Source organism: Natrix helvetica, assembly GCF_964273705.1.
Source record: "Natrix helvetica genome assembly, chromosome: 2".
NCBI lineage: Eukaryota > Metazoa > Chordata > Lepidosauria > Squamata > Natricidae > Natrix > Natrix helvetica.
This window is the reverse complement of record NC_138552.1, coordinates 115,112,204-115,184,292: the sequence shown is the minus strand read 5'-3', so window position 1 is coordinate 115,184,292 and position 72,089 is coordinate 115,112,204. Positions and strand designations below refer to the sequence as shown.

The following is a 72,089-nucleotide window of genomic DNA, read 5'->3' as shown; positions in this document are numbered from 1 at the left end:
TATGCATTGAACAGGAGTGGCGAGAGGACCGACCCCTGTGGCACCCCACAAGTGAGTGGGCGTAGGGTCGACCTCTCTTCTCCTGCCAACACACGCTGCGTCCGGTCAGAAAGGTAGGAGCCGAACCACCGCAAAACGGTGCCCCGGACCCCCAACCCCTCCAGCCGGCGCAGCTGGATACCATGGTCGATGGTATCAAAAGCCGCCGAGAGGTCTAATAGGACCAGGATAGAGGAACAACCTCTATCTCTGGCCCTCCAGAGATCATCCACCAACGCGACCAAGGCCGTCTCCGTGCTGTGACCGGGGCGGAAGCCGGACTGGCGCGGGTCTAGATAATCATTTTCCTCCAGATGTCGTGGAAACTGGTAGGCCACCACACTCTCTACAACCTTCGCCAAAAAGGGAAGGTTGGAGACAGGACGATAATTGGCCAGCTCCAAAGGGTCCAGGGAAGGCTTCTTGAGCAAGGGTCTCACCACCGCCTCTTTCAAGGCGGCCGGGAGAGACCCCTCGCTCAGCGAAGCATTCACTAGGCCCAGGAGCCAGTCTCGTGTAACCTCCCAGGATGCCAGTACAAGCCAGGAGGGGCACGGGTCCAATAAACATGTGGTGGGTCGCAGTCGTCCACGCAATCTGTCCAAATCCTCGATGGCAACCAAGTCAAACTCCTCCCAGATCGGTTCCTCAAGACTCGCCATGGATGTCTCCATTGGATCACTGACAGGAACCCAATCTCTCCGGATTTGAGCGATTTTATCCTGCAGATATTTACCAAATTCCTCTGCCCTGCCCTGTAGGGGGGCCTCCCGCGGCCTCTGAAACAAGAGGGAGTGGGACACCCGAAACAGGGCGGCAGGGCGGTTCTCCACGGATGCAACGAGAGTGGCACAATATTGGCGTTTGGCCACTCTCAATGCCACAAGGTACGTCCTTAAATGGGCTCGTGCCTGTGTTCGATCAAATTCGGAGCGAGAGGATCTCCAACGACTCTCTAGACGTCTCTTGCGGCATTTCATCACCCTTAGCTCCTCGGTAAACCAAGGGGCTAGGGTGGATCGTTGCCGCCGGAGAGGCCGCAAAGGCGCCACCCGGTTCAAGGCCCCGGTAGTTGCATTATTCCACGCAACCACCAGGTCCTCTACCCGGGGGCGGGTCAAGGTTACAGGAGGTGGCCCAAGCTCCGTCTGGAACCTATCAGGTTCCATCAGGCGCCTGGGGCGGAACCATCTGGAACTTTCCGGTTCCGCCTCCCCACAGCGGGAGGTAGCACCAGGGAAGTCAAGACGAAGGAGTGAGTGATCTGACCATGACAGGGGAGTGATGGTTAAGTCCCCTCCTCCCAGATCACTCAGCCACTGGCCAGAGACAAAAACAAGGTCCAGAGTGTGTCCTCCCTCGTGTGTTGGGCCCTGAATCATTTGAGTCAGGTCCATGGCTGTCATGGAAGCCATGAACTCCCGAACCCCCTCTGATGCTTCTCCCACCGACGGCAGGTTAAAATCCCCCATCACTAAAAGTTTGGGGGTCTCAACCGCCACCGATGCGATCAGCTCGAGGAGTTTGGGCAGGGCCGCTGATGTATAGCGAGGAGCCAGGTATACTATCAGCAGGCCCAACTGTCTCCCAGGCCCCCATTTCACAACAAGGGCTTCACATCCGGACGTCTGTGGCACAGTAGACTCCCTCGGCTCTAAGTCCTCCCGAATAATTGCTGCCACCCCGCCGCCCCTTCCCTGGGCCCGGGGCTGGTGAAATGCTCGGTAGCCTGGAGGGCACATTTCCACGAGGGGAAGACCTCCCTCGTGGCCCAACCAGGTCTCCGTTATTCCCGCGAGGTCCGGCTCCCCCTCTAAAATTAGATCGTGAATGAGGGGGGCCTTGTTAACAACGGACCTCGCATTGCATAACAACAGCCTCAGGCCTTGGGTCTGTAACTCTTGACCACCTAGAACGCGGGGGTTGGTACAAGCGACCGGGTGTAACCAGCAACCACGGTCTCCCAACCGACTGTAAGTTCTTAAACTGTCCTCGTATCTGCCCCTCCCTGCGACTGTTGGAATTAAAGAGCCCTGTATAGGAATGGTGTCCTCCCCCTCCTCCTCCCTTCTGCCCCTTCTGCTCGCGACCACACCTGGGGGCCCGGCTCTCACATCGCTCCTGATCTGACCCACCCGCCCCACAACCCCTAAACCCCTAAAAGATTTTAAAAAACATTTAACTAAAAAACCCCTGAGCCTCCGTTTCTTCCACCTCTCGGGGTCTATAAACCCGTCATCAAGGCGGGCCCTTGCAAGCGTCAAGGGCCATGCCTGCAAGAGGGGGTTCTCCCGCAGGCGGAGCAGATCAAACCTCGAATAAATAATCTTAATCTTAGAATCTTAAAAACACGATGGGGTCAAAATGTTATAGATGGTAAGTGGTCAGTCATAGAAAAAAAAAGGGGGGGGAAGAGTTCTTAGATGACCAAATGGTGGTCTGGGTGGAGGAGAGATGGTCTAGGGTATAATCCAAATAGTCCCAATGTCCTAGTGATGTTACTGGCATCCATGACAGCTCTTTCAGCGGCTGCTGTTGAAACCAGCCTCTCACCTTCCAGTGTCCTTCCAACTCCTTCTTTTCCTCTCTCTCCATTTTCCTCACTTTCCTTCCAGTCTCTCCTTCTCTCCTTCCAAACCTCTCAGCTCACCAGCTCGCTCCTTCCAATCCTCTCGGTTCACCCATTCACCAGTCTCTTTCCTTCCAACCTCACATTCCTCCTTCCAGCCGTTCTCACCTTCTTCCTTCCTGTCGCTCTCTGCAAAACGTTCCAAAACGCTCCAAAAGGCTGTCACAAACGTCGCCATTTCCAGCTCACAACCTCTTTCCTCACCAGCGGGACAGCCTCTTCCCTTCCAGCCTCACGTTCCAAAACGCTCCAGCCTCCAGCCTCTCCAGCCTCCAGCCTCACGTTCCAAAACGCTCCAGCCTCCAGCCCCCAGCCTCACGTTCCAAAACGCTCCAGCCTCCAGCCTCACGTTCAGCCTCTTCCCTTCGAGCCTCACGTTCCAAAACACTCCAAAACGCAGTCACAAACGTCCAGCTCACCAGCCTCTTTCCAGCCTCAGCCTCTTTCCTTCCAGCCTCTCCTCACAATTCCTCTTTCTAAGCACTCTCTCCAAAACGCTCCACAACGCTCCAAAACGCTCCGAACGTTGCCATTTCCACACACGCCGCCATTTCCGATGCCGGTCTCTCTCCCCCATTCCACAGATCGTTCGCTCTTTGTCCTTCCCTCCAGTCTTCTGACTCACCCTAGCGGACCCAAATGGGTCGAAAATGGGCCAGGGTGGTCATGCTAACTGACTTCCGACCCTCAGATGGAAATGAGGGTCGGAAATAACCTTTTCGCCCATCGCTGAGCTCCGTGGTATTCTGGAGCTTCAGGAGGCGACTGCCATCGCCGGAAGCTCCTCCTCACACAAATGATGGGGGGGGTGTCGCAGGAAATAAAAAGGGCGCGCGCTGGGGGGGACGAAGGAGGCTTTGGCGCGCCTTAGAGGCGGGCGGGAAAGCAACAAAAGGGGCAGCGAGGGCGGATGGGAAAGCAACGAAAGGGGCAGCGAGGGCGGGCGGTGGCTGCAGGCGGCAAGGCTTAAGCAGGGTGAAAGCGCAGCCCCTTTTGTTGCTTTCCCATTCACCCCGCTCAAGCCTTGCCCGAGGGAGCTGGGGATCGGGCTTTGGGTTGGTGGGAGACCTTGAAGGAGTGGGGGGGGAAGGGACTGGTGCCGGTGGAGGAAGCAATGCTACGCGGATTAGTGCACTCCGCGGTCCCCTTAATGTTCACTCAGGAAGGCGGAGAATGGGACCACGTGTGCTGCACACGTGGTCCCATTCCCCGCCTTCCTGATGACGTCACCAGCCTCCCCAGCCATAACCCTCACCGCACGTCACTGGAAATAAGATAAGTAAAAATGGTTCTGCAACAATTAAGGACAGGCTTCCTAGAGGCATGGCGGAACCAATTATAGCCTTCCTGAAAGCTAAGCCAGCTGGGTGACCTTGGGCCAATTACTCTCTCTAAACCCAACCCACTTCAAAGGATTGTTGTGGGGAAAATAGGAGGGAGTATTATGTATGTTCGCCAACTTGACTTGTTTATAAAGCAATACTGTAAAGGTAATATAAAAATCTAATCTAATAATGCATAACATCTAGCAATCTGGTTTAGGTGACAGGTGATGTGAACAGCAAGTTTCATTTGCCTGAGGATTACATTATTGTGAGGAATAAAAACAGTTAAGATCCATACAAACCTGCAAAATGAAGCAAGAAAAAGACCCTTTCAAAAATTTCCAGCAACAAGACATCTAATCAGCCATGATTCTTACCTCTTGCCCTGCCACTTTTGAAAGCAATTCTCTCTGGAGGTGGAAGGTCACAGGAAACAGGCTTTTCTCAATTGCTGTGAGAAAGAGCAGGAAAGTGAGGAGTGAGCAGAAATAATCATACTCATAATATTTAGGAAGGAAACTCGGGTAGTAGGGACAACACTGCCCCTTACCACTGCACCTTAGTCCTTTTGCTGGTTTCTATTCCCACCTTGCCTTGCCTGCCTGCCAGACAGAACTCGCAAAGATGCACCTCTGTTTCAATCCAACATGAATCAAACTGGATATGTTCACATAGATCTGAGAAAGCAGCCTAAATTTATAGAAGTTTTCACTAAAAGGAAAGCTGGCTGAAGCTTTATGGTCTTGATCCCTAAATTTTGTTGTCCAGCATTGTCCAACTCTGCAAAGAAATTAAAAATGGTATTTGAGCTTTCCTTGAAAACATCAAAATGTAATGACCCCTGGTTAGCCCTGTCTGTCAGCCTGTCCATCTGCTTACCTACTTAAGTTGTATATACACTAGTTTACCTGATTTTAGTACTACTCACTTTCCTCATAAAGCATAACCATTCATGAATATTCCTTTTAATTCTATTTGTCACACAGAAGTTGCAAGCTTTTACTGATTTCTATGGATAGGTGATGGGAGATACAGAGATTTAAATTTCACACCAGAGATGAGTGGATTGTTTTCCAGCTGTCAGTCTAGATTCCGCATAGGTGCACAACTGAGACCCTCTCCATCTGCCAATTGGATAGGAAGGGAAGGCTTAATTGGGATCATCTATCACCATGGTGATAGAAATAGTGAAATGTGGAACAGGCATGCCAATCCCACTCCCTTAAAGTTTAAAATGGCTCTTCAGGTGAGTGTCCAAGGAAGCAAAACCAAAGTCTCTGTGTAATCCCCCTATAAGAGGTGTCAGACCCAAGAGGAGAAAGGCCAGGTACCAAAAATGTTTAGAGTGCTACACTACACAACTCAACATTCTGCCATGGTTCTGAAGTTCCACAGAGACTAGACAACATCTAAAGTCCCTACAGGCAAGGACCACTTGTATTAATCTGAAATGCTTTGAAAAGGATGCTGCTGAGTCACAGAAGAGTGTGGCAGCCTAATTATTTTCACAACATTAAGGGTATTGCAAATGAGACAGCGAAGTATGCAGAGCATTATGTCTAGGATATATCAGTCAAAAACAGATAAGTTGTTGATATATTACAGGTAGTCCTCGATGTACAACTACAATTGAGCCCAAAATTTGTGTTACTAAGAAAGATAGTTGTTAAGTGAATTTTGCCCCATTTTACAACCTTTCTTGTCATAGCTGTTATGTGAATCAGTGCAGTTGTTAAGTTATTAACCCGGTTTTAGGTGAATCTGGCTTCCTCATTGACTCTGCATGTCAGAAGGTTGCAAAAGGTGATCACATGACCTCGGGGGACTGCAGTTATTATGAGTCAGTTGCCAAACGTCTGAATTTTGATCACACGACAATGGGGATGCAGCAATAGTTGTAAGTGTGAAAAAGTCACTTTTTTCAGTGCCATTGTAATTTGGAACAGTCACAAAATGAACAGTTGTAAGACAAACACCTATTTGTGTAATTAATACAGCTCACCTCAGAAGAACTTGAATGGGAGATTCCTTTGAAATTCTAGATCAGGGGTGTCAAACTCAAGGCCCATGGGTGGATCTGGCCCGCAAAGCGGTCAAATCCAGCCCACAAAGCAGTCAAATCCGGCGCGCAGGGACGTCCTGGAAAATGGAAGGGACTGGCACTCGTCATATAGGCCCATCCTATACCAGTGGGTGCTCATGTGCACACTTCAGTCTTCCAGCAACAGCTGAAGCTTGTCTGCTCTGGCTGGCCAGCCGGCCTTCATCTCTGTTCCCAGCCCATTGCCTTTGCGCCCAGTCCCTTGCCTTTGCACCCGGTATTGCCTCACTTCTTTGTCCAGCGCTCGCCTCTTCATTCTCTCCCTTGCTTCTTTGCTTCTGCGCCTGGATTCTCGTTCCTACACCTTCTCCTCTGTGTCCAACCCTCGCTTCTCCACCTTCTCCTCTGTGCGTGGACTATCACTTCTCCACTTTTGCCTCTGCACCTGGCACTGGCAACAGCTTTGTCCTTAAGGAAGGAGGTAAGTGGATGCCCCCTTGGGGGGGCTGGGCTGGGCTGAGCTGCAGGATCCCAGTGCTGGAAGGTTGTACTGGGTGCTTGCCCAGGGCTTTGGAGTGGAAGTACAAAGGGGAATGCCTTGTTCCAGGGTACAGCAAGGGTGGCACAGGAGATAACCACCAGAGGCTATAAATCTTTCATTGGCATACCACACATGTTAAATCACTGATACCCAATACCCGATAGTCATCCTTTCCCATGAGTCCCCATCCCCTTGCCCCCTGGGTCCCCAATGCTCCAAGGCTTAGTGGAAAATGTCTGGAAGTCAATGGAGGGGTGCTTTGTCTCCCCCCAAAAGGACAGACCGACAAGGAGGCCCCAGGCCCCAGCATTGCCTGCAAAAGCTAAACTTTGGGTGGATATTTCAGGCATTTTGAACTATTTCTGGGCTTCTTAATAATAATTATATTTATGCAATCCAATAATTTCTCCCAAACGTAATAAAACATCAGTAAAGAATTGTAAATAGATATGTTAAAGAAGCATTATCTTTGTTACATCTCCAATGGATTGCTGTTTTGATAATCCTTTTCTATCTAAATGTAACTGAGTCCAGTAAATTATAAATTTTTTGTTGTTGTGTGAATCCTAATGTGAGAGCCATTGACATGCACTTGGCTGCCAGCAGTTTGGGGAGGTGAGGAGCTTGTGGGGCATCAAATTGTCAAATTAGCCAGGATGACTTCTTCCATCCCGAGTCAGCCACAGCTAGTGAGCAGCATTAAGATAGTCATGCCCACCCACTCAGCCATGCCCAGTGAGTGATGTTGAGCTAGCCACACTTACCTGGTCAGCCACAAACACCCAGTTGGCCACCCACACCCGCCCAAGGTCAACCACAGCCCTGATGTGTCCCTCCGTGAAATTGAGTTTGACACCCCTGTTCAAATGGTTAGTAAGATGGGAAAGTCAAAAAAAGAAAAGGCAACAGTAAACTGCTTCTACAGTAAGGGTTCCCAACCCCCAGGACACAGCCCACTACCAAGCCATGGCCTATTTGGAATTGGGCCGGCTGAGTGTCTGGCTGGAGAAGCGCATGCACAACTCAACTTGTGCGAGTGGCAAACTGGCGGGCATTCATGTGTACTGGCCTGCCACTCATGCAAGTTGAACTGCATGCTGGCCCACCACTTGTGCAAGGGCTGTATTCGTGTGCACAGGCCTGCCACTCACATGGCCCAGGTCCCCTCTCCCCCAAGCTGGGCTGCCAAGTTGCAAAGAATGGGGACCACTGTTCTACATCATTATCAAGAAAAAAGCATGGATACAGTCCCCCAGGAGCTGAGCTTGACTGGACATTTTTTCCTTAATAAAATATAAGGGTAGGTAAAAAAATGAGGACTATAAGTTTTAGGCTAAAATTAAACTATAATGAAATTAGTTTCATATTGTTCTTAAACCTCTTTTCTTTCTCTCCTTTACCTTTAATGAACTCAAAGGAAAACACCAAAATAAAACAAACAAAAAATATAATCAAATGTCACATATTTAAAATATTTCCAGATCATGGTATAAGCACACAAGATCTTTGTTCTTAAACCACCTTCAAGGTGCTTATAAATGAAAAAATGGGAAACCAAAAGTATTTCATTTTATCCAGAAAGGTAGGGAGGCTATATCTACTAACAAGCAAATAGACGCTTCATTTGTTCCCTTACAGATTTCCTGTACTTTCCAACTTCATTTAAAATAACCATTTTAAATTGGAGGCTGGAATTCTGCCAAGTAAAAAGCTAGGCTTTACTATCTGTATGTTCCACAAAGGTACCATATTTTAGAAGATAAAAATAATGGGTGAATGAAACCAAATGCTTTGGTTCAAAGTGGCAACAACAAAAAAAAGACAACAGTAAATCAAGATGATAGAATTGTTTTGATGGAAGGAAGGTGGTGATTATTTTACTGTTTTCATTGGGTTTGGTTCTGAGCTGCCTATGATATACTATACCGGTGATGTGAACCTATGGCACGTGTGTCACGTGTGTCACGCGGAGCATATCTGATGGCACGGGGGCTGTCAGCTCCAGTGCGCATGCATGCACCAGCCAGCTCATTTTCAGCCTTCTAGAGGGCCAGGGGAGACCGTTTTTGCCTTCCCCAGGCTTTAGGAAAGCCTCCGGAGCCTGGGGAAAACGGGCCCAATGGGCCAACTGGAAATTAGGAAATGATCCATTTCTGGCTTCCGGAGGGCCTCCAGGGTGGCCGGGGAAGACCGTTTTCTCCCTCCCCAGGCTCCGGAGGCTTTCCTGGAGCCTGGGGAGGGCTAAAACAGCCTGCCCTGGCTTCCCAGAGGAAATACCAAGCTCAGCTTGGAGGCGATCAGAGCAGCGCACATGGGTTTTTTTTAATGCATGCATGAGCATGTTGGGATGCGCTTTGCATTATGGGTGCCTGTTTGCACGCACACTGTCGTGCAAATGCCCTCACATTTTTGGCACCCAACAACAAAAAGGTTCACTATTACTGTACTATACTGCATGCTAAGGTAAAAGTCGTGGGTAACAAGCACATGAATCACTTCCATTTTCTCTTACTTCACTTTATACACAATGAGGAAGATATAATGGGGACAAATGACAGCACACATGCTTTAACACCCTATGATTTTGTGTGATGTGTGATTGCACGTTCTTTGCTCTGCCCCTCTTACTTTCTCACAAACCTTATGTTCGAAGCACATGTTTATTGTGAACACATCAACATCAGCTGCCATCTCACCATCAGCGAAGACTGCAAACAGCAAAAGCTTGGCAATTGGTGCCAGCTTAGAGCTGGGAGTCAGGATAAGAGAGAAGGTGCCTTTGAGTGCTAGTCATGGGGAGGAAAGGATAGTGGAAAAAGAAAGCCAAAAAAAGAAAAATTATGTCGGCACTATGACATTCATAATTATGTACTATGAGAGAAAAGAATTTATAAAACTTCTCACCCTCTGCTTTTTCTGTCAACTTGTAAAAGCATTCCAGGCCTGCTTTCAAGTTACCATAAGCAGGAAGAACTGACAGGGCCATAACTTACGTAACTCCTCTTGGGTAATTGCCAAAATGTTGCTCCTAATAAATGACTGGATTTCTTTTGAAACTTGGCTTGAGACTCATAAACTAATTAGGGCCGTGATGGTGAACCTATGGCACGCGTGCCACAGGTGGCAGGCAGAGCCATTTCTTAGGGCACATGAGGCGTTGCCCTGTCAGCTCCAGCACACATTTTCTGTCATTTTCTTTCCTCCAGAGGCTTCCCTGAAGGCTCCTGAGAGGGTTGAGCCTTCTCCGCTCACAACATCATCGCCCTGAGGGCATCGCTGGCAGCCGCTTCCCGCAGCTCAGGTGGCTCAACTCAGGAGGCTTAGCTCAGGAGTTCAAAGAAGGCTTTGAATCAAACTTGATTTTACCCCATTTCAGGTTTTTAATTTCCCGACCTAGCGTCCAGAGAAATCTAGCATCTCTGAGGCACCTCTCATTTGGAGGAGGAGGGCGGCATCTACAAAAGCCTCTGAGTAACTGGGAAAGAAAGCCACGCTTGGAACCTGCCGAAAACCGCCACCCGAAAAGCACAGCTTTCTTTCCCAGTTACTCAGAGACTTTTGTATATGCTGCCCTCCTCCTGCTCCTGCTGCAAATGAGAGGTGCCTAAGAGACGCTAGATTTCTCTGGATGCTAGATCAGGAAGTTAAAAACTGGAATGGGGTACAATCAAGCTTGATTCAAAGGCTTTGGCTTTGGATATCTGCGCTGCCACCCAAAAATGCTGTTACAGCAATCTCTGCAGAGCCCACATCACCTATCCCTTCTCGGGCAGTTCCAGGCAGCAGAGATCACAGTAACGGCGTTTTGGGATGGCAGCAAAGCAACCTCAGGAGCTTGATTGTATCCCATTCCAGGTTTTTAACTTCCCAATCTGTTCCTCTTCTCTTCTTCCACCCCCACCTCCAATCTGCCCGGATCTGTCATGCAGCAAAGAGATATGGTAGCTGGGAGCCTGTCACCTATTTTTGCACCGAGACTAAGGAAGTGGGGTTGCGAAGAGGGCTGTGAAGAAGCCCAGTTGTTCAAGGAAGCAGCCTTGCCAGGTCGTATTCTTTGGGCTTCCCTTTTGCTGTTCAGGCATCACCACGAGGAAACATTAATCCAAATGAAAGGGATCCCCATCCCCTCCTCGTTCCCGGTCAAGCACAGCAGCCCCCATGTGTCTTTCTCTTCTCACTGAAGAGAAGAAGCAAGCTGACTGCTGCTCCTTGGGCCAAGCAGCTCTGCGTGGTCGCCAGTCAGAGGGAAAAATTGCAGAGATATGTTTAGTCCTGCCCTGCTGTGGGGAGGGGTAGAGAAAAGCAGATTTGAGATTGATAAAAGCCTTACCATTTAGGATGATTGAGCCCCCACACATTGCGTTTTTGCCCTCCCCGGCCCCCGGAAGCACTTTGTAGGTCTTCCAAACTCCACATGCTTCAGTTTTCAGAGGGTTTGGGAGGCCTACAAAGTACTTCCGGGGGCCGGGGTGGACAAAAACTTTTTTTAACTTACCTCTTCAAAATCTTGGTGTGTCTTATACTGTGGTGCATCTTATACTCCGAAAAATACAGTACCCTGTTTCCCTGAAAATAAGACCTCCCTGGATAATAAGCCCAATAGGACTTTTGAGCCCATGCGCTAAAATAAGCCCTTCCCAACAATATTGCAACACAGCAGCAGCCATGAGGTGACCATGCTCGCTGTCTCCTGCACCTCAAAAAATAGTAAGACCTCCCCGAAAATAAGGCCAAGTGCTTTTTTCGAGGGTCAAAAGAAAATAAGACCCTGTCTTATTTTCAGGGAAACACGGTAATTTCTTGCCAATACTGAAGCGTTTCCAAATAAATCTGAGTTTTCTTCAGAATAAATCTACTGAAGTCCATTTAGTCAATCTATCAAAACTATTATGGCAATTCATCTTAATCTTGCAAACTACTACTGAGCCAGGCTGTAGCAGAACGGTCTCTAACCTTTGTGGCCTGGTGGCCTAACAGTCTAGTTGTGAATAGGTCATGGCCCGGTAGTGGGCTGCGGTCCAGGGATTGGGTACCCCTGTTGTAGCAGTTTAAAGAGCAAATGCTCTGTATTATCATCATCATGACGAACTAGCTTAGTCTGGATATTTTCAGAAATACATTTGGTTTCTAAAGTGATGTAAAAATATGTGCATGATAATTACATATATAACAAATAAAATCTACATTATTATAAAGTTTAGTGTTATATCTAAACTTACTGTGCATCTTTAATATTAATAGCATATAATATTAATGTTATACTAACATTAAAGATGAATGTCATATTATATTAGCTTAATGTTCATTATAACACTTAACCCAAGTTTTACATTTTGTTTACCACAAAGTGCAAGGTTTGGATTTGAAACTTTTTCCAAATCCAATTATAAATAGACAGACAGAGGTGAAACAGGCAGCTGCTCTTTTTCTCTAAAACTGGATGTAACTTAGATATTGACTTAACCCTAAAAAGGGAACTTGCTGTCTAATCCTACATCAGTTAACAGTGGTGTTCCACAAGGCAGCATTGTAGGTTCCACCCTTTTTTTGCTCTATATCAACAATTTATGTGATCAACTTAAAAGCAATTGTGTTCTTTTTGCTGACGATGTAAAATTATTCGTTTCTACAGTTAATTCTGGTTTTTTTTGCAAAATGATCTCAATTATGTTTCTGAATGGTCATCTATTTGGCAACTTCAAATTTCGATTAATAAATGCTCTGTCTTACATATTGGTAAACATAATCAGAATGTCAAGTATAAGCTGGGTGGCATTGATCTAGCAGATGACCCTCACTTTGTCAAGGACCTAGGTGTACTTATCTGATGATTTATGCTCCAAAGCTCACTGTAACAGCGTTGCTATAAAAAAAAAGCATTAAGAGCTGTAAACTTAATTTTGTGAAGCTTTTTTTCTGGAAACATTGTATTGCTAATCAAAGCTTATAAAACTTATGCTAGACCAATTTTAGAGTATTGTTCAACTGTTTGGAATTCCCACCATATATCTGACATCAATACAATCAAGCGGGTTCAGAAGTATTTCATGAGAAAAGTCTTGCATTCTTCTGTACACCAGTGACGTGCGGTCAGGTGAGGCAAGTGACGCACAGCCTCAACCGCACTCATAATGAAAAGAAAAGAAAATGTAAAAGGAAAAAGCTGAGCTAGCTGCTGCCTCACCGTGGATGACTCTGCTTAACTGTTTAAAAAAGCCTCGAAAAAGCGCCCTCCACTATGAGGTAGGAAAACTACATTCCTCATCTAGTCTGAATTTAGGCGTTTTATGATCACTCGAGCAGAGTTAAGCAAGAGTTAAAAGCCTAAAAATTCCTGCCTTAGGTGAGGCACGCAGTTCTCCTGCCTCATAGTAGAGGGCGCTTTTTTAGAGGCTTTTTTTAAACAGTTAAGCAGAGTCATCCACGGAAGTCAGACAAAGAGCCATGCTGTAGCACACACACTTTCCCCCAGCCTCTTTCTTTTGGAAGGCTTGGATTGGCTCACCTCCGCTTCTCTGCCTCTCCTCTCACCCCAGCCTGCCAGCAGGAGGTGAGTGGGTGGGCTTTGTTGCATTCCAGGCATTTCCTACCCAGACAGCAGGCTGCATTTGCAATGGTGGAGATGTTTGGGGAAGGCAGCAGAGGAATGGGGGGGGATGGCAGAGGAGCTGCTTTCAAGCCACTGGAAAAGATATCCAATCCAACTTTTGTGTGTGTGTGTGTGTGTCTGTGTTTGTTTGAGAGTGAGTGAGAGAGGGAAGTGGGTAGGAGAGATAGTCCAATCCAACTTGTGTGTGTGTGTGCGCGTGTGGGTGTTGTGGGTGTGGGTGTGTTTGAGAGAGGGGGAGGAAGGGAGAGAGGGAGGAAGGAGGGGAAGGGAGAAAAAAAGAAAATGAAAAAAGAAAACTTATTTCGCAAAGGAGAAAAACAAATGCTGTCATTTTGAATTGGAACTGAGCATGCCTGGCTGTGGAATTCTGGGAGTTGAAGTCCACAAGTCTAAAAATATTTGAAACCCACCACTGTGTCAGTGCCTCACCAGCCATAAACCTTACCGCACGTCACTGCTGTACTCAGTAGAATTCCTTATGCTAGTAGGCTCGAAATTCTGGGTTTGGATAACTTAGAACTGTGTTGCTTGCAGTCAGACCTAGGTATTGCATACAAAATTATACATAGTAATGCTTTACCTATAAATGACTTTTTCTGTTTTAATCGCAATAATACATGTGAGAACAACCGCTTTAAACTCAATGTAAATTGTTCTAAACTTGACTGTAAAAAATATGATTTCTGTAACAGAATTGTCAAAATCTGAAATGCCCTATCTGATTCAGTTGTCTCAGCTATAAATTTTCGCAATTTCAGTCACAAATTGACTTCCGTGGATCTTACTTCATACTTAAGTGGTCAGTAGAGGGGGCGTGCATAAGCGCACTAACGTGCCTATCGTCCCTGTCATTGTATTTTTATTCCCTTATTCTTGTTTTCGTTTTTGTTTGACAAATTCCAATAAATAAATAAATAAATAAATAAATAAATAAATAAATAAATAAATAAATAAATATGTATACTTTTTAAAGTTTTTGTAGATAACATAGAATTTATGTTGTCAAAGCAATAATATAACTGAAGGGTCCTTTCAAAGAAACTTTTTTGGAGCTAATTCCCATATTAAGAGGTATTAGGTATCTGTTCTGGCCCCCCCTCCGTCCGGTAATGAATGCCGACACTGGCTCAGCTGTTTGCCACTCTTTATTTACAGTAATTATAATCCTGTTGGCTGAAAGCCCAAACACTACTCACAGGCAAGACGTTGGCAGCAACCCAGACTCCAACAGATACAGACAAGAGCTTCTCCAGATTGTCACGAATGGTTGTGTCCTGCAAAAAGACTCCTCCCAAAGTCTCTTCTTATATACTCTCTTGGGAGGGGCCAAACCACAACCACCTAGGCTTGATTATCTCTTAGGACCTTGTCTCCGGAACAGCTCTTGCCTTCGTTTCTCCGCCCTTCTCTGCCGGGCGTCAGGGACAAACTCCCTTTGATCTTTCCCACTGCTCCATGCCTCAGGCACCTCCTGGTGGCCAACCAGCCTCTCTGGTCCCTGTTCTGAGTCTGAACCCTGCCCAGGGTCATCCATCTCTTCCATAGCCAACTCATATGGTTCGTCGCTATCTGAGTCCCTCAGCAGATCCTGCCGGGCCACAACAGGTATCTATCAATCATCCCTTATTTTTTTTTACTTTTTAAACCTCCATAATAGTAATCTTGACTTTTAACATTTACTTATACATATTAACTATAATAGCTTCCATTATATAACAGTATACATAATAACATTTTCCCAATTTTTAATTTCTAGCTCTATTTTTTAGTCTTTACTAAAACAAATTCCGTATTGAGATGTATTCTATATCTAGCCATCATCTCTTGCCCTTTTTAGTATTTCAACTCTTATTGACTTTTTAACCACTGCAACTATTCTTGGTTTAGAAGTTTTCCAGTTTGATGTGGACACGGCTTATCTACATGCTGACCTAGATGAAGAGATCTACGTAAGAGGACCTCCAGGATTCCGACAGCAAGAAGGGGATACCTGGTTCCTGAACAAAAGTCTTTATGGTCTGAAACAGTCAAGTTTAATGTGGTACTTATGTCTTACTGACAAACTAAATTCAATGGGCTTTATTAAGCCCAAAACTGATGAATGCGTGTTCACAAAAAGATCTAACAATGCATATGAGATAATTCTTGTTTATGTTGATGATATTGTTTATATTGGTCCAAATAAGAAAATGAGTGAGATTTTTGCTAAAAGTTTGCAGAGATACTTCACATTGAAATCTTTAGGTCATATTAGCACTTACTTAGGTGTTCAGATTGACAAAACACAGAAGGGGTTTAGTCTTTCACAAGAGGAGAAAATTGATCATTGCATCATGAAAGTTGCTAACACAACAAAGACACCCATGCAAACAGATTTTCATAACTTAACACATGAACCAAGTCCTGAGTTCGAGGATCAAACACTATATCGTTCAGTCATTGGTTCACTATTATACATTAGTAGTTGGACCAGACCCGACATTGCACTTAGTGTTAATCTCTTATCACGACACGTAGGTAAGGCAAAACAATTTCATTGGACATGTGTTAAGAAGTTTTTGAAGTACATGAAACACATTAAATACATGAAGTTATTGCTAGAACCAACACATACTAATTATGCAGAATTATGTTGTTATGCAGATTCTGATTGGGCAAGTGATAAGAAATCACGCAAAAGTACTTCAGGTTACATGATGTTCCTGAATGGATGTCCTGTTTACTGGCAAGTGAGAAAACAGAATTTTGTTTCTTGTTCATCTACTGAAGCTGAATATGCTTGTGTTTCAGATTGCTGACATGTTCAACAAACCACTTCCAGCAGCTCAACACGAGTGTCTGCGAAAGAAGATGCGCCTTATTTGATGATTTGATGACATCAGCTCAACTAGCAAAAGAAGGAGTGTTACTGCGTTAATTGGTTTGCTAGCTGCACTGAAAATTTACTGCGCAGGTCACAGTTCTTATCTGCAAGTGATTTAGTACGCATGCTCTTTCATATTCCTTAACTTTCTCTTCTGATCTTCCGTTCGCCTGCCAAGAAGGTGGGCAACATAGCTCTTGCCAAAATGTAAGATTTAGATAGCAAGTTTTGTATTTTTATTTTCTTTTATATTAAAAATGTTTTTATTAGATCTTGCTTCGGGTTTATTTTCGCTTACTCAAAAGTATGCTACAAGGAATGCCAAGATCCTCACCTCCTTAATTCAGGGCGAAATTCACACTCTAACAGGATGGCCTGTAACTCAGACAGATAGTCATTAGCCACCGGAACTGGTGAGTTGAGTTGCGTAAGGGGAAAGAACCGAGCATGATACTCCACATTGGCCAAGAAAGGGGTCATTTGCGTGGAGATGTGCTGCAAGTTGTTGAACACGAACTCTGCTACTGCCAGATAATCTGACCAATTGTCAGATGATGCGCCGGCGACAGGCAGATTTTCATGTCTAATGCCATCATCAGCCCTTTCCAGAACTGGGTGGTAAATTGAGTCCCTCTGTCTGAAACGACCCTATCAAGTAGGCTGTGCAGCCGGAAGACATGTTGGATAAACATGGGGGTGGTGGTGCGAGCCATCGGTAAACCATGACATCGAATGAAATGCGCCATCTTCGTCAGCATATCTACCACTACGTACAAGTTATGGCCCCAGATCCCAGCCAGCCAGCCCATGCACACAGTCAAACAGAAGAAAAAGGATTGAGGCTCAACACAGAACTGTAATCAAGCTGAGAGACTGCCTGCAATATAAACAAAGGGAAACAAAGCAGAGAAGACTTGCAAGATGGCTGTTGATTTCAAGGAGAGCTCTCTGCCTCGCTTGGGACAGAAGAATTCTCTTATATGGGGTGCAAAAATGGAACACTTTCTGAAGGCTAAGGAGCTCTAGGATATCATCACTAATCCACATCAGAGGCCAATAGCAGCTGCAGATCAATGGCAGCATGATAAAGCACTGGCTTACATCATTTTAAATTTGATCCCACTACTGCCTGCCCTGTTCCTCAAGCAGTTCGCCGAGAACGCCCTGCTGCTGCCTGCTGCACTGCCACTGCACTGCTGCACCACCTAGCCTGCCGCCCTGCCTGGCCTGCTGTACCACCTGGCCTGCCGTCTCACCACCCCGTCTGCCTCTCCGCTGCCACCTACTGCACCGCCGTCACCTACCGCACCATCGTACCACCTGCCACACTGCCACCTGCCATACTGCCACCTGCCACACCATCTGACCTGCCGTACTGCCGCCACCTACCGCACTGGCTGGACTGTGAGCCCAGAAACACAGAGAGAGTTATGGCTTGGCTTCCAGCACCGGAGAGGGGGGGCAAGGGAAGCAATTGGGTTGCTGCAGCCTTTCATTGGGATGCATGTGATGAGACAGGGCTTCTCTTGCCATCCATTTTCCTTCCTTTGCTGGGCATGGCATGGTTTCCTGCCCCACCGCAGCCATCAATGCAATTTGGGAGGTGGCACTGTGTTTTATTAGCACGGGCAGGAATGCTAGAGCATGACTGTTTGTCTTTGTAAAGATAACATGGCTAGATTCTTTTTTCTAGGAGGAAAATAATCACCTATGTCCTAAAATTCTCAGTTTTCTATTGTTAGTTTAGGGCGGGGCGTAATGAGTTAGTGTGGCATGTACTGTATACAGTACACCGGTGTATGAACATGGTTTCAGCTACAGTGCTCTGTATTATTATAAAGGACACATTACTTTTCTTTCTTGCAGAAAAATACCATGGTACCTCCTGACACTATGTACTGGTACAAGAATATCAAAGCAGAAAAGACAAGTATATAAAATTTCTTTTAAACTGGAAGTAGTGAAATATGCTGAGGAACATGGAAAAAGAGCAGCGGAGAAACATTTTGGACCCCCTCCAATTGAAAAAATGATAAGAGAGTAGAGGAAACAGGTACATCAGCTGCAAAAAGTAAAAGATAAAAGCAAACACAACTTTTGTGGGCTTCCTGCAAAGTGGCCAGAGTTAGAAATGGACATGAAATAATGGATCACACATCACTGGAATAATGGCTTTGCAGTTTAATAATAATAATAATAATAAATTTAAATTTATTAGCCGCTCCCTTTCCAGACAGGACTCGGGGCGGCGTACAATGGAGCATATAAAACATATACAACACATAAACATACATATATACAGGACATACATGCACGGAGGAGGAACAAATTACATCACATGGACAATTAAAAGTTACCATTAAAATACCCCAATTGTAAAGCCCAATTTAAAATTTACACTTTTAAAATTTTAAAAGAACTGTCAGGAGGAGTAAGAAAAATTTACGGTTGAGCCAGGCCAGATAATTGAAAGAGGTGGGTCTTCAGCTGTACACGGAAGGAGCGGAGATCGGAAGTAGTCCTGATGTCACGGGGAGGTCATTCCACAGGGCTGGGCCCATCACAGAGAAGGCTCTGCTCCTGGGTGTCGCCCCCCGACATTGTTTGGCGGACGGCACCCGAAGAAGTCCCTCTCTGTGTGAGCGAATTGGTCGTAGGGATGTATGGGGTAGGATGCGATCCTGCATGTAACTAGGCCCTGTGCCATGAAGCGCTTTAAAGATCATAATCAAAACCTTGAAACGCACTCGGTAGACTACAGGAAGCCAGTGCAGCTCGCGCAGGAGAGGTGTTACAGGGGAGTATCTAGTCCTCCCCATAATCACCCGCGCGGCCGCATTCTGGACCAACTGCAGTCTCCGAGTGCATCTCAAGGGAAGCCCCATGTAGAGAGCATTGAAGTAGTCCAGGCGAGACGTCACTAGCGCATGGGTGACTGTGCGAAGGGCATCCCGGTCCAATAAGGGGCGCAATTGGCGCATCAGGCGAACCTGATGGAACGTCCCCCTTGCCACGGCTGTTACATGGTCATCCATGGACAGCCGGGCATCTAGAGGACGCCCAAATTGCGCACCTGTTCCATGGGGGCCAGTTGCACGCCCCCGATGGCCAGAGATGGAAACAACTGGTTGAACCGGGAGGCCGGAAGCCACAGCCACTCCGTCTTGGAAGGGTTGAGTTTTAGTCGGTTGTCATCCATCCAGACCCGTACGGCCTCCAAACACCGGGACATCATTTCGACGGCCTCATTGGGGTGGTTCGGGGTGGAAATGTATAGCTGAGTATCATCAGCATACAGATGATATCCCACCCCAAAGCCACGGATGATCTCGCCCAGCGGTTTCATGTATGTGTTGAACAGGAGAGGCGAGAGTACCGACCCCTGAGGCACCCCACATGTGAGTGACCTCCGGGTCGATCTCTGCTCCCCTGCCAACACACGTTGCGTCCGGTCAGAGAGGTAGGAGCCAAACCACCGTAAAACGGTGCCCCTGACTCCCAGCCCCTCTAGCCGGTGCAACAGGATACCATGGTCGATGGTATCGAAAGCCGCCGAGAGATCTAATAGGACCAGGATAGAGGAACAACCCCTATCTCTGGCCCTCCAGAGATCATCAACCAATGCGACCAAGGCCGTCTCCGTGCTGTGCCCGGGTCGGAAGCCGGACTGGCGCGGGTCTAGATAATCATTCTCCTCCAGGTGACGTGGGAACTGTTGTGCTACCACACTCTCTACAACCTTCGCTAAAAAAGGAAGGTTGGAGACTGGACGATAATTGACTAGGTCCATTGGGTCGAGGGAAGGCTTCTTGAGCAGGGGCCTCACCACCGCCTCTTTCAAGGCGGTCGGTAGGAGCCCCTCACTCAACGAAGCGTTCACTAGGCCCAGGAGCCAGTCGCGTGTAACCTCCCAGGATGCCAGTACAAGCCAGGAGGGACACGGGTCCAATAAACATGTGGTAGGTCGCAGACGTCCACGCAACCTGTCCAAATCCTCGATGGCAACCAAGTCAAACTCCTCCCAAAGCGGTCCCTCAAGACTCGCCGCGGGCGTCTCAGCTGGACCACTGAAAGGGGCCCATCCCATCCGGATTTGAGCGACTTTGTCCTGTAGATATTTCCCAAACTCCTCTGCTCTGCCCTGCAAAGGGGCTTCCCGCGGTCTCTCAAACAAGAGGGAGCGGGTCACCCGAAACAGGGCGGCAGGGCGGTTATCTGCGGACGCAATAAGAGCGGCACATTTCCACAAAAATGATAATATATGAAGCCAAATGCATTGCTGTACAGAAAGGCATTCAGGATTTTACTGGATCACTACGTGGCGCTTCAGATTTATGAGGCGATGGTGTTATGTGCACCAAAACTAGAATTGCGCAAAAAATGCCAAAAGAATATAAATCTAAGATTCTGTCTTTTCATACATTTGTAATAGTTGCTAGGAAGAAAAATAATTTTGAAATTGGCTAGAGTGGGAATATGGATGAAGTCCCGCTAACCTTTGAGGCGCCATCTAATAAGACTGTTGATCTGAAAGTTGCCAAAAACATAACTGTGAAAACCTCAGGACACAAGAAAACACAGTACACATTTGTGTTCTCCTGATGTGCAGATGGCACCAAATTGCCACATATGTTAATATTCAAAAGGAAAACCCTTCTCAAAGAAGTGATTCCAAAAGGTGTTGCTGTGCATGTTCATGAGAAAGGATGGACGAAAATGGAATGAGAGTATGGGTCGAAAAAGTGTGGTCCAAACGTCCAGGAGAGCTTTTCTTTTTGGATTAAGGTAGTTACTAAGATATGGCAGTTTGTTGCGCATGCCTGTATATAACCTTTGGATTAAAGAAAACCCCACTAAAATCCAAGACAGTGAACAAGAAAACGGCAAAGCCCTCCTCCCATACATAAAAGGCACCACAGACAGAATCAGCAAGATGCTCCACAAACACAATATCAAGACAGCATTCTACACAAACCGAAAAATATCCACCATCCTAAGAAACCCCAAAGACAAAATAGAGTTAGAAAATCAAGGAGTATATGAAATCCCATGCACCACCTGCACCACCACATACATCGGACAAACCAACAGAAGAATAAAGGCACGCATTGAAGAACACAAAAACTCAGTCAGAAAGGAGGAACCAACTTCTTCCCTGGTCCAACACCTCAAAGCCACAGGACATGATACAGACTTTAAAAAGACCAGAACTATTGCCAAAATTGAACCAACAGAATAATCAGAGAAGCTATTTGTTAAGTAGGCACAAAAAAGGGCGAGCGGAGTCGTGAGGAGAATTAACCAGTCTTTATTAAACGCAACAGTTCCGACAAAATACAGGAGAGAATCAATCCAGGGTTCGTCTGACAGCTATTTATACGAAGCTGTCAGACGACCCAGCCAATCCCCAAGCCAGAGTTTCCCCGCTCTCAGCCAGGTCGCGTCTTAGCCAATCAGACGCGACCTGGCTGTTGCTAGTGCAGATGCCGGCTGTCAGGGGGAATTCCCTGACGTCATCTGCATGGACACAATACTCCTTCCCCCCCAGTGACTGCGCATGTGCAGACGACACACAAACGTAGTCACGCAAATAGTCTGGGCGGCGCCGGACCCGCCCAGAACGCCTCAGTTCGACAGGAGGCACCGGAGAGGAAGGTGGTGCCCGTTGAAGCTCCTCCCGCAAGGGAGTGGAGCTCCGGGCGCCATCTTGGAGGCCCACCCCTGACGGAGAACGACAAGGACCAGGTAGGCAGGGCCGAGGGGGCACGGCCGAAGGCGGGCTTGAACGGGGAACTTCAGGGTAGGCCTGGCCTGACTCGGGGAAGGCCAGTTGGAAACCGGGAGGCAGACGCCTAACGGGCGGCACCTCCTCAACAATGGACGGCCGGGAGGCGGCGTCCGAGGACAGGAAGGCCCCGGGCAGCTGGACCGGGTGATCAGTGACTGGTGGAAGGGCACCAGGAAACGGAACGTTGGAGGGCTCAGGCGCAGCGACGTCGATGGCCGACCTGGCAGGGATGTTGTCGCTGTTGCTGGGCAGGCGGTGCCTCAATTGATCCAGGTGCCGCCGCCATTCGGTCCCATCATGTAGCTGGACCCTGTAAGAACAGGGGCCGGTTATGGCGGTGATGGTGGCAGGCACCCACCTAACCGCCCCTGAGAATGCCTGAGCCCATACAGAATCACCCAGAATGAAAGAACGGGGAGGGGGCCCAGGTTGCCAGGCTGTTCACTTGAATAGAGTGGGTGCAACCTATCCAAGGTGGTCCGCAGGCGCCGGCCCATCAGCAGCTCTGCTGGAGACTTCCCGGTCAGGGGGCAAGGAGTGGCATGCTGTACCAATAGGTAAGCAGCCACCCTTGATGGCCAGTCTGCCCCATCCATCCTGCCTAACGCCTCCTTGGCCAAGCGGACCGCCCGTTCCGCCCGGCCATTACTAGCCGGATGGTATGGGGCGACTGGGGCATGGCGGATGCCCTGAGAAGCCAGGAACAGCTGGAACGCAGTGGATGCAAATTGAGGCCCGTTATCAGAGACAATGACGTCCGGCACGCCATGGGTGGCGAAGAGCCTAGTCAGTTCCCTGATCGTGGCTTCGGCTGTGGTGGACCTCATGAGGATGAGCTCCACCCAGCGCGAATATGCATCCACCACCACCATGAAGACCTGGCCTCTGAAGGGACCCGCGAAATCCACGTGGAGGCGGGACCAAGGCCCACGGGGCAATTCCCATTCCCTAGGAGCGGCTGTCGGTGGCGCCGGTCGGGAATGCTGGCAGGGGGAGCAGCCGGCCACCCAGGCGGCTATCTCGTCATCAATGCGAGGCCACCAGACATAGCTGCGCGCCAGGCATTTCATGCGCACTATGCCCGGGTGGCCCTCATGAAGGCGAGATAGCACCTGATGGCGCAGGCTGGGTGGAATGACCACCCTGTCACCCCACAGGAGGCACCCACTGTGAAGTGACAGCTCCAGCTGCCTGGCCTTGAAGGGACGAAGGTGCTCTGGCATCGGACCCTCAGGCCAGCCCCTTTGGACCCAAAGCAGGACCTGGGACAGGTCAGGGTCAGCCCTAGATTTTGAGGCCACCTCTCCGGAAGAGAGCGGCAGAGCCAAATCCGCTATGGCCAAGACCGACAGGCAAGGCACTGTCGGGGGGTCTGCAACGGGCAGGGGGCAGCGGCTGAGGGCATCAGCGTGCCCTATGTGCTTGCCCGGGCGGTAGAGCAGAGTGTAGCTGTATGCAGCTAGGAACTCTGTCCACCTGGTCATGCGCGGTGAAAGAATGGGAGGGGTCGGCTTGTTACCTGCCAAAAGCCCAAGGAGTGGCTTATGGTCGGTGAACAAGGTAAAGTGCCGACCATAGAGGTAATCATGGAACCTCTTAATCCCTGACACTGCAGCCAGAGCCTCCTTGTCAATCTGGCTGTAGTTGCGTTCTGCAGAAGTCAGTGTCCGGGAATAAAAGGCTATGGGGGCCTCCGAGCCATTGGGCAGCACATGGCTCAGGACCGCCCCCAAACCCACGGGGGAGGCGTCACAAGCAAGAGTCAAAGGCAGCTTGTCCGAATATTGGACGAGGACTGCCTCTGACGTCAGCAAGTCTTTGATAGCCGCGAACGCATGCGCTTCGCGGCTGCCCCAGCGCCAGGCCGCCGATCGGTCGAGCAACCGATGCAGCGGCTCGGCTAGTGACGCCTTATGCGGCAAAAATGGCGCGTAGAAATTAAGCAAGCCAAGGAACGCCTGCAGCTCCGTCTTGGAGGCAGGCGTGGGGGCGTTCCTGATGGCTGCTACCTTTGAAGGGGTGGGGTGAATTCCTTGGGCATCAATTGTGAAGCCCAGGAAATCAACCCGGGGCACAGCAAATGAGCATTTGCTGCGCTTTAATTTTAAGCCCGCGCCCCTGAAACGCTCGAGGACCTTCACTAGTACTTCGATGAGGCCCGATCGGCTGCTGGCGGCAATCAGGACGTCATCGAAATACGGAACAACGCCAGGTAGCCCATGGAGCAGCCGCTCCATAAGGCTCTGGAAGATCCCCGGGGCCACGGAAACGCCGAATTGCAAGCGGCGGCAACGGAAAGCTCCACGGTGGGTGACGATGGTCTGCGCAGCCGCCGCCTCATCATCCACCGGGAGCTGCTGGTAGGCCTGCGCCATATCCAGCTTCGCAAAGATGCAGCCCTGCCCCAAAGAGTGGAGCAAGTGCTGCACTACCGGAACTGGATAGGGGTTCGCCTGGAGGGCAAGGTTGATGGTGGATTTAAAGTCGGCGCAGAGGCGAATGGACCCATCCGCCTTAACTGGGATGACCAAAGGGGTCTCCCACTTGGAGTAATCCACCGGCTCCAAGACTCCCTGCGCGACGAGCTTGTCTAGCTCCGCATCAACCTTTGCCCTCAAGGCGAAAGGCACCCTACGGGCCTTCAGCCTAATGGGGGCAACCTGGGGGTCTAGGTTCAAGGAGATGGGCGTTCCCTTATACGCCCCCAGCTGCCCATCAAACACATCAGAAAATCTGGCAAGGACGTCGGCCACGTCAGGGGGCGTGGCCACCACTTGCCTTACCCCGTGCACTGATAGGCCAAGTGCCGGGAACCAGTCAAGGCCCAGGAGGGCCGGCAAAGGCTTTTCCCCAATAGGAGGGGAAGGCACCCCGAAAAGTCCCCGTACTCCACCCGCACCAGGTGACAACCCAGGGTAGGAATTAGAGTCCCCTGGTAGTCCCGTAGGGTTGCGTCTGGGGATGAGAGCTGGGTCTTTGAGATGCCTGGACAGAGGCGGGAGAACTCTGCCCACGACAAAAGGGATCGGGATGACCCCGAGTCCACCTCCATGGTGCAGGGGGAGCCCTCAATGAGGAGCGACGCCTTGATGCGCTCCGCACCTGCACCCGTATGGAAGGCCAACTCTGCGGGGTTGGCGTGGAAGTCAGCGTCCACGGCGTAGCAGCCTCCGCGCGAAGGCTGCTGCTGCTGCTGCGGCTGCTGCTGCTGTCGACCAGCACGGCTTCCAGGTTGCTGTTTGACGGAGGCTGTGGTCGGGACGTCATCTGGACGCTGTGGCAAGGGGAACTGCGCTCGGCAGACCTGGGCCAAATGTCCTTTCTTAAGGCAGTGGCGGCAAACCGCGGCCTTAAAGGGGCAACCCGAACGGTCGTGGTTGCCTCCACAGCCAAGGCAAGCGGTCGCAGCTTCCCGGGCTCGCTGAGGGACGCGCCTTCTAGAGGACTGGCCAATGCGTGCCACCGCTCCCTCCTCAGGGTAGTCATTTGGCAAGGGAACTAGTTCGTCCACCAGGCAAGTGCGGCCTGGCGGAGGCGGCAGGTTGAACATCTCCACCATGGACTCGTCGGAGAGTTCAGCCGCCCTTGCCTGCTCAATGGCCCCAGTCAGTGTGATGTCCGCTTGTGACAGGAGCCGCCGGCGAAGGCGCAGATCTTTCACGCCGCTGACGAACTGCTCCGTGAGGTTGCGATCGAGGTCGGCAAACTCGCACCTCATCGCCGCTGTGCGAAGCGACTGGAGGAACTGGCTCACCGACTCCTCCGGCTTCTGGACACAACGCCTGAAAGCGTAGTGCCTCGCCACCCAGGATGGTGTGGGGGCGTAGTGGCGCTGAAGACGCTCCATTAATGTAGCCCAGTCCAGAGAATGGACTGGCTGAGGGGCGGCTAGTGAGCGAGCGGCGCTAAACATTGGCGTGCCGCAGCAGCTCAAGAAGAAGCTGCACTTCTCATCATCTGGTACATCGCGACGGCCGTTGGCTATCAGATAGCACTCGAAGCGCTCCATGAATGCTTCCCAAGTCTCGCTGTCGCAGCCAAACGGAACGAAGGTTGGCATCGCCGACATGGTCTCCTCAGGGATCGAACCAGGCTGGCAGGAACGGGTCGCCGGTACGATTGTGCCAAGATGGAACGTTCGGTGGGTTAGCGGCTGTATCCCATCCTCGTCCCCAGTGTTAAGTAGGCACAAAAAAGGGCGAGCGGAGTCGTGAGGAGAATTAACCAGTCTTTATTAAACGCAACAGTTCCAACAAAATACAGGAGAGAATCAATCCAGGGTTCGTCTGACAGCTATTTATACGAAGCTGTCAGACGACCCAGCCAATCCCCAAGCCAGAGTTTCCCCGCTCTCAGCCAGGTCGCGTCTTAGCCAATCAGACGCGACCTGGCTGTTGCTAGTGCAGATGCCGGCTGTCAGGGGGAATTCCCTGACGTCATCTGCATGGACACAATACTATTGAGATAGAAAAACGACCACACAGCATGAATAAACGAGATGATACCTCCCGCCTACCAGCCATTTGGAAACCCACCCTCACTGACAAACGAGTCCCTAACACAAAGAATGATACCAGACCCACACTCACGAAAACCACACAGGATGTCACTATCACACATCCACGCAAAAAGCAAGCCCAAACCCACACCGATGATGACCACAAACCAGAAGCCCGACCACAAACCAGAAGCCAGACCACAGCTGCATTATTAGCCACTTTAAACCCCTCCAATCCATACATGAAGCAAACTGATGCCCACCACGGAGATGTGGCACGACCACAAACGCGAAGCCAAACAATAGTAATGCAGCTCACCAGCTCAAATCCCTCTGCAACTCAGACCAACACAAGCACAACCAGGCCCCCACCCAAACAGAACACGCCCCCATCCAATCAGAGCACAACCAAACTCCCATCCAATCAGAGCACAGCCAAGCCCCCAACCAATCAGAATACACCTCCACCCAATCAGAATGCAGCCAAGCTCCCACCCAATCAGCTCAAACCCCCACTGGCAGTTAAAAAGAGGAACCGGCTGAGATCTCACATTGCTCCTTCAAGCACCAAGCCGGAAGCACCAGCCTGAAGATGATGAATCAGACTTCATCGAAACGTCGTGAAGATACTTCCAATTCTACGTGGGAGAAAACCCGAACAACCAAAGACGTACATACAAACACCTGCGAAAACCTCAGAAAACACACACACACACACACACACACACATATATATATACATATATACATATATATACATATATATATACATATATATACATATATATACACATACACACACACACACATATTATATATATATATATATGTATATATATGCATTATTATGATTCACGGGTTTTCACATTTCAAGTTATTCTATTAGTTTCTTTTTATCTAATTCACTCTCATGCATACATTTGCATTTTTATGTGCTTGTCTGTGTAGATGTATTAACTTCTGATGGAGAAGAAGCATATAAATCTAACAATACATACTTTGAAGAAAAAATGGCCTCTGAAGAAGACTCTGAAACACAATGATTTTCTAATAAATACCTTGCCTTAATATTAGCAAGCTTTCATCTTCTTTCTTATTCAATGTCTGCTAATCCCAAAGATTATAAAACATACTAAGTAAACCTGCATGTTGGCCTATAGTAACTGTCTGTCTCTAGGTAGTTTTCTTCCTTTCCATCCTCTGTCTTTGGGGATTATAAGGGTAACATGAGACCTTCAGTCTATAAACCAAAGAAAAGGAGTAATTCATCCAAACCTCCCTTTGTGCAAAGACAATCTTTTTTTTTTATAAAGAAGTTTTATTGGTTTTTTAAACATTTATAAGGGAAAAGGTAATGGAAAGGTATACAAATTTTGGCAGTTGCAAAGTGTGGTAGGCGCCCCCTCCCTCCAAACTCATAGTATACATTTGAGTATAAAACATTAATGCATAGTCATATATAATCAGCATGTTAATTCTATTGGTACTTTCAATCAGTTTGTACATTGTAGTATATAATCCACATATTAATTTCATTACTACTTTCGGTCAGTTTATATCAATGAGATTTTCTTATTCATTTTTGTGATCTGAGCTTTCTTGGTATTGCCCCTTCTCCCCCCACTAGCAGAGCTCCGCCCCCCCCCCCCCGTGTCTTGCTTATCCGTTGTAGGATCTTCTGTTTTTTCTAGGTGTATTTTATTTTTTTCCATAAAGGCCTGTGCCTCTATGGGTGTGTTAATTCTAATTCTTGTCTCCTCCCAGAATATCAACATACCTTCAGGCATCAACCATCTAAACCACACCCCCTTCTGGTATAATTTATTCGCCAATTGCGAATAATCTTTCCTTTTTTCCCTAATTTTCTTGGGGATCTGCTTCAAGATGGTTATTTCCCTATCGTGGTATGTCAGTGCCTGCCCCCTTTGTACACCCAGAATTTCGTCTCTTGTGCTTTTTCTAAGAAATTTAATATGTACCTCCCTGGGTACATTGTGTGTTCTGGCATAGGCTGAGTTCACTCTATAAACCAGGTCTATCTCCCATTCCATCTGTTGTTTTTCTTTGTGTATATATTCAGCCAAAATGTTTGTCATGATGTCCCTTATGTTTTCCTCATCTGCTTCTATCACATTTTGGAATCTAAGATAAAAGGACATTCTCTCAAATTCTGTTTTCATTTGCTGGGTATCAAGTTCTTTGTTTCCCTTCTGCACTGCTTCTACACCCCCCCCCACCTCCGCCACCCCACCCTCCACAAGGTCCAGTCTCTGTGAGTTCTTATAGATTTGGACTTGGTTCTCTTTAATTTCTTCTTTCATTTCCTTTAATTGTTTCTTAATTTCCTCTTGGCCCTGTATGAGTTGTTGAAGCATTTGTTGCAGATCCATCTCTGTACTTTTGGGTTGCATCAGGTCTGTAATCTTTGATTGTGTAGCAGGACTGGATGATGCTGATGTCAGGGCAGAGGTAGCAAAGCCAGGTTTTCCAGGAGGTGGTCTTTTAGGAGACATAGTTTATGGAATAAAGAGTTCAGTCAGTGTAGAGAATGGACAGCTGGAGCAGCAGAGCAGCCAGATGAGTCCAGGAGGCAGAAGATCCAAGCAGGAGAGAATTTCTCTAGTCAGTCTGGTAGTAGAGTAAAATTTTTTCCCCCAGAGAGTTCAAAGAGTAACAATCCACAAGAGATTCTTCTGGGTAGCACGGAGACAAAGACCGGAAGCCTGAATTTTTAAAGGTGGAGTCAGGTTTCACAGTTCATAAAGACAACGGAAGTGTGCCATCTTGCCCTGCCAGCTTTGGGCTCAGAGGCATAACAAAGTTTTCAAAGTTCCCAAAGTCCTCAGATCTTCAGTAATTATGGAGCTAAGTTCAATAAAAAATCACTTTAGCAAGGGTGTGGCATCATTGGTTGGCTCTCCCCCCTCCTCCTTCCCCTGGGGCTGAGAGCAGAATTGTTCCAAGCCGCTTGTCCAAGGGGGGGGGGGGAAATCCCCCTCCCTCCAGCCGCGCCTCCAAAGCAATCCGAAAGTAAAAGTTTTAAAGAGCTGAAAAATCCTTCAAGTCAAGAAAGGGAATGAAGGGTGGAAGCGCCTCACCACACCGCCGCTGCTTCCTTCTATTTTTTCATTCTCCGGTCAGCCTGTTGCGAAGACGCTGCGCGCCCTCCGATACTGCTCCCCGATGCCTAGAGCGAAGCGGGGGACCCCCACCAGCTGTCGCCGATGCAGGGATCCCCGCCAAGCCGCTCCTCCGGCAGGACACCTCTCTGGGGCGTCCTGTGCCCCCCAAGGAGTGGGGAAGCCCACCGGGGAGCCGGAGCGGGCAAAGGACTTGCCCGTCGCCGTCAGCCACCGGAACCGGAAGTGTGCAAAGACAATCTTATCCACTCTGTGTATTCCTTTACAATCTCAGGCAAAGTTATGTTCATAACTATTTCAAAACCTTCTGATGGTTTCCTTGTCAAGGTGATAGACAGATATTGATGTTAGGCTGATTGATCGGTAGTTTCCTGGGTCTGGTGGGTTTTTTGTTTTGTTCTGTTTTTGAAGATGGGAACCGCATCAGCTCTTTTCCAATCCTTTGGTAGTTCTCTGGCACTCCAGGATTTTTAAAATATATGGTACAATGGTTCTGAGATAACATCTGTCAGCTCCTTCAGACTATCAGGTCCTGTGATTTATTATCATCAAACTCAGACTCTCTTACGTTTTGTTTATTTTAATTTTTATTTCTAGCCTGCCTTTTAGAGTTATGTTTTTGATTGGCTGTGCTATAGTTTCTTTCTGCATGAAAACTGATGCAAAGAATGACTTAAACAGCTCTGCTTTCTCTCTACTGCCTGTTACTTCCTTGCCATCGTCTCTTTTTAATGGACCAACTTTTCTTTGACTTTTTTCTTGTTATTTATATGTTGAAAGAAACTTTTAAAATTATCTTTGATTTTGTTGCAAGTCTTTGTTCATTCTGGGCCTTTGCTTTCCTGACTTCATCTTTGCAGATTCAGGCTATCTGCTGATATTTTGACTTAGTTATGTCTCTTTCCATTTTTTTATACTTATCCTTTTTGTCTTTTAGTTTATCAGACAGATCTTTGTGCAACCATGCTGGTTTAATTCTTTGATTTTTTTCTTTTTCTTTTTCAGTGGTATTGTGTTTGACTGAGTTTTTATGATCATATTTTTCAGAGTTTCACATGCTTCTTGAGTTGTTTTCCCATTTAGGATTTTTATTCATGGAATTTTTTTAGACTCTCTCTTGTTAAAATCAGCTCTTTTAAAGTTTAAGACATTGGTTGGGTTATATTCTTACTGCTTGTGTTTGCATTATATTGAATTCAAATATGACGTGGTCACTCTCACCCAAGGTTCCAGCAACTTCAATTCCCTCTATCACTTCCTCACTATTAGTAAGAATTAGGTCCAATATAATTTTTCCTCTAGTTTCCTCCTCTATTTTTGGATGACCAAGTTGTCAGCTAAGTTGGTTAGGAATGTTTGATCTTCCACTTGCTGCAGAATTTGTCTCCCAGTTGATATCAGGGTAAGTAAAGTTTCCCATTACTACTGTGTTATGTTTCCTAATACATTTGTTAATTGATTAGCAAAGAGTTCATCTATTTCTTCTGCTTGGTTGGGTGGCCTGTAGCATACACCTATAGCAATGTCATTTCCCCCCTTTTATATTGATCCATATGGATTCTAGGATGTTTTCATCCGTGGTCCCTCTCTGGTCACTTTTTCTTTCCTCTTTCTTCTTTCTTACTTGGTCTCAAAAATCCATCACAGCAGGTGGTGTCCAAAATGTCTGTCTGCCTTGCGCAGAGTTTATTTGGCTTCTTATACAGTTTCAACAAGCAAAGCAAGAGCATAGGTAGCAACAGCATCTTATTGGTACATTCTCCTTGTCAATCTCTAAGACCATCCCAGCCAGGGTTGAATCTCATGTAACTCCCTGGTACTGCCTGGCTCCACTAATTAGGTGAGCTCATAGAAGTTGAGGTAATCGGTTACTAAGATATGGCAGTTTGTTGCGCATGCCTGTATATAACCTTTGTATAACCTCTACACTTACTATTGCCACTCCACACTTTCCCTCCTTCCATTAAATTGTGTCCAAACAAAACTTCAAGTCAGTAAAATATTTAGATCAGCTAATGATTTTGAAATAGTGAGAACTTTTTATTGTTCCAATTTAATGTTCTTCCATCAGTAATTCTCAAAGGAAAATTTAGGAAGGTTCCCTGCACATAAAAATTGTACCTTCCCCCACCCCACAATTTCTAGCCTATTGCATTAACTACTTCACAAAATAGGCTCTTACATAATCCTTAGAAAGTTTTATCTGAACCTTTACATAAGCTATTGTTTATTCCAGGTTTGAAAGCTCCTATTGGATGAAGATCCCAAAGAATATAATGGCTGCTAAATTTGCTTTACTGGGATTTAAAACATGGGAGTTAAAACACAGAAAAAATTAAGGAAGGATAAACAGTACAAATTTATTACATTTTTCTCTTCTTCTGTTTGTTTGTTTATTTGTATTGTTATTCTTAATAATTTAAGAACTGGTTTACTAACATAAAGGTTATATCATGTATTTTCTATATTTTAATATTTTCCTTATTTTTAGTGAATTAGACTATGTAAAACTTTTAACAAAAGTTTATTTTATTAATACTATTCTTTGTATACGCCTACTATTTAGATAAGTAATTTCATTAAAAATGTGAAATGTGCTTGGATTACATGGGTTATTAGATTAGATTAGATTAACAGAGTTGGAAGGGACTTTGTAGGTCATCTAGTCCAACCTCCCGCCCAAGCAAGAGACTCTACACCATTTTTGAGAAATGGCAGGCCAATCTTTTCTTGAAAGCCTCCAGTGATGAAGCTCCCACAACTTCCGAGGGCAAGCTGCATCATTGGTTGATTGTTCTTACTGTCAGAAAGTTCCTTATTTCCAGGTTGAATCTCTCCTTGTTCAGTTTCCATCCATTATTCCTTGTCTGGCCTTCAGGTGCCTTGGAAAATAGCTTGACCCCTTCCTCTCTGTGGCAGCCCCTCAAATATTGGAACATTGCTATCATGTCTCCCCTGGTCTTTCTCTTCACTAGACTAGCCATGCCATGGGTTTGTTTCTTTTTTATTCTGTCTGGTTCTTGAAATTCTTGCCATTCTTTATTTTTTTATTTTTGTCTCATATTGCATTTACCCTTGTTTTTACTTGTGAATTACCCAGTCAATTAAATAATACTTTCAATACATAACTCTTCATTTCTATTTTAGTGTTATTGTTTTTTATTTCTCTGCCAATATTTTCCTGAATTGCTCAAAGCCTGCAATAAAACTTTGATTAATTGATAACACCAATTAAGGAGTATTAGAACTGTAGTTCTCTATTGCAGTTTTTGGTTTTTAACCAAAATTTCCTAGCACCTTCCTTAAACATTGATTTTGAGCCTGCTGAATTGTAATTTATAATCTGAAAACTTTCAATTTCTGCCATTAAATCTATGTTATAGATGCATTAAGTGGCTTTCTGAGGTTATTGTAAAAATTTCAATAAGAGATCTAATTTTACCTTCAGCTGTATCAGAGGAATCTGTAAGAAAGGAGAGAGAGAAAATGTTTCAAAGAAACAGAAAAAACTTCCAGTTCCTCAATTATCTTTATAGGCAATCAAAGAACTGCTACAATAAAGATTGGTGGCTTCAATAAAAATTTAATGACTAAAGGGTTTCTTCATAAATTCACAGAAATACAGGTAGTCCTTGACTTATGACCACAACTGAGTCCAGAATTTCTGTTGCTACGTGAGACAGTTATTAAGTGAGTTTTGCCGTAGTTAAGTGAGTCACTGTAGTTATTAAATTAGTAACATGGTTGCTAAGTGAATCTGGGTTCCCATTGTCATTAGTTGTCAGAAGGTGCAAAAGGGGATCATATGACCTCAGGACACTGCAAACATTATAAATTTATGAGTCATTTGCCAAGCATCTGAATTTTGATCATATGAACACGGGGATGCTGTGTGAAAAATGGTCATGGGTTCATTTTTTTCAACTTCCCTGATACTCATGTTTTAGTAGAATTCTCCATGAGCAGCAGTCACATATAACAGAAAGCACTACTCACTGTTTTATCAATGGCATTAAATGCATCATCAAGCCTCACAATACACCACGTGACTGGGAAAAAAAGCATGGATATTAAATATAAAAATATTGTTGCTTTAACAGTACTCCCCTTCCCATTTTTAATTTTTTTTTTTACTTCATATTAGTGACATTCTGATTTTTCACCAATTTATCTTTTATTAAGAAAATCTTGTTCAGGGTAGATGTATAACTGTGTGCAGAGAATCTGGACTCCTGGCAGGGAGCTCTGTTTTAACTACCCTCTCATGCAATGCTTACTCTCCTCTCCAGAGACCCAGTTTTGAAAGATCCCATGCCAGGAGGTGAGGAAGCTATTCCAGATTCTAGTAAAGGATTTGTGCTTACCTATCTCTCCAGGTTTGTATAAGGGCTTGCTGGATTGTATAAGATTCCTGGGAGAAGCTTTTTTGAATAGCATTTTCTTCTGGGCCTCAAAGGTCACAGTGCTGCCCTTTCAGATTAGAATATATGCACTTTGGTTATTGCTTCTTCCTACATCAGACAGAGAAGAGCAGGTTTTCTTAACGGGATGACTAAGAACAGAAAAGTACTCAGTTCTCCATCTCCCTCCCCCAGCTGGGTTTCAAACTACAGATGCAGGCACCCACAAGCACTCAAGGATCTAGCACTACCATTGAAATAAAATAAAAAAACAAAAACATTGCATCCTCAAGACACAAGCTTTCACACACTCATGTGATGTTACAGTGTCACCATTTGACACCAGTGGGGTGTCTCTGAATACACACATGGTCACACCCAAAATGGTCTTAATCCTGAATATCTTTGTTCCATTTTTCTCCTTCCTTTTGGACTTTTTTCATGTTCTTCAATCATGCTAATCCTTCCATAGCCAGAGGGATGCCAGTTGGAGATTACTGGAATTAAAAGAGAACCTTCTAATGGTGGGAATAACTGAATTAGAAAAAAGAGCATTGTTAGGTGGACAAAACTTACATCATAATAAGTCCTCCTTGTGGAAACAAAGCTTGGGGCCTGAAGGGGGGAAAAGAGTTTAGCAGAGTCTTTTAAATATACCCACAAGCCACCAAAATAAATAGGCTACATGTTGCATGTATGCTACTTTCTTAAGTATCTAAGTTATCTAAGGGTAGAACAAGAAGCAATGGGTGGAAACTAATCAAGGAGAGAAGCAACTTAGAACTGAGGAGAAACTTCCTGACAGTTAGAACAATTAATCAGTGGAACAGCTTGCCTCCAGAAGTTGTGAATGCCCCAACACTGGAAGCCTTTAAGAAGATGTTGGATAGCCATCTGTCTGAAACGGTATAGGGTTTCCTGCCTAGGCAGGGGGTTGGACTAGAAGACCTCCAAGGTCCCTTCCAACTCTACTATTGTATTATTGTAAGTTGACATACCAGTTGACGTACTAAGTTAAAGCTATGGTTTAGTTAATTCTGTTCTGTTGACTAAACTATAGTTGGTTGTTGGCTTATACCAGTGCTTCTCAAATAGTGGGGCGCGCCCCCCAGGGGGGGTGCGAGGCTCCGTAAAGGGGGGCTCGTTTGACCTCGGCAAACACTGTCGACACGAGCCGCCTCTTCCCTTCCAGCGCAAATTATTAATACGATTTATCAGTATAAGTATGCACATGAGCTGATAAATATTGTTGTGAGTTCAAAACTTATTTGTAAAACAAATATAAATTATAATCAAATAACATTCTTTAAAAATAATTTAGGGTCTGAGGATGTAGGTGAGGTGGCTGTGTGATATTTATTAATGTCATGGGGAATAATATATTTATATTCTAAATACTTGCTCCTTTGAATATGGAGACAATAATTTTTATTGTGCAAGGGCTATGCCTTATTCACTGAATTTGACAGAGAATCCATTAGCAGTTATTCATTATCCTCCCTTCTTATACCTTTCCCATCATTTTTCTGATCATAGAATATCTATTAAGGAAAGCAATACCGGAATAGTTGCACAGTTTTATGGGGGTGAAGAAATAAACATATTCTACGGCAGTGTTTCCCAAAGTGGGTGGTACCACCTCCTGGGTGGGTGGGTGGGACGACTTAGGGGGGGCACTAAGAGGCAAGGGGGTGGCAGAGGGGTGCTAAGAGGCAAGGGGGGGCAGCAGAGGGGCGCTAAGAGGCAAGGGAGGTGGCAGAGGAGTGCTGGAGGTATTCTGCTGTACTGTACTCCCGACTCGCCTAGCTTAGCATGCAGGTGCGGAAGGGAATGCGATGGGCCAAAAGCGAGAGTCCTTCCCCATGTGGCTGGTGTGGAGGTGGTGGCTCAGTCTCGCCTCAGCAGGAACCGGCGACGCTGCGCCTTTGGGAAGGATCGGGTCTCACGTGCGCCTTCAATGGGTGGAAGGGCTGGGTTCTTCTTGTCATGCAAGACTGGCAGTTAAAATTGCTCCTCCAGCTGCAGGGGGGCGGCTGTGAACCCCTAAAAATAGCAATGGAGTTCCCTGCTTCTTGCCGGCTTTGCCACCTTCCTTCTCCGCGGCCTGCTGTTATTTAACGAATGGGTGTGTGGGTGAACAGCTTCACAAGAGCCGAAGGTCCTGTCCCACCCAACATGAGTGCACAGAGACCCTCGGCTCGTCTGTCATGCTGTGTAGAAACTGAGCTGCTGCCTCCAAGACGGAGTGGCTGTGGCTTCCGGCTCCCCTGTTCAACCAGTTACTTCCATCTCTGGCCATCAGGGGCAAGCAACTGGCCCCCATGGAGCAGGCGCGCAATTTGGGCATCCTCCTTGATGCCCGGCTGTCCATGGATGACCATGTAACAGCCGTGGCAAGGGGGGCGTTCCACCAGGTCCGCCTGGTGCGCCAATTGCGCTCCCTATTGGACCGGGATGCCTTACGCACAGTCACCCATGCGCTGGTGACGTCTCGCCTGGACTACTGCAATGCTCTCTACATGGGGCTTCCCTTGAGATGCACTCGGAGACTGCAGTTGGTCCAGAATGCGGCCGTGCGGGTGATTATGGGGAGGACTAGGTACTCCCATGTAACACCTCTCCTGCGCGAGCTGCACTGGCTTCCTGTGGTCTACCGGGTGCGTTTCAAGGTTTTGATTACGATCTTCAAAGCGCTCCATGGCACAGGACCTAGTTACCTGCGGGATCGCATCCTGCCCCATACATCCCTACGACCAATCCGCTCACACAGAGAGGGACTCCTCTGGGTGCCGTCCACTAAACAGTGTCGGGGGGCGACACCCAGGAGCAGGGCCTTCTCTGTGATGGGCCCAGCCCTGTGGAATGACCTCCCCCTTGACATCAGGATTACTTCCGATCTCCGCTCCTTCCGTGTAAAGCTCAAGACCCACCTTTTTCAATTATCTGGCCTGGCTCAACCGTAGTTTATCTTTTCCTCCTGACAGTCCTTTTAAATTTGTAATCTTATTATGGGGTATTTTTAATGGTTAATTTTATTATTATTATTGCGATATATGTAATTGTTACCTCCTCCGTGTATGTATATGTATTGTATGTGTGTATGTGTATGTTTATATGTATTTATGTATGTTTTTATTGTACGCCGCCCCGAGTCCCTTGTGGAGAGGGAGCGGCTAACAAATTAAATTATTATTATTATTATTATTCCGTAAAAAATTGCAGAGGAAGCTGAAACTTTGGAATATGATTCTAAGAGGAAGAGCGTCTACTCCGCTTGAACTACTTTCTTATGTAAATAAGGATTGAACAGCGTACAAAAGAGGTTGTGGATTGTAATCCTTTCATGCTGGGGCAGGGTGTGATTTTGCAACTACTTCATAGATGCACGTTTTTTTCTATAGTATTAGTATTATTAATAGGATTCTTTTTAAAATCATCTGGATTAATAAACAATCTTAATCTTGCCCACTGCTGGAAATACTCCAGAAAATGTGTTTTAAATTAGTAATAACTTTTATAGCATTAGCTGGATGGCTGATCTGCTGAAAGAGGGAGGCACGTTTTGTTCAGAATAGTTTGTGGAATTGAGACAAGTGGATCTCAAGCATTGACACACCTAATAAAAGTAGCTTACAGTGCAGTTTAACATCATGTCCTGACTACATCCTTGTATTTCCCCCCAAAATGAATTGTCATTGCCCTGATCTCATTCCCAGTAATGAGTGAAATATCTTTAATCATTAGTTGTACTAGCTATAAAGTGCCATTTTTCCTACTTTCCTATTGACTTTGCTTGTCAGAAGGTCACAGAAGTGGTCAACATGACCTCAGGACACTGCAACCATCATAAATATGAGTAAGTTGCCAAGTGTCTGAATTTTCATCACATGGGCATAGGACTGGTGCAACGATTATAAGTGTGAAAAACAGTCATAACTCAATTCTTTCAGCGCCATTGTAACTTCATACTGTCACTAAACTAATAGTTGTAAGATAAGGACCACCTGTATTTCACAAATTACTAGAGAAGATACAAACCTGCTCTCTTCCTGCCTACATTCCAAACTCTGATATCTCTTTGCTCTCTGAAAAGCCTTTTTCTGCTGAAGCCAAAGTTTAAGAAATAGTACAAGAGCTTTGGTTACAGAAAGAAATTTCTGATTGCTATCCTGCACTATGGACAGTGGTTAAGAAATTCCTTGTTGCATTTCCAACATCATATTTGGTGGAACGTGGCTTCAGTGTGGTCATCCAACTTCTCTCCAAACAAAGAAATCGACTCCAGCTTACTGAACGTGGTGATTTAAGACTCCTGCTAAGTGACTTAAAACCAGACATTGGGAAACTGGTAGCATTTCATCAAGCCCATCCATCACATTAAGAATTTACTGAACAGTGAAGTAGTTACTAAATTTTACTGAGTTTACTAGGTTACTAGTTACTAAGGTTCTTGATAAATGACTATCAGACTTTGAAAACCTGGTATCACTGGATCATGTTCAACAATTTTGTTGAATTAACATTAACTAAAAAGGTTTTTAAATTGATTTTGAATAAATGTGCAATTAATTGTTAGTTTTGAATTCCTTCCGTCATGCAAACAACCCAGTCACATGACCCTCCCAGCCACGCCCACCAAGCTATGTCCACAGAAGCGGTAGAAAAAAAATGGAATTTCACCACTGGGTGGGGGGGCACTGAGGATCAGTTTGTGGACTGAAAAAGTTTGGGAACCACTGGTCTACAGGATGAGCTGCCTCTAGGAAAAACAGTTGATATATTGCACTTGTCCTTCCTATTTTTTTAATATCAATAACAACAATTTTTCTATTTTATGGACCTTTTTTTTCCTTGCACTCCAGCACAAGTCCGAAAGCTTGGAAGAATAAACTTCTGGTCCTGGTGACCAACTCAGTTTGGATCCATTTTTTCTCTTCTACTTTTAAAATCCCTCTAGTTTCATTTACTGTCTCTGTTCTCTGTTACAATCTGTGTTTCCCAGATACTTCCAGTCAGCACAGCTAAACCAATTATAATTATTCTCTTATCAATGAAGATTCTCAACAACTGCTGAAGACAAACTCAGCATCAGGTACCCCTTCTCAATACCAATTGCAGAAAGATAAAAGCAGAGGGATGTTCTTGTTGAAGGCTTCCCAAGCGCATCAGAGAGCTATTAGACTTGTCTCTTCTACAGCAGTGATGGCAAACCTTTTTGGCACCAAGTGCCCAAACTGGAATGCGCATGCACATACATGTGCACACCGGAGCACTGGAAACCCAAACACCAGCTGATCTTTAGGTTTCGTGTGTGTGCATGTGGGCCAGCCAGCTGGTCTTTGCGTGTGCCAGAACACCAGAAACCCAAAGACCAGCTGGCTGGTGCACATGCATGCATAGGCCAGCTGGTCTTGGAGTTTCTGGTGCATGCACTGGCCAGCTGGTCTTTGGATTTCCGGTGTTCTGGCATATGCAAAGACCAGCTAGCCGGCGCACATGTGCACACCATAAGCCTGAAGACCAGTTGCGCACCAGCCAGCTGGTGTTCGGGTTTCTGACATTCCAGTGTGCATATGCACATGCATGCATGTTCCAGTTTGGATACTTGGTGCCAAAAGGTTCACCATCACTGCTCTAGAAGAGATAAATCTAATAGCTCTCTGATGTCCTTGGGAAGCCTTCAACAAGAACATCCCTCTGCTTGTATCTTTCTGCAATTGGTATTGAGAGGTGGTACCTGATGCTGAGTTTGTCTTGAGACCAACTGGCCAGTGTGCATGCGTACACTGGAAACCAGAAGAGCAGTCGACGATGGCACGTGTGCCCACAGAGAGGGCTCTGTGTCCCACTTCTGGCACACGTGCCATAGGTTTGCCATCATGGTTCAAGAGCCTTATTTCTCAACCCTGGTAACTTTAAGATACACACTGGATGAGGAATTCTGAGCAGCTTCAAGGTTGCAAGGTTGCAGTAGCTGTTCTTTTTTTACTTTAAATGCAATCCACACATTTTAAAGTTACCAAGATTGTGAAATACTGTTCTAGAGGCCAATTTTTCCCTATCCTCATTCCCTGCCCTCAGAAGTGACTGACAGAAATTGGTTTGGTTTGGTTTATTTGGATTTATATGCCGCCCTTCTCCAAAAGGACTCAGGGCGGCATACAACATTAAAAAACACACATCCCAAAAGTTAAAAAAGATTAAATCCATTTCCAAAAAAACAAACCGAATTTTTTTTAAAAAACAATACATTTAAAATAAGTTAAAATTAAAATTAACAGGCCAGGCCGGCTTGCTGGAAAAGCCAACTTTTTAGGGCGCGTCGGAAGGACCGGAGGTCAGGGATTATGCGGAGCTCCCGGGGCAGCTCATTCCAGAGGGAAGTAATAAAATTTTTACCTGGAACTAAATCGTATGATAAGTTTTGCTAATCTGATAGAAGCTGGGAAGTCATGGTTACAGCAAATCGAGTTCTTCGGGACTACAATGAAAGCCCTGCCTATGAAGTTGAGCACTTCCTAAGGAGCAACTTGCCTGGAAGTGGATATGTTCAAAGGTTCCTGGTGCTTCCACGTCTTTCTCTGCTAAGGTGTGGTTTCGATTCGCCAAAGACAAGGTCACCAGCAGATAGTTAGTCTCTTGGAGGGAGCGTAATAATATGCAGAACGTTTCCACATTGGGATGATCAATTATGGCTGGCAAAACCACCGGGTAATGACTGGAAGGTAAGAGAAAGGGTTTATCTCATTGGCCTGGAGGTTTATTTATTTTATTTATTTATTTTATTTATTTATTTTTCAGAATTTATAGACCGCCCCCTCTCCCCGAAGGGACTCGGGGCGGTGTACAGGCATCTCATTAAAAACAGGTACAAAAGATAAATACCCTTAAATATATTCCCTTAAAAGCGAATTCAACCTAAATTCAACTGTACAGAATAATAAAAGTTAAAATCAACTAAAAAGCATACCCCTAAAAATTTAAAAATACAGACTTGAGGGACTAAAGTTGGTATTAGGCCAGGCCAGCTAAATTGAACAGGTGGGTTTTAAGCTTCTTACGGAAGGAGCGGAGGTCGGTGGTAGTTCTGATATCCGGGGGGAGGTCATTCCAGAGGGTCGGGCCCATCACAGAGAAGGCCCTATTCCTGGGCGTCGCCCGCTGGCATTGCCTAGTGGACGGCACCCGGAGGAGTCCCTCCCTGTGAGAGCGAATCGGCCGAAGGGATGTGTGTGGCAGGATACGATCCCGCAAATACCTAGGTCCTGTGCCATGGAGCGCTTTAAAGATGATAACCAACACCTTGAAATGCACCCGGAAAGCCACAGGTAGCCAGTGCAGCCCGCGCAGCAGAGGTGTTACGTGGGAGTATCTAGTAGCTCCCACAATTGTCCGCGCGGCCGCATTCTGAACCAGCTGCAGCCTTCGGGTGCATCTCAAGGGGAGCCCCATGTAGAGAGCATTACAGTAGTCCAGTCCAGGTATTTCAGACTTGACGAGTTCAAGATTGTAACATTTCTAGCCAATTTAAATTAGGTTATATCCTTTTCACCTTACTTTCTCACTAATTCTCAGTCTTTGATTAAGACTTTTATCTTAGTATTCATTAAAATATTTGTCAGTGGAAAAATTCAATTTCCCTCATTAGTACAAGTCTGACTCTCAGACATAGTGATACACTTGTCAGCTGGCCCGGCTTGTCAGAAAGCAAGTGCAACGGCATCAAAGCCTACAAAAGCCCCTAGTGCAGGGGTGTCCAAACTTGGCAACTTTAAGACTTGTGGACTTCAACTCCCAGAATTCCCCAGCCAGCTCTGGACACCCCTGCCCTAGTGTTTCTTCTCCTATATTGGTCAACTTAATTTATCAGCACTGTTCTTTCAAAAATAATCTGACACTTTTACAGAGTGGCAAATTTGAGTAATCTCGATCTGCACTTTCTCTCTCTTTCCTTGAGTGCAGAAATTATGACCTGTTCCAGGGTAGTGCAAATCCAGTCCCTGTCTGCATTTCCAGTCTCCACTCCAGAAATATTGTTCTCCTTCCCAAGCCATCTCAAACACTTCTGACCAGTTGGTCTATTGCGCTTCCTTTAAGTCTTGCAGAAGACTCAGCCGCTGTTTTTATTTTATAGACAAACCTGAGGGTAGATAAGGACATTCTGGAAATGAATATTAAGCTGAAATTAATAAGTCCTATGGAACAAAGAGTCAAACAGATGTGGCCCTAGACCAGGGGTGTCCAAACTTGGGAACTTTAAGACTTGTGGACTTCAACTCCCAGAATTCCCCAGCCAGCATCTGGGGAATTCTGGGAGTTGAAGTCCACAAGTCTTAAAGTTCCCAAGTTTGGACACCCCTGCCCTAGACATTACTTAGTCTGCCCCTAAAACTTCACTTTGGGAATTCTGAACTAAAATTGTTTGCGTATATTAAAAATTATTGCTCTTATTAATGCATCTGCACTCATATTTCTCCATAAAATTGACTGAGCAAAGAAAAAAATGAAATCTTATGGAACTGATATGACCAAAGCTGATTGTGACAGCAAAGCCAGAATCCAAAGTAGGATGGCTGTCCGCCTGACTTGTCCTATCATAGGCAGCAGAAGTTAAATACAATTCCAATACTGATGTCTGGGTGCAGACACTTAAATACTCTTCTAGAGACCTTGTTCCAAAGAGCATATGCACTCTGAACTGAATGAACTTCACTTTCCAAGGTCAGTGATCCCCATGTTTACTTTTTTCCTTCTCTGTACACAGTTAAGCAATATGCATCCACAAATCAACTCCCATCATTCCCTACATGAATTACTCAGAGAGAGACAGTTTGACTGCTACCAAACTCTTTTGTCACTACAGCTTACGAATGTAATGCAGCATAATACAGAATGACAGAGTTGGAAGGGACCTAGACCAACCCCATGCCCAAGCCCAAGCAGGAGACCCTATATTCTGGACAAATGACTGTCCAATCTCTTTTTAAAAACCTCCAGTGATAATCACCCACAACCTCTGGAGGCAAGCAGTCCCACTGATTAATTGTTTTGTTTTGACTGTCAGGAAATTTCTCCTTAGTTCTAGGTTGTTCTCTCCTTGATTAGTTTCCATCCATTGCTTCCTGTCTTTATCGAATATGTTCTCCTCCATTTCTTTGGGACAGGCTCTCAAATATTGGAAGAAACAGGAATGAATAACGGAAATTGCTGAGTCTTGACTCCATTAATTCTGCTCAAGGAATTGTGAGATGGTACATTTATAGAAATGGCCAGCTTTGCAGATGAGGTTTTTTTTTAATGTCAATTTATTAGTAAAACTGCGAACATAATACCTAAGCAGCACTGTTCAGCTGCTATCCATTAATGGGCAGCTTCAAGGTTGCAGTAGCTGTTCTTTTTTTTTAACTTTATGCAAAATCTGGACTAGTCAGAACCTCAGAATAGCTTCTCCACCCTGGCAGAAAAGGTTTGTGAATTTTATTCCTGAGAGTAAATACTCAACAATCTCCTACTAGCCCTGACCACTTACAAAAGACTAGTTCAAAGTGTCTGGAGCCACTGTTTACTGTGTTATCAAGATAATGTTTGGCTTGTGATGAAAACAGCAGGGGCTAGGAGAATTCAACATTCACCATAGTTGATCCTTCTCACAATATGTACCAACAGAGGAAAGTTTGCTCTCTCTTTTTTTAATTGACTGAAATTCAGTTGCTATGTTTAGATCATTGTGCACATGTTATGCCACAGATCTAAAGTGAACTTTATACATGCTGGAAAAGTCAATTAAAACCCAGGAGAGGACACTGTGAGTCAGTGACCAGAAAACCTATCAACATCAAAAGGAGCATCAGTAGGGAATGAATAAAAGCTTAAGCTTTGAACTCTAAATGCTTTAGGACTAAAGTTAGAATAAGGACAAGATTTCCTTTGAAGGGAGAACAGATTATAAACATTAGGATGCAGGGAATAGTTGGGAAAACACACGTTTTTATGAAATGAAATAAACTTTGCAATATATCAACATTGTAAAAGACAAGTCTCATTGTCTTCATTATCAATTAATGTTTCTCTGTTTCCCTTTCAATGTTTCACAACAACATTGTGAAAACACACACACACACACACACAAACATCAATACAATCAATATTAAGGTAAAACAAAGAAATAAATGAATAATTACAAACTTGGTATAAGGTGTGTGTGTGTGTGTGTGTGTGTGTGTGTGTGTGTGTGTGTTGCCATCTTCCTAAAGATTGTGAAAGTGGGGACCAACATATCTCCCTATGAAGATCTCTCATCCAGCTTCAGGCATTAGTCATCTATCAAAAATCAATTAAAGATGGCTTATCTTAAATTATATCATTATATCACATTTTAAGATATTTTCAACTTAATATATATTCTCATTTTGGAATAATCATATGAAGCTCCTTTAGATAATTAGTTTTTGGTTCAAAATATACAGTATCAACTATTCCTATCATATTGTTTTGAAAGTTATGGTGCGGTATATTAATTTTGAAAACTGTATTTTGATTCTTTTTCTTACATAAAACGGATGATAGGCATTAATACCAATAACAATGGTTATATCTGGATGGATAGATGTGTACAGTGTTGGGATTTCTATTATGAATCAACTATTGGATAATTGAGTGTTTCGCAAATAGTTAAAAGTGCAGGGCTAGGAATGGAGAGGACTTGGAATCAGAAGCTAGTTGGTGATTTTGGGCCAGTCCCTCAATCTCTGCCCTACACCTGGAAATTGAAAAAAGTGTCCTAGAGTGTTGTATTGGAAAACCACCTGTAAATGTTGCCTAAAATGCATAGATTTGTCCTTTTAGTTGCCAAAAATCCAGATTAATTTAGGAACAAAACAAATATGATAATGATGAGGTTGCACTACTTTCTACGCTAAAAGATAAATATCATGTATTCACTGTCATCCACTGGCAATAATTTCCTGTACAACATTTATTGACATCTCAGTTTGGACTAGGAGCATTTTCAGTTTCAAAAAATATTAATCCATTAAAACAATCACTAATTCCAACCAGGCAACCAGTCCACAATAAGTCTTATATCTATACCTGTATTAATAAATCATTTTAATAGCTTAAAACTGGGAGGAATAAGGACAATTTCATTTTTTTGAAATAATTAAAAGTGTCCTAACATTAGTATTAAAAATGCATCCAGTTCTTAGGTTATAATATATTTAGTGAAAAATAACATTCCACATTTATTAGACCCGACTGCATTGATACCGAAAAGGAATGAATAAATTATCATGTTTTTGGAGAGGCTATGAAAATACTACTTTATTAAAACAATCTTTGGTGTATCCTAGTTTATTAAAATAAAATTTTTCCATTTCTTTTTATCAAGAACCAGTTTGGTGCAATATTTAACGTTCAAATCACTTATTTCAAATTATTTAAATTGATGTTAAATAACAAAGTTTATTCCAAGAATCTCTCATGGACTTCAAGCTATTTTCTTAGAATGTCTGAATGCAGTAATGCCAACAGCAATCATAATGTCATGCTTACTCATATTTGTCAACCAGCAATTAAAGTTCCAGCCAATCACTGTGTGACAGCTGCCAGATGAAGGTCCCTTGGAATTTTGACACAGCCACTGCAACTAGTATTGTGACAGAATTGAAGACGATCAATTAGATTAGTGAGCGATTTGCCTAGAATGATGGCTGAGTGAAGTCAATCGAAAAACTGGAAACAGAATACAGCTGTTTGAGATAATGATTCTATTCAGCACTTACCAATATAGACTGGTATAGCTGAAGCTAGCTGAGAAATAAGCTAAACAAATTTAACCAGATAAAGACTAGATGCAGACTATCTCTTGTTCTAGCCATACTCAACCATGACCACCAAGGTCAAATATTGCAAGGCCTGAGCCAATGGTGTCATTAATAGATTCTGAGCAAGGGCTAATGCATAGGTTGGGAAACTTCAGGCAAGCCCACAAAGCCTGAGCAAAGTGCAGTCAATACATCAAGAATTATCTAGTGAAATGGAGGGTTGAACAAAGGGGAAAGACACAGACCAGTGGGATAGCAAGCCTGGTGAACGTAAAGTAATGCAGGCAACATGCTGGATGCCCAATCAGCTTTGTGCCAGAGCAGACTCAGAATCACATCTTGATAAATCTGACTTTAAAAAATGCAGGATCTAAAAGCAATTATCCCTGGTCAAGAAGCACAAGTGCTGCCTAAATTACCACATACTTTAGGAAAACAGGTTAAGAAACAAGAGAAACTGGAGGACCATCTTCTTGACCAACTCTAAGCATCATTTTACAATTGCAAATTGCTATGTTTTATTAGGACTAACTTGCTCCCTTGTAACCTGTCATCTGAGCTACCAGCTCATCCTTAAACAAGAGTGAAGAGAACAATGAGAAAAACAATGCTGAATAGAGATAATCCTCGACTTACAAGCACAATTGAGCCCAAAAATTCCATTGCTAAGCAAGAGATTTGTTAAGTGAATTTTGTTGCATTTTAGGACCTTCTTGCCATGGTTATTAAGTGAATCACTCCAGTTAAGTTAGTAATATGGTTGTTAAGTGAATCTAGTTTCTCCATTGACTTTACTTGTCAGAAAGTTGTAAAAAGTGATCACATACTGCAATCATCACAAATATTAGCCCTTTCCAAGCATCCGAATTTTGACCATGTGACCCTGGGGGTGCTGCAATGATTGTGTGAAAAATGCTCATATGTCACTTTTATTTGTAACTTCAAAAGATCACTAAATAAATGATTGTGAGTCAAGAACTATCTGTACTTCCAACTGAGAAACTTAGGACAACTTGCTCTTCCTAGTGCTGGCCTAGAACAGAAATAACCTCACTCCTGTATATGTTTGCCATACACCTACAAAATTTGGCAAAACCAAGTTACTCTAAATATATGCACAGACAGAAAACAGGGAAGATGAAGAGTGGTGCAGGATGGCAAAGCATTCCTGGAGAATAATGTTGACACATTTATACACATTTCACTCCGGAATCACTCTGGTTCTGATCCCTGACCATTCTTATTGGCTGTTGTCCTCTACTACCAGCAATGTGTGATGAACGGCAATGGTAGGCATTGCGGTAGCTAACAAACTGTGACACATGAACAACTGTTCATCTAATTTCCCATTTTTTTTCCACTAAAAAACTGGATACTGTTTTGCTTACAATTGCCTGATTGCCTCCTCTCCTAAGGAATAGCTCTTTCTGTCTCTGTTGTTCTTTTCCATACTCAGTCTTCAGACACCAACAGCCCTACTAACCTGTACTCAGGGAATGGAACATCACTGAGTGGGAGAGAGTTAAGATATTCAGTTGTGAAATCTAGCCCTGCAACAAACAGGGTACACTCTAGATCAGGAGGTCAGGTCAACTGAAAGGGGAAGAAATGGTTCAGGTTCACAGGACACATTAGGATACTGTTTATTACCAAAGCAACTGAGTCTGTGGCTGATCTCCCGAATCCAGAGCTCAGTAGCACCTAGAAGAAATGGAATAATGGGATGTGAGTGAATGGGGATCCTGATTATAGTTGCAGCAAGCAGGGTAGTGAAAGGAAGGCAGCTGAAGAGCATTCACAGTACTTACTCTCACACCTGCTTTTCTGAATGCTCTCTCACCTGCTCATGTGATGGAAATAGCAAGTCACCACAGCTGCATATCTGACCACTGGATAAAATAGAGCATGGTATCAAAAGGCTTAGGAACAATACTCACAAATATATACATGTTGCAGCTATCAGCCATTTCTACTTGTGAAAGGGGGCAGGGATCAGCACAGGTTTGGCAGTTGTATTATGCTAGCAGGGCTGATGCCAACTTTAATCAAGATGTTAGGGAATTGGGTGTCCAAACTCAAAAGAGGGGCAAGCAGCAACAGCAGTGGCAGGCCTAAAAAAATCAACTGCATACTTATACTTAGTGTGTAATTATTATGACTAACTTAAGTGTGCAGAGTCTAAGAGTTGGGGCTCCTGTACTCATACCCATACATAGCAAGTATGTATATCCCAGTTGATCTTGCACTGAAAGAAACAGCAGTGAGCACCCAGCAGCAGCAGCTTCTAGGAAAAAACAACAAGTAGCACATGAGCAGACAGGGTGGGAGGCAAGATCAGCTGCTACCCCAAACCACAACATTTAAAGTCAATGTCTCTAAATATATAGTGAGCTCTCGTGGCCCAGTGATTACAATGCAGTACTGCAGGCTTTCTCTATCAACTGTCAGCAGTTCAATCCTCACCGGCTCAAGGTTGACTCAGCCTTCCATCCTTCTGAGGTCAATCAAATGAGGACCCAGATTGTTGGGGAAAATATGCTCTCTCTGTAAGCCACTTAGAGAGGACTGTAAAGCACTATGAAGTGGTATATGTGTCTCAATGCTATTGCTATTTCTGTCTACTCCATAAGATCTGACAGAGTGGCTTTATTTCAATTTCTAATGTTAAGCAATATCATCTGATGGCATAGTGCTCATTTTGTATGTAGTCTGCCTTGGTCCTGTGATGCTATTCTCCCTGTTATGTTTAGCTCCATGTAATATTGCATCCATTTTTTTAAATATTACATTGGTTTCAATTGTATGCTACCCAGAATCTATGCTGAATAAGACAGTTTTTACAAACCTTTATTTCATTATGTGCCATGAAGTCAGTGTAAATTCTTAGCAGCCACATAGATAGATTTTCTCCATGCTCATCTATCTCTTCCTGGGTCCTTCAGGTCAAATGGTACCCTCATCCCAATCGCAACTGAGTCCATCCACTTTGCTGCTGTTTGTTCTCTTTTTTCCCCTTCCACCTTTCTCAGTTTTACAGCCTTCTCTAGAGATCTGGGGTTTTGTATAATGTGTTCAAAGTAGATAATTTTATTACTTTATAGCAAATTGCATAAAAAGAAATAAGTTAGCATAACTTTTGCTCCTATGAGGGTTGGAGTGATGGGGTTATCAATCTTAAGGGCACCAAAATGGGGTGGGGGGGAGCTAATTTCAATACTGTCAGAGCCATAGGAAGAAAAACAAGTAAATATAGAAAAGCATACAGAAATTAAACTGATAAAGACTGTCTTGGCAGCTACCTTGCAACTGCAAATAGAGAGCGCAGTACAAAGAGCAAAACAAAACAGCAGGCCTAGGTGCCACATTCTGTTTTACTTTTATCTTATCTCCCCCAGGAAAGTCATGTAACAAAAGCAAGCAAATGGCTTTCTTCCTTCAATCCCAGACCTTGGCCAGCCACTTCCACTCCACAGTACTTGACCTCCTTAGCTTCCAGGTTTCTATTCAAATGGAGAACAGCTACCTGAGCAAAGGAGCCTGAGACAAGTATTTGTTAACTGCTCATGAATGTTTCTCTCCAGCCCAAGCTGGGATAAATTACAGTAACTCCATGAGGCAGAAGGCATATAAGAGACTGGACAAAGCTGAAAATCTCCCCTGCATGTTTGCATACATATCTGGAGACTGATAGGGTATAAAAATAGGCAGGTTCTTGAGAAAAAAGTCAAATCATCATCTAAAATCCAAAGTTGACTTGGAAATTGCTCAGAAGTATAAAGTCTTTATACTTTATTCTACAGAATTTATTTAAGGATTCAGCTTGGCAATTGTCTTACAATATGTATCACTGACTTCGAAGGCATGCATCAAAAATGTGCAAAGGGCCACAAACTGGGGCTTTTCCAAATCCATATAAAATATGAAATTACACTTATAGAGATAAAATAAAAATAATCTATAATATTTTCACTTAAATTGAAGATATCAATAATGAGAGAGAGAGAGAAATAGCTGTGACAAATGACAGTTTAATGGCACATTAAACCAAAACCAAGATGGCCAATATTTTGTCCAAAATTTGCCATTAAATAATCAGATCATTACTTGAAAATCATGGCTAATAATTTTTAATGTGGTTACTGCAAACCTGACTGTGGGTTATTCATTAAATTATAATTAGAAACAGAAGCGAATCCTATACTTTTAAACTTCTTTTAGCTAAATATGTATATGATTTTGTAATTTTCCAGTATTTGATAGATTATTTAAAACCACATAACCTCAAATCTCCCATTAACCTCAACATCAGCTTCTGATGCTTATTATTTCCATTTTATATTTTGCTTTTAATAAAAAATAAATTCTCAGTTGGATTAAAATGCAGAATTACCCATTAGCAGAAAAAAAACAAGCCTGTACTATAAAGCAGCTTATTCCTATTCCTACCTAACTGTTTCATAGTGGAGAGAGTGCATCATATTAGTGATGCCACTCCAAAGAACCTGCATTTTGTGTACTATCCAATGTAACATATATGATAATGGAATGAGGTGGTGCTGTCATATTTAACAGTAGAGACTATTTCTGGCCCCAACAGTATTTGTTCTGAAATAAGTATCTTGGTGATTGGTGGATTTTTGGTGGGAAGTTGTTTTTTTTTATGCAGCTTAACAGTTTAATAATCAGGGCAGTGTGAAATAAAGACACAAATTTAGTACACAGAACAGGACATACAGATATTTGCATCTCCCTCTAAAAATAGCCTGGTGAACTAATCCAAGAATATTTCTAACTTCCCTTCCCAAATCTCTTCCACAGTGAATAATCTGATAATCTCACTTTGCTCTTCTGCCATAAGCACCTTCTCCTTTTGCTAAAGTTTAAATGAGGTGGTGTCCATGGCTGCTAACAAACCTCTCAATGGTGGCATCATTTTCAGGTCATGCAGAGTGTGATTTCAATAGGAAGGAACGTTTGTTCTCTCCCCCACCAGCTTCCCCCAGTGCATATGGGGAACCTAGTATTCATATGAATAAAGGCATCATTAGACAGCTTTAAATGGTGAAAGCCCAGAAAAGACAAATGAATCTTGAGCTGTAGAAGAAGCAATATTGCTCCAGGATCAAAATTAAAACAAAAGCAGTATGGAGTTTGTCTCAGCCAGGCAACTCTATACAAAGAGTAGAAGTAAAATGAGTTTATATGCAGCTCAACTTTCCATAGAGTTACCAGCTGAGTCAACCTTCCCTCTGTTTTAGTTTTCATTTTAATCCTGCAGCAATGTTGCTCTTTTGCAACTCAAAATTTATCTGTCTGCAAAAACTCTAAAGATAGTATAGTAAACTTAGCCAAGAATCTTCTCCACCTTTTACCATCAGGTGGCTGAGGTAGCAGACATTTGGAAATCCTACCAGAGAACTAAAACAAAGCACAGAACCCTCAAACTCCCAAGCCTCTGCTTAGAGGACATGAAATTGAGGAAAATCCATACTACCCATGGGGTGAGAAGGGACTTTATTACACACTTACAAACACATACACACACATACTATATATATTATATTCGCACCTTAAATGCATATGGTTGTTGTTATTGTTATTGTTATTATTATTATTATTATTATTATTATTATTATTATTATTATTATTATTATTATTATTATTATTATTATATGTTCTATGATCATCAACTATGTAATCCTGCCTCCTCCACCAGTAAACAGTTCAAGGTCCTTATACAGGTGAAACTCAAAAAATTAGAATATTGTGCAAAAGTTCATTTATTTCAGTAATGCAACTTAAAAGGTGAAACTAATATATGAGATAGACTCATTACATGCAAAGCAAGATAGTTCAAGCTGTGATTTGGCATAATTGTGATGGGCTTACAGCTCATGAAAACCCCAAATCCACAATCTCAGAAAATTAGAATATTATGAAAAGGTGCAATATTCCAGGTTCAAAGTGTCCCACTCTAATCAGCTAATTAAGCCATAACACCTGCAAAGGGTTCCTGGGCCTTTAAATGGTCTCTCAATCTGGTTCAGTAGGAATCACAATCATGGGAAAGACTGCAGACCTGACAGTTGTGCAGAAAACCATCATTGACACCCTCCATAAGGAGGGAAAGCCTCAAAAGGTAATTGCAAAAGAAGTTGGATGTTCCCAAAGTGCTGTATCAAAGCACATTAATAGAAAGTTATATGGAAGGGAAAAGTGTGGAAGAAAAAGGTGCACAAGCAGCAGGGATGACCACAGCCTGGAGAGGATTGTCAGGAAAAGGCCATTCAAAAGTGTTGGGGACTTTCACAAGGACTGGACTGAGACTCGAGTCAGTGCATCAAGAGCCACCACACACAGATGGATCCTGGACATGAGCTTCAAATGTCATATTCCTCTTGTCAAGCCGCTCCTGAATAACAAACAACGTCAGAAGAGTTTTACCTGGGCTAAAGAAAAACAGACCTGGTCTGTTGCTCAGGGATCCAAAGTCCTCTTTTCTGATGAGAGCAACTTTTGCATCTCATTTGGAAACGAAGGACCCAGAGTATGGATGAAGAATGGAAAAGCACACACTGCAGAATGCTTGAAGTCCAGTGTAAAGTTTCCACAGTCTGTGTTGATTTGGGGGGCCATGTCATCTGCTGGTGTTGGTCCACCGTGCTTCATTAAGTCCAGGGTCAACGCAGCCATCTACCAGGAGTTTTGGAGCACTTCATGCTTCCTTCCGCAGACGAGCTTTATGGGGATGCTGACTTCATTTTCCAGCAGGACCTGGCACCTGCCCACACTGCCAAAAGCACCAAAACCTGGTTCAATGACCGTGGCATTACTGTGCTTGATTGGCCAGCAAACTCGCCTGACCTGAACCCCATAGAGAATCTATGGGGCATTGCCAAGAGAAAGATGAGAGACATGAGACCAAACAATGCAGAAGAGCTAAAGGCCGCTATTGAAGCATCCTGGTCTTCCATAATACCTCAGCAGTGCCACAGGCTGATAGCTTCCATGCCACGCCGCATTGAGGCAGTAATTGCTGCAAAAGGGGCCCAAACCAAGTACTGAGTACATATGCATGCTTATACTTTTCAGAGGTCCGATATTGTTCTATGTACAATCCTTGTTTTATTGATTGCATGTTATATTCTAATTTTCTGAGATTGTGGATTTGGGGTTTTCATGAGCTGTAAGCCATAATCATCACAATTATGCCAAATCACAGCTTCAACTATCTTGCTTTGCAGGTAATGAGTCTTATCTCATATATTAGTTTCACCTTGTAAGTTGCATTATTGAAATAAATGAACTTTTGCACCATATTCTAATTTTTCGAGTTTCACCTGTAATTCTTACTATCACCACCACAACCACCTAGGCTGATCATTCACAAATAGCTGAAACAGCAAAAAGAACATTTTAGCACACTATAATGGGAAGACTATGATCTGGTAAGTTCAAAGTAGGTTGGCGTTCCTAAATAAAGCATGATTGCAAATAATTCTAAGAAGAAAAAACTGGAAGGCAGCAAAAAATAGCCACAGAAAACTTAGGGAAGATCTCAGTACATGCAAGGATGCTTCCAGGAAATGAAAAGAAGACCAGGTCACAAAGGAAGGACTAATGTGAGCAAAAGAAAGCTCAGAATGCATTACACTTAGTAGATGCTTTTGAAATACTCCCCCCCCCCCAACCTGGTTAGGTACAATCTCTGTAAAAGCTGCTTGGTGAAGTTGACAAAACACTTCAAAATCAAATCAGATCCTTTACTACAGTTAATAACCAAATATAGTTACAATTCAGAACAGTATTAATGGAGGGACATGATAAAGGGGGCTGAGAGCATTTTACACAAGGCAGAGGAAGAAAGATACAAAGTAGTAAGTAGAAACTGGAGCATTAGAATATATTTAAAGTTTATAAGGCACAAAAATGGGAAGAAATGCTTAACTGTTAAGCACGCACAAAGCAATATTGCTGTAGAAGAACCTAGAATAGAACAGAACAGAATAGAATAAAGGAACAACAGAATAGAACAGAGCAGAATAGAGCTGGAAGGGAGGTCTTCTAATCCAGCCCCCTGCTTAAGCAGGAGAACCTTTACCAGTGATGGCTAACGTTTTCTAGATTGAGTGCCCAAAGTGCGCATGCAAGCCTGGACCCCCGAAAATGTAATGCGTGCACAGGCCCTGCGCATATGCATGCGCCCCCTGCATGCACCCCCAGGCATGCGCAGCAGAGACCAGAAGACCAGCTGGCCAGTGGGAGGTGCGCAGGCATGCACGGTGGAGGTGAACTGGGGTGATGGCTCACGTGCCCAGAGAGGGTACGCATGCCATAGGTTTGCCATCTTGCACCTATACCATTCCAGACAAGTGACTATCTAGTCTTTTCTTTAAAGTGATTGAGTGCCCATGATTTCTGAAGGCAAGCTGTTCCACTGGCTAATTGTCCTCACTGTTAGGAAGTTTCTCCTTAATTCCAGATTGTTCCTCTCTTTGATTAATTTCCAACCATTGTTTCTTGTCCTGCCATCCTGTGCTTTGGAGACTAATTTGACACCCCCCCTTCTTTGTGGCAGCCCCTCAAGTACTGGAATACTGCTATCATTCATAATAAATACTGATTTATTAAAGCATTTAGACAATTAAAAATGTGGTGATGAAATGCGGTTACTGGTATGTACACTAAAATGCAATGCCTAGAATACTTTGACCAAGACCAAGCCTTAAGGACAAATGCATACAAATCCAGAATTGAGAAGACAGCAACAGACAGTATGTGCTGTCTATGCAAAGAAGCTGAAGAAACCGTGGACCACCCGGTAAGCTGCTGCAAGAAGATCACCCAGACTGACTACAAACAACAGCATAACAAGGTAGCAACAAAGGTACATTGGAAGATCTGCAAGAAACATCATTTGCCTGCAAGCAAGAAGTGGCATTATCATAAAATAGCGAAAGTCACAAAAAAGTCTGCATAGTGGTTGTGGGGACAGCAGAATAGAAGAGAAAGAATTGGAGAAGAAACAAAATACAAAGACCTACAAATAGAATGATTGTGGCAAAGGCAAGCAAGGGTAGTACCAATAGTAATAAGCGCCTTGGGTGCAATCCCAAAACAACTGGAGCACCACTGAACACCATTGGCATTGACAAATTCGCCATGCAGAAGGGGGCTTTACTTGGAACTGCTGCCATCTGTGAATATATCTGTAACACCATCAAACACCCAGATCTTCCTATCCCAGGTCCTTGGTAAGGACTCTATAAGTAGACAAAAATGCCAAACCCAGTCTAAATATCTGGCTCACTGTATGATGATCAATAAAAATAACAACAACAATGATGATGATTTTCTCCAAGTTATATAAACATTTTTCCGTATGAAGACTGCACAAGCACTTACAATAGAGAAAATAGTTTTTAAAAGTATAGCACAGGAGTGTCAAACACACAGCCTGTGGGCCGGATGCATCACATGTTGGCCTCATCCCCACCCGGTTTAGCGAAGAGGGAAAAGTCCCGATAGGTCACGTGACGATGCGAGGTTGACATCCCTGGTATAGCAGAATGGCAATGAAATGCCGATTACTACTATGTATTAAAAAGAAAATGTGGTCAGTCAATTAAAGCTTAAAGGATATAAGAGCATACCACAACCATCACTGACAACTATGTTAATTTGTGATCTTAGAACAGTTCAGTGAATTAACTCCTTTAGTATACCAAGCAATATTGTCTTAAACTAAACTTCATTTTTTGTTCCTATTTGACTATTTCATTCTGTAACTTCCCTTTAAAGTGGAAGAAAACATCAATGTTTAAAGTGATTCTAATTATTGCTTTTTTGATGGCAAACACAGAAAAATTCATTGTTTTTGGTACAAATACAGATGTGTACAGAAGCTTTTTGACACACAAAGTCATCACTGGAAAGCCAGACTTACAGACATAACTTTAGAATGCATAGTTAAAGAGTTGCATGAAATGAGAGTAAAATGGCAGCATGCACTTTTTTTTCATCTATTTATAAGTCACCTTAATCACGTGTATTAAATTCATAAAACAAATAAAAAATGTAAATAATCAGTATATATTTTGCTAGTCAATTATTTTGGGGAAAGAAACATGGAGAACTAAGAAATAAAATCTCAGTATTGCCTCAGGGCCATAAACTTCCCCCTAGATCTGCAGAAAAAGTCACATTTTCCCCAAATGGCAATAAGTTGGGACTGTGCAGGAGGGAAACTATACCAGACAGGTACAACAACTACATAAAAGGCACATCTTCATGACATCCTTTTAAAAACAGGCAAGGAGAGCTCCTGCTTAACTAAATCTCAATGCTTTAACAAACTATGCCAAGTGAACCAAGATCAACCAAATCCATTCAGGTTAAAATGTTCCTAAGGCCAATCACATTAAGCCAACAAGTGCATATAGTTCGTTCCTTTTTGCTTCATATGTTACACAAATAGTCACTGTAGTTCAAGCAATCATAGTCTATCTGAGCCTCAGAAGGCAACAGCCATTGGCTGCTCTTGAATTAGAAATCCAAGCATGATTTACCACCTGGTTAACATTTGGGGAGGGCTGTAGGCTAAGACTGGGGAGTTTGGAAGCATCACAGAAGAAAGCAAACTTCTTTCATTCTCTTACCAATAAAATCACCTAGACTTGTCCATGAAGTTATCAGCATTTCCAGTGAATTTAAAGGAGCCTTTCTCTTTTAAATCATGCAGAAATATTTTCAGCCAGGGTTTTTCCCCCTCCAAGAAGCAAAAACAACGCTACCTGATCCCTAATTCCAGTCTAGCCAGGTTCACACGTTCATAAAGTGGCTTGTTTGACGTTTAATAGCCAACCTACCTTGAATGGTAGGCCGCGATTCTCTCTCTCCATCCCGTCCTCCCTCCCCACCACTCAGGTCCTACCCAGGCCACTCCCAGTCAATTAGGCCACCTTTAACATGACAATGATTTGGGAAGGTCTGTCTGCCGAAAGGCGGGCCATAAAAGGTACCCCAAGGAGCCTGCAGGGCTTCTATAACTTCCCGTGGGCTTTCGCGTTCCACCCATGAACGCCCCACTGGCCATAAATACTGCTTATCGAGCCTACACCTCCGGAGTGGCGGTCCCCGGAATGGGTTATGAGCAGTATTACTGGCCTTCCCCAGAGGAGAAAGCGCAGGAGCCAGTGCACAGTTCGGAGGAGCCCCCTCCCCCAGAAGCTTTAAGTGACGTGGAGGAAAAAGCGCCCCACAAAAACCCAAGTAAGTCTCCAAGGAGAAGGGCTCCACTTCTAATAATTTGGCGGTTCCCTTGCCTGGGAATGGGAGCGAGTGTTCGCGCATCGGTGCGACTCTTCTCTCAGTACACGTGCAACTGTTCTGGTTTGTGTACTTCACCGTTTTACCTGACTCCGCTCCACGGTGTTTAATTGCACCAAGTCCTAGATGGAGCCGTTCCGTTTCTCGAAGGTCAGAGCCTCTACGCTTGATTTGGGGAAGTCTTCCGATGGTTCAGCCACGTGGGATCGCAACCCCAGAGTAAAAAGCACCGGCTGCAGTGTTGTAAAACGTAGCCCACGTTTTAAGTCGATAGAGACTGAATTGCCATCGTACTAATTACATATATAACCCGCTGACAAACTGCTATGACTGATTCATAGAAGACTAGAAACGAGCAAAATTATGCGTGTGCCCAACTGTTCCTGAACTCTTTACCAGAACTTTGAAGGGATATGTGTGGAGCTTTTAAGGAGCAACTTAAGCAACTAAAATCCCCTTTGGAGTTCTCACCTTGAAAGTAAAATTCCCCAGTGGCTCCATATTTACTCTGAAGTAGTTCGCAGATGGGGAATGAAGGGGATGGGACTGAAGCGGGGTCCTTCGCAGCTTAATGGGATGGAGACCAAGAAGAGTCGGCCCTTGCAGAGAGTCGACCCTGATTTCCAGCCTACCTTGCTTAATTGTTATGAAATAATATGAAATACAGTGTTACAATAGAAAACCCCTAAAGACACCAGTCAGAATTTAGTTTCTTTAGTTGAATGCAGTGTGTGCTGTCCACTCAGAAATAGTTGAGCATTTTTCCTGCAAAATAAATGAAAAGGTTTTTTTCATTTCACTAGGCAAAGATAAATTTAAAATTTGGAGGTTTTGGTGAAACAATTTGATATTAAACATGGCCAATATATAATTAGAGTTTGATATAATTATATATTTTATTAATTGATGTTAACCCTAAAATCTATTTAAAATGTATCATACTGAATTAATTCCTTTCATTCTGGATGCACAATTTTTCGAATCTCAAAAATCTAAGAATTTAGATTTAGTTTGAAAGTCTGTACATCATTTCATCCTTTATGCATAGTGAGAAAATAGCTCTTTATTTACTTCTTTTTATATCTATAATCTAACTTTATTTGGGGACCTTGGTGCTCTCTGAGCTCGGTGGTTTTCTTGCAGAGGTTTCATTGCCAAACTAGGTAACTTCATCTGTACTAGAAGGGAGTAGGGTTTGTTTTTATTTATTTACACTAGTGGTTTGCCCTGCCCGTGTTAGTAGTTTAGTAATGAAACCTCTGCAAGAAAACTATCACCCTCGGAGAGCATCAAGGACCTGACAATTTCAACCACCCTGAGCTAAAAAATATTCTGTTGATCTAATTTATTTAAAAGTCATCTTCTTTTGCCCTTAAATGCTGTTTTATGCTTGATTTCTAGATCTTTCTCCAAGTTCTGGAATATTAATTCTTTACACCCCCGACTCTGCCACCAGTCCCAACAGACAGTCCTCTTCTCCACAGCTGACTTCTACACCCCAGAGATGCAAGGAGGAAAATCCAGGAAGCAAGAAAGCCAAAACACGTACAGCTTTCTCTCAAGAGCAATTAGAGATACTGCACCGCAGATTTCAGAGCCAAAAGTATCTCAGTCCACAACAGATTCAAGAACTAGCTGCAGCCTTGAAACTCACTTACAAACAGGTAAGGACTTCTGGCACAGCCTGATTTCAGCCCAATTATAGAGATTTAGTTTGGTGTAGTGGTTAAGACACCAGGCTAGATACCCAGAGAACATGAATTTTAGTCTTGCCTAAGGCAAAAAGCCAACTTGGTGACCTGGTCAGGCACTCTCTTTGACCTAGAAAAGAGGCAATGGCAAACTGCTTCTGAAATTGAGTCAAGAAAATTGCATGAACTTGTCCAGACTGTCACCAAGAATCAAAGGCACAAAAATAATTATATATAATTATATAATGTATAGAATTAGTATATAGAATTATATATTATTTGTGTATATAATAACAAGGTTGATGTGGGGGAGTTTGAACTGGTCTGGAGGACATCTAATTTAGACACGTCTGAATCTTAAGCATAAATCTCCAGAATTAGATTTTGAGTTATTTTGACTAGAGGCTTTTAGGATCAGTCTTTAACGTTCCCTTGCTATCCCATAATTTTTAAGAATAATTGCTTGCTTATTCTTTCTCTAGCTACATCTAAACTGCATTTTTCAATCGTGTGAATGTTTAAAGACTGTGATTAACAGTCTCAAGCAGTTTTGAGTCCTCTGAACTGTTTTTCCTAATTTTTTAAATTTCTGCAAAGCTTGGGACTCCATCAAGCCCACTGTCACCTACTGGGCCCAAAAGGTTGGGGGCCACTGCCTTAGGGGGAAGATCACATGTTCTGACAGGAGAGTAGTAATTCTTTTCCATGTTGTTTCTTAGAATCTAGTGCTTAAGACTGCCTGCAATTCCTAAGTATAAGGGTTCCTAAAATAATTAAGAGCCATCAAGACTCTGGCTATGAATTTTATCTAGTCTCCTTTTAAAACACCTAAACCAGAGACCTATTACTGCATTAAATTGTGGTAAGTTCTGCAATTTAATTTTGTCTTGTAAAAAGAAGCATTTTCCTTTACTATTCTCAAATAAGTGCTAATGTTATAAGAAGTGGAGGCAAATTCTTGACTTATGTCTTCCTTGCACTGCATATTTTAAATACTTCTGTAGTAACCAAAAATGTACACTGTATTCCAAGAGCCAAATTTGCTGGAGCCTTTGTGTCCAGAAAAGGACAATGGCAAATGGTATCCTGTCTTTTCACCACATTCCAGGTAAAAACATGGTTTCAGAATCAACGGATGAAGTTTAAGCGAACTCAGAAAGAAACTCTGTGGATGAGAAAAGGAATGTGCCAAACTCAGGTAATCAGGCAACCCACTCTTAACCCTCATCAAAAAGAGGCTCATTCTTTATTGTAAGTATTGTAGCCTGATGGTACATGGAATCATAGCTGACAGGTGAAGCATATGTTTTGCATGAGAAAGATCCTGTGCTCAAAGCCTTGCATTTTCAACTGGAACTGGAAAAATGCCTCTGCCATAAAGCTTAGAATATAAATGGGTATAGGGAATGCTTTTGACCTAGAAGGATTATTGATTATAAAGCACCTTCTTCTGTTTTAATCCCTATTGTTTAAGAATTGGGGGCTAATGCATATGGGGCTTTTTGAACAAAAAATGCCATTAATGCAAAGTACAACTCTTGTTTTGCTTGTTTCTCACAGAATAGTTATTTGGACATAAACCCAAGCTATCATGAAGGTTACAGTATTGGTGAGGCCAGGAACTTCCATTCATTGGCTGCTGTGCATGAGAACTACACCAGCAATCAAAACTATAGCAGTAACCAAAGTTATAATAGTGACCACCACCAGGTCTACTGTAATCCTCAGAATTTTTATCCAGTTGGTGAGGATGGGAGCTTCTTTGGAAAAGCTGGAGGGGCATGTTATAGTCCACAAACCATCAACTATATCAACCACCAAAAGATGAATTTTTATCCTGGCTTCTCTGCAAGCATGGAGTATACCACCATGAAGATGGAAGATGGGTATACCTTCCAAAATGCATCTTCTGCTGCATTACCAGGACCCCCTGTCCTCCAGCACTATCAAACTCAAGGACCACGGAGCAACTGTAACTCCTAAGCTTCTTGCTTTTGTAGTCTCCTTTATTTTGCCAAAGTCTCCTACCTCTTCCCACTCCCTCCAGCAAAGGGACCGTGGCACTTTTCAAAAGCTAGGCTTTTGCATAGGCAACAGTTTGGTATTTGTGTGTATGTGTGTATGTGTGTGAGTGATTCTGAACTTGACTTTCATTACGTCTCTCCTAGCTGGCCTCTAGGAAGAGATTGAATATGGAAGGCAGTTCTCATTCAGGAAATGAGAATTCAGGGAACATCAGAATTATTAACTCTGTGCATGACTTGCCTTTAGTTCTCTTCCCCGCCCCCCAATCCCTTAATGCCATTTTATAAATAGTTTAGTTGGAGTTCAGATACAAGTACAGTTGGGAAGAGGCTCTGATTTGTGAACATGTTCCTTTCTCTGATATCCTTATGCAGATTCGTTGAATTTTTCAACAAATCAAGATCATTTTGCATCTGGACAATTTGAGATTTTTAATAGCATTAACAATTAAAATCCAGGAATCAATATGGTAGTGAATTTTCTTTTACATGCAAGATTCACAGAATGAAGAGATAATTATGATTTAATGTTCATTGTCAGAAAAGCCAGTGTAGCAATTTTAAAAAAGGGAGAAAAATGCCTTTCGGTACACTTTCCTTTCCACTTGCTACCTTGCCTAGATAGCCACTCACCTTAAAGACAAAAGTCATTCTGGCTGAACTTGAACTGTGAGTTATTTCCCATTTACCTGTTAATAATCTCTACATTCCCCTTTGTACCTCATCAGATCAAGAGCAGAGGTTTTTGTTTGTTTTTCCTTTAAACAAGTATTATTAGTTGCTTAGAGAATTATCAAGAATCTGGCATCATTGTCATTAGAATGCAATAGATATTATTGCTAGCCAATTGAGAGAAATTTCTATATTCCAGTTCTTTTTGCTGTGCAAAAATATATTTGTATGAGTGATTCATATGGAAAGAGCATTTGTTGTAGTTGGTAGGTATATTTCTTTATTATGAAACTTTGGTGCTCTAGGTTTTATTTCTGATTAGTTCTAGTTAATAATTTTTCAGTTCCATAAGTTATCAACAACCAAGAAGCCTGGAAGTTAGAAGAGAAATCTATGGCTGGCAGCTTTTCAGAATAAACGGTTGTAAAAATATAATCGCTTTCCAAATAGGTGGAAGAAAGGGTGGGGGGATACAGTTTTTGAATTATTAAGTGTTGCTTTTAATTGTTGGAAGTTTGTTACAGGAAGAGCTCACAAAACTTTTTGTTAATATGAAGCATTTTGCTCTTTTATCGCTAGTTTTTCGATTTATATATTGTAAGGGATTTGTGCTATAGTGTCATAGTAAAAAGCATGAAACCTAACTGATGGGTTCTGTTCTTGACCTTGATTTATTGTACATATTTTACTGACTTAAAGTTGGAAGAAGCCAAAGAAGCCACTGAATCTGACACACTATTCAGTTCTGGAGTCTTAAGTTAAAGCACCCCTAATACATGATGCTCATCACATATACATGGAAGGAAGTTGTCCATTTCCACTGTCAAACTACTGTCGTTTTTATTGGCACTAGCAGCACAGATTATCAATCCTTTGCTCAGTGTGAGCTCTAAAGTATTCTGGGCTGGCAGCTGTCCAACCTCTCCATGAAGATTGCCAGTGAAGGGAAAGGTGTCACTTCAGGAGGCAACCTAATATTCAGCTGAAATTTGATTTCAATTATTCTGTATCCTGGACTTTGGGCAGTTTTTTCTGGCATGCAGCTGATGACTGTTCTGTCTAGGACTTCAACTATAATTATTTATTTTATTATTTATTTCTTAGATTTTTAAACCGCCCCCTCTCCCAAAAAGGGACTCGGGGCGGTGTACAGTCAGTGCATAAAATACAGACATAACAATAAAATACATTTAAAATACATTAGAGGGGGAGATAGACTGTACAAGAAATAAATACCTAAAAACATCCCAATTAAAACCCCAAACCCAATTAAAATAAATCCCCGGGAGGTAAAACTAAGAAAGTGCCAAGCCAGCTGATTGAAATAGGTGAGTCTTTAACTTTTGACGGAAGGAACGGAGGTCAGTGGTAGTTCGAATATCAGGGGGGAGGTCGTTCCAGAGGGTTGGGCCCATCACAGAGAAGGACCTACTCCTAGGTGTCGCCCGCTGGCATTGCCTAGCGGACGGCACCAGGAGGAGCCCCTCCCTGTGTGAGCGGATAGGTCGCAGGGACGTGTGTGGTAGGATGCGATCCTGCAGATAACTAGGTCCTGTGCCATGGAGCGCTTTAAAGATGGTGATCAATACCTTGAAACACACCCGGAAGGCCACAGGTAGCCAGTGCAGCTCGCGCAGGAGAGGTGTTACGTGGGAGTAACGTGTACTCCCCATAATCCGCGCGGCTGCGTTCTGAACTAGCTGCAGTCTCTGGATGCGTCCCAAGGGAAGCCCCATGTAGAGAGCATTGCAGTAGTCCAGGCGAGACGTCACCAGCGCATGAGTGACCGTGCGCAGGGCACTCCGGTCCAGTAGGGGGCGCAATTGGTGCACCAGGCGAACCTGGTGGAACGCCCCCCTTGCCACGGCTGCCACATGATCCTCCATTGACAGCCGGGCATCAAGGAGGACGCCCAAATTGCGCGCCCGCTCCACAGGGGACAGTTGTTCGCCCCCTATGGCCAGCGATGGAGTCAGCTGGCTGAACCGAGGTGCCGGTACCCACAGCCACTCTGTCTTGGAGGGGTTGAGTTTGAGTCTGTTGTCCCCCATCCAGACCCCGACGGCTTCCAAACACCGGGACATCACTTCGACAGCCTCGTTGGGATGGTTTGGGGTTGAAATGTACAGCTGAGTATCATCAGCGTACAGGTGGTACTCAACCCCAAAACCACGGATGATCTCACCCAGCGGCTTCACATATGCGTTGAACAGGAGGGGCAAGAGGACCGACCCCTGCGGGGTCACTTTTCTGTTCTTTGGGCCTCAATAGCTATCCTCCACGCATCAAGCTGAACTGTGACTTGCCAAAATCAGGATCATGCATGTGAAAATGGAAAAAAAGTGATTTTATTTTCAGTTCTGAATTTGTTTTCAGTTTCAAACAATGGACATTTCATTATCAGGGAGGGTAGATTTTTTTAAAAATAAATTCTACAGCATCTCTGAGGAGTTTCTATATAGAGTAGAATTGCTGTGCTAGGGAAGGTCTATCAATGCCTCAGTGTCAAATCATTTTCTGCCAGTGCCAATAGCAGAGTCCCATCTTGTAGGACTGGGCATAGAATCTCAAGAAATCTGTTGGTTAGACCATGGTTACTGAAGCTCAAAAGACCAACACTGTCCAACCTTGAAAGCTTATATCATTTCACTAACATTCCAAAAGCAATTGCGAATAATTCATTCTAAAAGGGGAATAAATCTACATAACGACAATTTTTTTAAAATCCATAGCCATATTAAAGCTCTCTGAGCCATAATTTGCTAATCAAATGCTTTTTCAAAAGAAAATAATGCAGGCCAGTGGCAACAACTGGTGTGCTACCTGCCTTCAATTTCTAAATGATTGCTTCAACCCCATCTCTAAAGCCTGGAATCTGGCACAGGTCAACCGGTGAAACCTGCACTAGTGAAACCTCTTCATTTTGATGAAATAATGGCCACATTTTTTTCAATAACTATGATTTTGAAAGTCTGCATATATTTGAAGCATTGTTTTCCTTTAGTTGCTAATCCATTAAAACATGATTACTCTTCATTTTAAAGTTAAGCAATATGAAGAAATTTAGCATGTTCCTCAACTTGAGGGGCTTTTGTCTGCTAGTATTTAAATTGGGTAGTTACAGCAACCACAACTCCATTCTATTTTGCCTTTTTATTGGAGTGACTGTATTGAAATATAATTGTATTTAATGATTTATATTACATGTCATTAACATTTTGAAGTGGGGACTAAATTATAGATTGGTCATTTTTGAGACTTGGAAATATTTGAATAAAAATGGTAAAAAAACATAGGGATGATAGTCGGGAAATGACAACTTAACAAAAGCAAATTTTTAAGAAAAGTGATACTACTCCCTCCAAGTCTTTATGAATGCTAGTCAGTATATGAGCAGTACACAAGCCAATACCAACAAACCTTCATTGTCCCAGTGGAATCTTGTAAAAGCCTACTCAGGAAGCAAGACAATATTGAGAACACCATCTTAAAAGTATTAAAACAGGTTGAGTGGAATATTCTTCCCCCACTTCATTACTCCAGGAAAACAAGCTAGAAAACAATCAGAAGATATTTTCTAGTCAAAGTTGCAAAAGGAGAATCTTACTGATAAAGATGGAATAAACTTATCTCTTATTTGCACCAGCACATTTCACAGTTCAGTCCAGTCTATCCACTTGCTGGAAAGTAACAATTGTTCTTTAGCCCAAAACATGCCTTTGTCTAGGAATGATCCACGGTAGCGGGAGAAATAAGAGCACACAGTAATAATTTGAACTGCACGCTGATTCCACTATAGGGAAGGAGGAATTTCATAGATAGAAACATTCACTGCATGACAAATATGCTATTCTAATAATTTCCTTCTCTAGCAGTTTATTATCTTTCTGCCTGTGGTAACAGATTGCCCACTTTTGTTTTGCTCCAGCATTTATGTTTTCAATAGTTACTTGACATAAAAATAAAGTTTTTCATCCTTTCCCCTTCAATTATCACCAAGTTTTTACCTGCTTAGTTTATTTCCCATACCTTAGGCTGTTCAGGATACAAAAAGCAAGGAAAGCACAAAAAGTTTTGATTGCAACAATGTGGTACCAGTGTACTTTAAAAAGTTTGTCTAAAGTCAGATAATCAGGGCCAAAGCACCCAGTACAGCCAATTTATTTGATGCATATAGATGAAATATATACCAGTAAGTATCTATTAACAACCATCTGGGTGGATGCATTCTGTAATATAGTTGGTGCTGAGAGAGTGATTAGTTCCAAATTAATCATTTCTTTGGCCATCTAGTCCAAGCCCAACATCTTAGTATACATTTTACTTGCCAAAGACCACACTTTTTTTAAAACAAAGTTTTATTGGTTTTTTAAAAACAATATCAAGGAAAAGGGATAGTGGAATAAGTTACAAATTTTGGCAGTTACAATATGTAGGAAGTGTTCCCTCCCCCCGTACTCATAGTTTTCATTTATACATAAATTAGTTTAATACTACATAATATTTTGTCAGCATATAAACTTTTGTCTTCAAATATTTTCAATCAATTTATGTCAGGCAGATTTTCTTACTCATTTTTGTGATCTGAGTTTTCTTGGTATTGCCCCTTCTCCCCCTGCCAGCAGAGCTCCGGCCCCTCCCGTGTCCTGTGAATCTGGTGTAGGATCATCAGGTTTATCTAGGAGTTCCCAAAGACCACACTTTTAAATACTACATTCTTCTAGCTTTTAATACTTCAATGTAATCTGGCCTTTTCTGATGTGGCCCAGGTACTTGGATCTTTTGCAGTGCAAATGCCCTCATATGATCAAATGATCTTCCTCTACAAAGCTACTAATTGACTGTCACAGGTGTTCATTTTAGGAGAGATGTTTATAGTTCATGTATTGTTTTATTATTGGATGGAATATTGCAATCTGCCCAGAGTTTAGAGTTGAGCTGTAAAATCTATAACAAAATAGATCATATAGTTTTCCTCAATTACTCAAATCTGCCTTCAGACACTTGACTGCAGTTTCTTTCACCGTTTACCTACAACAACTACATGGTTAAAATGAGCAAGTACTGAGAGTGAGTTGGATCACCATATAAATTTTCTAAACAAATTTCATATAAATGAAAACAGGACAAAATAAAACCCCAAGGCATTTCAAAAGCTACAAGTGGAATATAAATCCACCCACTGTGCTATTTTCTTGCTTTGCTTTCAGAAATTATTGGAGCTATCATAACATTACACTTTAAAGCCTGTTCAACAAGATGGGTGCCATGGTTGATAGTGCTAGAAGCTACTAAGAGGTGATACTTTTCGATACAAAATTATAGCTCTCCACTCCAACCATTTATTTCCTGATATAAGTTGGCTATTTTTCATTTCTAAACCAGACTGGAAATAAGATTGAAATTGATTTAATTAATCAAAATAATCCAAGGTTGCCTGCAACTGAAACTTTATTCCCTCCTTTCCATTATCTGGCTCAAGAATAATTTGTCAGATGAAAAACAGTCATTTGTGAAAGATTACAAATCAAATACTTTCTGACGATACCAAGAATCCTATGTCATCTGCAGAGAAGCAGATACTGTATTATTTTTAGTACTCAGCAGATACAGTACTTCACTAGCCAGAAAGGACGAAGATGTAAAATACAATTGAAAGGGTTCTCAGCCGTTGTCCCACATTAGTCAAATGCAGTGTAGTGTAGTGTAGAAAAGGAATAGGCAAGTTTTAGTGCAAATTCAGCAGTGATTAAGGTGCAGGTCCAGAAACCAGGAGACTGAGTTCCAGTCCCGCCTTAGGCAGGGAAGCAGCTGGGTGATCTTGGGCCTGTCTTTACTTTTACTTTACTTTTATTTAATTTATATACCGCACCCTCTCCCAGAAGGGACTCGGGGCGGTGTACAGTCATATTAAAACAACAACATAAATACATAAATATAGATAAATATAGATGGAGGAGGTAACATATAAACTGTACAGTAATAATTAAAATTAAAATTAAATATACATTAAAACTACCCCTAAAAAACTACCCCAGAATAGAATGTTTGCCAGGAGGTTAAAAATGGGACTATAAATTGGCTAGGCCAGCTAATTGGAACAGGTGGGTCTTGAGTTTCTGTCGGAAGGAGCGGAGGTCGGTAGTGGTTCTGATATCGGGGGGGAGGTCATTCCAGAGGGTTGGGCCCATCACAGAGAAGGCTCTACTCCTGGGCGCCGCCCGTTGGCATTGCTTAGTGGACGGCACCCGGAGGAGTTCCTCCCTGTGGGAGCGAATTGGTCGCAGGGATGTATGAGGTAAGATGCGATCCCGCAGGTAACTAGATCCTGTGCCATGGAGCGCTTTAAAGATGGTAATCAACACTTTGAAACGCACCCGAAAAACCACAGGCAGCCAGTGCAGCTCGCGCAGGAGAGGGTGGAGGAGCTTCCGGAGGGAAATGGCGACCTGCTTGTGAGCTCCGCATGACTGCGGGGCCTCCCTGACGGGGGAGGGATGCTGCCGGCCTCTGTTCCATCTCGAGGGGCCGGGAATTTGTTGACAATCACCCCGGCTTTGCCCTGGCTTCGGGCTGGCCCACCAGGGTGGTGAACAGCCAGATAGAGGAGGAGAAGCGTGCCAGCTGGAGCTGATGACTGCCGCTTTTGAGCTTTTGAGCTGGCGCTTTTGGTGTGGAGCGGAGCAAAGCAGAGCGGAGCGGCGAAAGCCCGAGTGAGGAGGGGATCAGTGAGGAGGAAAGCACGAGTGAGGAGGGGGAGCAGCGACGGGGATGGGGACGACCCAGGCAACCCAAGCGGCCCAGGCGGCGACGGTTTGGCGGCGGTGGCGGTGGTTGGAGACGCCGAGCGCCAGACTCCTCGGCCGCCATGAATCCCAGACCAGCGGGGGGGGGCGCAAGAGGGAGAACGAGGCCCGGGGCGCCAGAGGACGCTGGAAGATCGGGGGGAGGACTGTAGAGAAGCTGAAGCGGTCCTGCGGGCCCGGGAACAACAGCTCCGGGTCACCGAGTAGGCGAAGGGCCACTCGCGTTTGAGGCCGGATATGGAGGAGAGACGCCTGAGAGACTGGTGGCCATTTGCTGAAGGTTTGTCTCTTTACCCCTGCCATTCTTGCTGACAACCTGCCTCCCCTGCTCAATTACCAATTCCATCAATTCTCTTACTATCTTGACTATGGCTTTGCCCTTACCATCCGCTACAAACTGCCTCCCAGTTTCACCTATAGACTCCACCCTTAGACCAACTGGCTAGCCGGCTAGCTCACTACCCTACCCTTTCCATCTAGGGTATGGACAATCATCATCTGTTCGTCCCCTTTTGTAGGGAGTCCTGGCTTTCAAACAAACTCATGATATCAACCACAGCACCCGAAAACGAGCTTGCCCCTGTGACAACTACATGAACTTAATATATTCAAGGTCAGACCTACTGCTGCTGCGAGAGTCCCCCCTCTCGCAGGTATGGCCCTCAGCCCTTCCAAGGGCCCACCTTGATGACGGGTTTATTAACCCAGAGAGGTGGAGGAAGCAGAAATTAAGGGGGGGTTTAATTAAATGTTTTTTAACGGTTTTAAGGGGTTCTAGGGCAGGGGGGAGGGTTAATCAGGCCAGGAGTGAGATTAGAGCCAGGCGAATAGGTGTGGTCGGGAGAGGAGTGAGCGGAGTGGGGGAGGAAAGGGAAAATAACATTCTAGCAGAGGGCTTTGCCATACCAACGGTCGTGGGGAGGGGTGGGTGCGAGGACAGACTAAGAACCTGTAGCCGGTTGGGAGACCGTGGTTGCTGGACACACCCGGTCGCTTGTACCAACCCCCGCATTCTAGGTGGCCAGGATCTACAGAGCCAGGGCCTGAGGCTGATGTTATGCAATGCGAGGTCCGTTGTCAACAAGGCCCCCCTCATTAATGATCTAATCTCGGGGGAGCCGGACCTCGCAGGAATAACGGAGACCTGGTTGGGCCACGAGGGAGGTGTACCCCTCGTGGAAATGTGCCCACCAGGCTATCGAGCATTCCACCAACCACGGGCCCAGGGTAGGGGCAGCGGGGTAGCGATGATTATCCAGGTGGACTTGGAGCCGAGAGAGTTCACTGTGCCACAGATATCCGGGTGCGAGTTTCTTGTCGTGAGATGGGGTCCAGGGAGACAGTTGGGCCTGCTGATTGTATACTTGGCTCCTCGCTATACATCAGCGGCCCTGCCTGAACTCCTCGAGCGGATCGCAGCGATGGCGGTTGAGACCCCCAAACTTTTAGTTATGGGGGACTTCAACCTGCCATCGATGGGAGAAGCATCCAAGGTGGTTTGGGAGTTCATGGCTTCCATGACAGCCATGGACCTGACTCAATTAATTCAGGGCCCCACACACGAGGGAGGCCACACGCTGGACCTTGTTTTTGTCTCTGGCCAGTGGATGAGTGATCTGGGAATAGGGGACTTAGCTATTACCCCACTGTCATGGTCAGATCACTCACTTCTCCGGCTTGACTTCCCTGGCGCTACCCCCCGCCGCGGGGAGGTGGAACCGGAATGTCCTAGATGGTTCCGCCCCAGGCACTTGATGGAACCGGATAGGTTCCAGACGGAGCTTGGGCCACCTCCTGTAGCCCTGACCCGCCCCCGGATGGAGGACCTGGTAGCCGCATGGAATAGTGCGGCCGCCGGGGCCTTAGACCGGGTGGCACCTTTGCGGCCTCTCCTGCGGCAGCAAACCACCCTGGCCCCTTGGTTTACCAAGGAGCTAAGGGTGATGAAACACCACAAGAGACGCCTAGAGAGCAGATTGAGATCCTCCCGTTCCGAATTTGACCGAACACAGGTAAGAACCTATTTAAGGACATACCTTGTGGCATTAAGAGCGCCCAAACGTCGACATTGTGCCGCTCTTATTGCGTCCGCAGATAACCGCCCTGCCGCCCTGTTTCGGGTGACCCGCTCCCTTCTGTCACAGAGGCCGCGGGAAGCCCCTTTACAGGGCAGAGCAGAGGAATTTGGGGAATATCTGCAGGATAAAATTGCTCAAATCCGGAGGGAATGGGTCCCCCTCAGTGGGCCAGGAGGGACGCCCGAGGCGAGTCTTGAGAGACCATTCTGGGAGGAGTTTGACTCTGTTGCCACCGATGATTTGGACAGGTTGCGTGGGCGACTACGAGCCACCACATGTTTATTGGACCCGTGTCCCTCCTGGCTTGTACTGGCATCCTGGGAGGTCACACGAGACTGGCTCTTGGGACTAGTGAACGCTTCATTGGGCGAGGGGTCCTTACCAGCCGCCTTGAAAGAGGCGGTTGTGAGGCCCTTACTCAAGAAGCCTTCCCTGGACCCAACTGAGCTAGCTAATTATCGTCCCGTCTCCAACCTTCCCTTTTTAGCGAAGGTTGTAGAGAGTGTGGTGGCCCAACAGTTCCCACGTCACCTGGAGGAAACTGATTATCTAGACCCGCGCCAGTCCGGCTTCCGACCCGGGCACAGCACAGAGACGGCCTTGGTCGCGTTGGTGGATGATCTCTGGAGGGCCAGGGATAGGAGTTGTTCCTCTATCCTGGTCCTATTAGACCTCTCAGTGGCTTTTGATACCATCGACCATGGTATCCTATTGCACCGGCTGGAGGGGCTGGGGGTAAGGGGCACCGTTTTGCGGTGGTTCTGCTCCTACCTCTCCGACCGGATGCAATGCGTGTTGGCAGGGGAGCAGAGGTCGACCCTGAGGCCGCTCACTTGTGGGGTGCCACAGGGGTTGGTCCTCTCGCCTCTCCTGTTCAACACATATATGAAGCCGCTGGGTGAGATCATTCGTGGTTTTGGGGTGGGATATCATCTGTACGCTGACGATACGCAGTTGTACATCTCCACCCCGAACCACCACAACGAGGCCGTCGAAATGATGTCCCGGTGCTTGGAAGCCGTACGGGTCTGGATGGGTGACAACAGACTTAAGTTCAACCCCTCCAAGACGGAGTGGCTGTGGCTTCCGGCCCCCCGGTTCAACCAGTGGATTCCATCGCTGGCCATTGGGGGCGAGCAACTGGCCCCCATGGAGCGGGCGTGCAATTTGGGCGTCCTCCTAGATGCCCGGCTGTCTATGGATGACCATGTGGCAGCCGTGGCGAGGGGGGCATTCCACCAGGTTCGCCTGGTGCGCCAATTGCGCCCCCTATTGGACCGGGATGCCCTACGCACAGTCACTCATGCGCTGGTGACGTCCCGCCTGGACTACTGCAATGCTCTCTACATGGGGCTTCCCTTGAGATGTACCCGAAGACTACAGCTGGTCCAGAATGCGGCTGCGCGGGTGATTATGGGGAGTACGAGATACTCCCACATAACACCTCTCCTGCGCAAGCTGCACTGGCTCCCTGTGGTCTATCGGGTGCGTTTCAAGGTGCTGATCACCATCTTTAAAGCGCTCCATGGCACAGGACCTAGTTACTTGCGGGATCGCATCCTGCCCCATACATCCCTACGACCAATCCGCTCTCACAGAGAGACTCCTCCGGGTGCCGTCCACTAAGCAGTGCCAAAGGGCGGCACCCAGGAGCAGGGCCTTCTCTGTGATGGGCCCAGCCCTCTGGAATGACCTCCCCCCCGACATTAGGATTACTACCGACCTCCGCTCCTTCCGTACAAAACTCAAGACCCACCTTTTCCAACTAGCTGGCCTGGCTCAACTATAGTT

The 72,089-nt window shown here is 44.5% G+C and overlaps 1 protein-coding gene and 2 long non-coding RNA genes across 3 annotated transcripts; 1 reads left to right on the top strand and 2 right to left on the bottom strand.

The window, feature by feature from the left end:
- Positions 1–32,910: 32,910 nt before the first annotated feature.
- LOC309386241 lies at positions 32,911–57,243 on the bottom strand. The gene is made up of 4 exons (XR_014174378.1): positions 57,114–57,243; positions 34,451–34,489; positions 33,839–33,985; positions 32,911–32,937 (listed from the first exon to the last, which is right to left on the bottom strand). It is a non-coding gene; the product is annotated as an uncharacterized lncRNA (long non-coding RNA).
- On the top strand, positions 56,641–62,058 carry LOC309386239 (homeobox protein NANOG-like). Its single transcript, XM_081941386.1, has 4 exons — positions 56,641–56,970; positions 58,429–58,691; positions 59,827–59,916; positions 60,279–62,058. The coding sequence occupies exons 1-4, from the start codon at positions 56,775–56,777 to the stop codon at positions 60,699–60,701; spliced, it is 972 nt and encodes a 323-aa protein (XP_081797512.1). The 5' UTR covers positions 56,641–56,774; the 3' UTR covers positions 60,702–62,058.
- LOC309386240 lies at positions 62,020–65,403 on the bottom strand. The gene is made up of 2 exons (XR_014174377.1): positions 63,647–65,403; positions 62,020–62,485 (listed from the first exon to the last, which is right to left on the bottom strand). It is a non-coding gene; the product is annotated as an uncharacterized lncRNA (long non-coding RNA).
- Positions 65,404–72,089: the final 6,686 nt, after the last annotated feature.

What these genes read in the sequence shown, in the direction of transcription:
- LOC309386239 (XM_081941386.1), top strand. Translation starts at nt 56,775, where the DNA reads ATGAACGCCCCACTGGCCATAAATACTGCTTATCGAGCCTACACCTCC. An exon ending in AGCGCCCCACAAAAACCCAA is followed by an intron (nt 56,971 to 58,428) that starts GTAAGTCTCCAA and finishes CTTGATTTCTAG; the next exon opens with ATCTTTCTCCAAGTTCTGGA. An exon ending in AAGGAATGTGCCAAACTCAG is followed by an intron (nt 59,917 to 60,278) that starts GTAATCAGGCAA and finishes TGTTTCTCACAG; the next exon opens with AATAGTTATTTGGACATAAA.